Source organism: Lygodium microphyllum, chromosome 30, assembly GCF_053477565.2.
Source record: "Lygodium microphyllum isolate KBCC chromosome 30, Lygodium_microphyllum_v1.1.10, whole genome shotgun sequence".
Classification (NCBI taxonomy): domain Eukaryota; kingdom Viridiplantae; phylum Streptophyta; class Polypodiopsida; order Schizaeales; family Lygodiaceae; genus Lygodium; species Lygodium microphyllum.
In genome coordinates this window covers 3116157-3188245 of record NC_141164.1, presented here as the reverse complement: position 1 = coordinate 3188245, position 72089 = coordinate 3116157, and the positions used below count along the sequence as shown (strand labels likewise).

The 72089-nt window shown below is 40.9% G+C and overlaps 1 protein-coding gene across 1 annotated transcript; it reads left to right on the top strand.

Moving 5' to 3' along the window:
• Nucleotides 1-30667: 30667 nt before the first annotated feature.
• On the top strand, nucleotides 30668-58565 carry LOC148009494 (NADH dehydrogenase [ubiquinone] 1 beta subcomplex subunit 3-B-like). The gene is made up of 2 exons (XM_087672956.1): nucleotides 30668-30938; nucleotides 58242-58565. Exon 1 carries the CDS (start codon nucleotides 30747-30749, stop codon nucleotides 30930-30932), a length of 186 nt encoding a protein of 61 aa, XP_087529082.1. The 5' UTR covers nucleotides 30668-30746; the 3' UTR covers nucleotides 30933-30938; nucleotides 58242-58565.
• Nucleotides 58566-72089: the final 13524 nt, after the last annotated feature.

The following is a 72089-nucleotide window of genomic DNA, read 5'->3' as shown; positions in this document are numbered from 1 at the left end:
CTCCTTCTTATCCCTTCTCTTTCTACTTCTCTCTTCTCTCCTTCTACCTCTTCTGCTTCTTCTTTACTTCTTCTTCTCCTTCTCTCTCTCCTCTTTCTCTCCTTTTCTTCCTCTCTTCTCTCTCTCCTTCTCTTCTTCTCTCCCTCTCTTCTTCCTTCTTTTCCTCTTCTTTTCTCTCTATGTCCTCTTCCTCTTCTACTTCTTTCTTTCTTATTCTCCTTCTTCTCTTCTTCTTCTCCTTCTCTCTCACTACTTCTCTTCTTCTTCTTTTCTCTTCTTCTCTTCCTCTACTCCCTCTCTCTTCTTTCTCTCCTTCTCTTCTTCTCTCCCTCTCCTCTTCTTCTTCTACTTCTTCTCTTCTTCTTCTTCTCCTTCCCCCTTCTCTCTCTCCTTCCCTTCCTCTCCTTCTTCTTCTTCTCCCTTCTCTCTCTCCTTCTCTTCTTCTCTCCCTCTCCTCTTCCTCTTCTACCTCTTCTCCTTCTCTCTCACTACTTCTCTTCTTCTTCTTTTCTCTTCTTCTCTTACTCTACTCCCTCTCTCTTCTTCCTCTCCTTCTCCTCTTCTCTCCCTCTCCTCTCCTCTTCTCCTCCTCTTACTACCTCTCCTTCTCTGCTCATGGGAAAGGGAGGGGTCATACTGCTAGGCCGTTGAGTAGATTGACAAGGCAGGGGGTGGCACCTGCTCACGATGGCGAGGATGGTGCACTGCTGCAAGCGGTGGGGGAGAGCCCGCTGCCTCCTTGCAGACCACCAGGGGGGCCCCTTTTAAGGTGAGGAGGGGAGGGAGATTGTTATGGGGAGGGAGGACAGTGCCCGCCATCTGGGGGGCTGCATGCCCCCCATCACACAGCTCACTCCCTCTCTCTCTCTCTCCCCGCCATGCTCATGGCAGGGGGAGAGAGAGGGGGTTAAAAAAATTCTAAAAAAATAAAAAAAATCTAAAGGGGGGGGAGGCACGGGGGGAAAGCACGAGGGACATTACACTCTTAGAAGACTCAGTGATTTGATGCTCATATCATGAATCTGATGGTTGCATTGGCTCCAAAAGGGGAGGTAAAACTTCAAGACACTTGGTTAGAAAGCTCTTAGTTCACTCCTTCTTCTTTTCTCTGTTCGAAGTGCTGTCTACTGCCTGTAGACTACGATTGCGACGTGCGCGATTTCGCAAATCACTTTTCTTTATTTCTCTTTTTATAAAATCTTCAAAACTAACTAAAACATCACTTGTCTTTTCTTTTAAATGACTTTTAGTTCTATCTTTTTAGGATAATATCTAAAATATAATAGTTTTCCCCTCCCCCCCCAAGAATCTAATGTTTTTGGACCATTCAAACTATACACATTAATACTAGTGATTAATATGGCTCATAAGTCCCGTTCACATTGTACTTTTCGTGAAGGTGGCTACGGTCCTTATCGATCCGAGAAAAATGTCACATTTAGGACTCGATTTTTTAATATATTTTTTTAATTGAATGAAAATTATTAGCTATTAATGCTAGTCAGTTTTTACCTTAGTTAGTCTTTAGTTAGTAATCTTACTAACTTATTAATTGACTAACTAACTTTTGAACTAACCAACTAACTTTTATTGCGTGGAAATATTACATTCTCCCCCCCTTAGAGAAATCGAGATGTCCTCATCTCGAGAGAAACTAGGGAAGACAAGCACTAATGGGGCTTATGACCTGTGGGTTAAGACCCACCATGCTTCTGCTGCGCTACTCTTAATGTTTCAAGTAGTGCACCCATATTATTCGGATTAACCATAGGTACAAGAGTAGGATTTATTCTCAATTGTGTTACATGTTGATTAAGCTTCTAGGAATTTTGGTCCTCCTAATAAGGTTTAGTAGGCTCTAGATCTTTGTCTTCATCTAATTCGTCTATATATCCATAGACTGCACCTGTGTGGCTTCGTTTTCTTGGAGGCTCAATGTCTTTTGGACTTAGATCAGGGCAGTCTGCTTGGATGTGTCCTAGCTCATTACAATGGAAGCATTGACGGTAGGGACATCTCCTACAGATGTGCCCTATCTCTCCGCACGTATGGCATCTCTTATCCTGATCTCCATAGTCATCTTTGCTACAATTGCCTGATTTAAGTTCTTAGACGATTGAATTCGCTTGGAGTAATGTGTCTTGCAAGTCCCTTTGACGCATTGCTTCAAGACGGTGGTTCAGAGGAGTGTTTAGGCCATGCAAAACTTGGATACTTGCTGTGCAATATCCATAGGTGGCGCATATTTTAGTAGGATTACAAACTTTGAGTAGTAAGCTTCCAAGGTTAATTCCAACTACTTGAGCTTGAAGGATTCATTCATCTTCAAGGTCTGGTAGGTTGGCGGAAGGTATCGTCCGCGTACAACATCTTTCAACTAAGTCCACGTAACAGCGGCTTCAGAAATACCTTGATCTTTGCACCATTGCTTCCACCATAACCGAGCTTGGACAACTAACTTCAGTTTTTCAATCATTGCTTGATTCATGGAGGCAGTTCCCAAAGCAGCGAAATAGTCATCCATCGTCTCAATCCATATCTCTGCTTCTGCTGCGACGTCTAACCCTTCTACATCAAACTCGGGTGCCTTAATTTGCTAAGTCCACGTAACATCGGCTTCAAAAATACCTTGATCTTTGCACCATTGCTTCCACCATAACCGAGCTTGGACAACTAACTTGAATTTTCAATCATTGCTTGATTCATGGAGGCAGTTCCCGAAGCAGAGAAATAGTCATCCATCGTCTCAATCCATATCTCTGCTTCTGCTGCGACGTCTAACCCTTCTACATCAAACTCGGGTGCCTTAATTTGCTTGAGAAGAAATTTCTTCTCTTGCATATCAGCATTCGTGGGTGCAGAAGGTGCCTGACAATCAAGCCATACCACTTAGGTTATTTCTATTTAGGATATGTCTATGAACCGAACATTAGTCAATCATGTATCATCATGAAGTTTTGCTCTGGTACCAACTATAACGTGTTCGCTTGACCACCTGTGGGACACGTCTTAACAACCCATCGGGAGGGGAGTCTAGAAAGTACCACTTGGCACTCGCAAGGAATGTCACAGGGATTGCGATCTAGGCCTTTCCGAGTCTACCCCGAAGTAGAAGTATCCAGTCGTTCCCGCTTAGGACCAACCTGAAGTCAGGGTTTCTTTTCTATCACCCAAGTCTCTAGGAAGTAGCTAGCGTCGAGCTCCAGATGACCCACTTTGAGTAGGACACAACAGAGTCAAAGCAGATTTATGCTGCAGTTGGTTCATAGAGAATGGGAAACGAGAGGGATGCATCGCTCAACCTCTCTCCTCGTAAGGCATAGTCCCATTCGGGTCTCCTAAAATGGCATGAATCGGGTTCTAACTTAACAATACCTAAAGTCATCCGACAATAAATCCTTGTGAGAAGCCTCCCAGTTCTCTAGGGCCACCCAGCCATAAGACATACCCGTCGGGGGATTCCATCCACCCGCTTCCCTCGATAGCTTTAGTTGTCTAATTAGGTCCTACCACATTTATGTGCGACATTTAAAATCAGCTTCATTAATTAAGCCTTTTAGGGCACAGATTTCGTTCACGTAATGTACAACACATACACAAAAACAAAATAAGCAGTCCTTTTATCAAACAAGTTCCTTAACTTATCTTTAAGTTAATCTTTGTCTCCTACCCATACAGGAGAATTATGTATCCCTTCTATCCAACAGAAGTACCTAGTCCAAATCTCATGGCATCGAAATTTCCATCCTTTATCTAGAATAGGATCTTCCAACGTCCCAAACGTTTGGCTCACGAGGATCTCCAACTCCATTCTAGACCGGCAAGGGGTGTCCAAAGCTCCACTTAATCCACAAGTGGTCTAGGAGTGAGATACCATTTCCGTGGTTGGCCTTTTCACCACTCGACCACCATCGGCCTGTGAATTGAGCAGTGCCCTCTCGGGATAATCTGTGATGTGATCTTGGAGATAATCCACACGTGCAAAATATCCTTCCTTAATTAATCCAATTAAAATTCAAGAACAATCAAAGCAATCAACCCTAATATCATATTCTAGAAAAAACATTTCTTTATTCCCATGGCAACTTGTCATTATAGGCCCCTGCCATGCATTTGCCAGCAACACAAGCCTTGGAATATTTATCCAAATCACAATGCAACAATCCCTTGATTGAAAGAAAAGCATTTAGGGTGTTATTCAATCAACCAACAAAACTAATTGTATTTTTCCCAAACAATACAATAATAGATGCGACAATAATTCCATCGCATATTCACTCTCCCCCTTGGGCCCAAAGAGTAGAATTTACTTAATATTCCCTCCTTTAGCCTAAGGCATATGCTAAAGGTTCCAATACTATACATGACGTAAGTCCTATCATTCCAATGCAAATTAATCAATCTAGCAAGAGCATTTATGCCTCTTCTCTAAGTGACAATTATCTTTTATCATTTTCCTACTATGCAACATTTTTTCTTGGCTTTATCTTCCTTTCTCCTAAGGCAAGGAGTCGCATGTCATCGATGTAAAATTTACATAATCTCTCCCATGTATGTACCGTGTATATGCATTTGTGAACTTTAAACAATATTATCCTCGGCAAAGATTAATCAAAGACCCATCGATGCTCAATACTTTAGTGTCCCGTATGTTGCTTATGCTATGCATGGATTCATCACATAGCAACTAGGTGCAATTTAACTCCCTTTGATACAAGCACTTGACAGACTTCATCTTTGAATATTTGAGATGTGATTTATCCTTTTCAATGACCTATTCTAGCACCACAAGGTACAGAGCCTAATGCATCTCTTGTGAGCATTAAACCCACTTGGTGTCAATAATTTTCCTCTTTTCTAGTTAATCCACTTGTTCCCATGTGTCATTCTTCATTATGGTCTCATATATTATGTGCCTATCTAACACTCCCTTAATGGCACGATTTTGATAGTCAATCAAGACCTAGGTGACACTATCTAAACTCCCTTAGAATATTGCAAATTTTTCTACCTAGGATCACTTGATTCTACCTTCTAGGGGAAGATTCATCCCATTTCCATGAGGATCAACCTATTAACAAGGTTCTTAAATAATGCTAAGGCCACCTAATAGCTTATCTAGTGCTGATCACATGCAATTACTTATGCAATTTAACCTAAACTAACGTTGATCTATGTCACACTTGTTTCAAAGAGAATGAGAAACAAGGGGGAGCTAATGCATCCCTCTATCCATAAGGCAAAGTCTCCCCCTAGTTTCCTAAAATGAAAGAAGGTTAGGATCCATAATAATCTGACCTTAATTGCAAGCTTTCTTTCTTTAGCTTCTTTTTGTTGTTAATAGGTGTATTGCCTTTTTCTTTTTTGGAAGAAATTTCAATATACTACTAAATAGTCATACTTTTACAAGAAACGTGTTTTTTGTCTTCCCATGTGGTCTTCCAATGGGAAACAAGCTCAACCATTTGGTCTTTGGCAATTCCTAAGTTGATCATATTGTAGGCTCTAGCAAGTGTTTCAAATGACATGTCTAATTAAGCAAAGGGTTGGAAGGCCAGTTTTCTCAATAAGTAATGTGGCCATTTGATACACAGATCGATGATTGTTGTCTGGCTTCAAATGAGTTGGAGACTATAGTTTCATTGCTAGCTATAGGTGTCTTAGCATTCACAGCTTGTTTGCTCTAGGTTGTACAATCTTTGTGGAGATCTTAGGATGTGGAGTGAGGAACATGGGCTCGAAGTTTGTGCCCACATGCTTGGATGCTAGCTCTTCATTAGAGTTTAATACGTGGGTCACATCATGTTTGGGTATTGTCATAAGAGTGGGGGTCATTTGGTGTGTGTAAGACTAGCTTCTTTTGGTTAATGGTTGGGTTGGTCTGTACACTCAAATCCCTTGCTTGTCCTTTTAGAGACCTAGGTTATTTGATCAAACTATTGTATTTGTGTGACATTTTTGTCATGTGTTTCAAGGCATTAATCAAGAGGCTTGGAAGGCTTGAGAAACTCACAAAGGTATCCATATTTAATGATTGCTCTTATAGTATCCTTAAGCTATAAGTAGAGCCTTATGCACCCATTTTGTGGTTGTATGTTTTCTTAGATTGCCTTGCCTATGTCTCTTGAACTACTTACATGGCCTACGTGAATTTTTTATGGTTTTCTATTGCATTTTATCATGCCATTACTGGTGGTTAACATGAGTTTTGTTTGGGTGGTTGATATTCGAAATACTTGTGGGCACTAGTTTCTTCTCCTAGGCCATTACTAGTTAGTTAGTGTGACAAGGCTTCTTTCTATTTGCTAGATACAAATGGTAGGGTGGGTTTGTTGGCAATGGGCATTTTTCAACTAACTCTCCTTTACTAAATGCAAAGGCCACTCTAGCACACTAGGGAGGTTTAAGTGGATACATTCCTCTATGTAGTCAACTTGGCACTTGATCTAAAATTTGAGTGATTGACCTAGAAAAATCTCAAGTTTGATGTCTTCTTTATTAGGAAGAATGTAACAGCTTATTGGTATACTCTTCGTTTCTATGGACACCATTAACTTACATTTTCCCAACACTGTGTAGGATAGGCTTGTGTACGGATTGAGTTTAGCATGAGAGGGTACTATGAAGGCCAACCTACATGGTTCCAAAACTCCTAGAGCAAGGTCTTGAAATTTGAGCCTTCATCAATCAGGGCATCTAATAGGACTTCCTTAGTGATTGGGATCCTAAGACAAGTTGGTGGTATTACTAATTCATTTTCATCATTTAGGTGGCTGATTATGATTGCCCTCACTTTTATGTTCTGTGGCACTAAGTTCTTATGCCTTTGGTGTAAGGGATTCTATTGCATATATTGGTCACCATTGCCTTTGATGGGTCCTAGTAGTTGTTTATATTTTGGATTCCTTAGAGGATAGTACTTCTTGATGTGGTTATTGTTGAAGTGGCCAATCCCTTCCCCTTGTCATTATCCTAGCTCTCTATTATTGAAGTGGCCAATCCCTTCCCCTTGTCATTATCCCTAGCTCTCTATTGCAAGAACTTTGAGATCAAGGATGAGGTCCAAGGGTTGAAACCATATTTATTTATGTTCAAGGACCTTTATATACTCTAGCCATTATTACCAATCAAGCTAAGACTTTTGAGTTCATTGATGATGCTACTAGTTTGCCTACAATCTTAAGTTGCAAGGTGTAATGTCATAAGGGATAATGGGTGACTCTTGTAAGACTTATAACATGATCTTTAACCACTTTCCATGCAGCCTAGAAGCATTAGATACATCTCTATTTCTTCTAAACTTCTAAAAATTCCTAGTAGTGGCCCCCCACTCAATGACCTTGAAGGCACCTTTGGTAGCTACAAATTTTCATATTCTTTCCACAATTTTGGCATTTGGTAGCCTGAAGGCCCAAGCTTTGTGCCCTAAGTAGTATCGTCTAGAATCCTAAATGAGTCATTGATTAGACTAACACACAAGCCAAATTCTTTAACCTCTTTTAAAGCTTGAGTGGTTACTAACTGGACTCTATCTAGACCCCAAGCCTCACAATATTCCTTGTTTTTCTCAAAAAGGAATCTTAGCTATAATTATTTCCCTTGGTAGTTTAGCTCTTGCCTTTAAAGCCCCATCTTCCATATTCATCAAGTGAAGACATCCCAAAGACCAAATTTTCTTCAATCTTTACATTGCAATTAGAGCTGGATACTTGTCTTTCCCCTCTTTTTCTCATAAGAATTGGCTAAGTAGGGAGTCCCATGACTTTTGAAGTTCTTTGCTACAAGCCAGAAGAGGTAGATAAAAACTTTAAGTAGGATAGATAAGTAGTTTGTGAATCTCTAGCCTATGGAATAACCATGCCATTAAGCTCCAACAATTGAGCCTTCTCCTTGTTTTCTCGAGGATACAACTCAATCTCAATGACTCCTAAATGTCCATCCTAATAGGAAAGCCTAAATATTTGAATAGGCAACCCCATCTCACTACTTTATCTTCCCAACCAAGGTCCATAGGTCATCCTCTATCATGCTTATCAATGATGATTTGGCAATGTTGATCTTGCAGCATGTTCCAATTTCAATACATTTTGAGCCTTCTACAAATTCTCCTTCACCACTTTAAGGATCAATAGAATATCATCAACAAAGCCTTGGCTGGTTGAATGCTTGCCTTTGTAGCGTATTCCTTCCAACTCTCTCTTGCTGGGTTCTCAAGGGTGCAAAACAACACACATGCCCAGAGCGAGCAAAAAGGGGGCTAAGAGGGCAACCCTATTGCACACCTCTCCTAACTTGTTGTGGATCAAGAAGAGTGATGTTGACTTGAACAAAGGCTTTTGCATTTGCACCTAGCATGATAGGCAATTTTGCCTCTCTTTTTTTCAAAATCCCATTATTGCCAAAACCTTGCACAAATCACTCTAACTCACTAGATCAAATACCTTTTGAGCCCCACTTGCATGAAAATAATTCATTGCCCTAATGTACTAGCCCATTCAACTACAAAAACAACATTCAAAATATTATCCAAGTGGACCTTCCCTTCATAAAGCCATGTTGAAATTTACTAAGGTACTTTTGTAGTATTGGAGAAAGCCTAGTTGCCATTGCTTCAATAAAAATCTTATAAATTGTGCCCATCAGAGAAATGGTCCTCCAATGCTCGAGGGTTATGCATTACTTCTATGTAGGAAACATTAAGAACAACTCTTTCTTTGAAAATAGTTATTTTGGCAAGATGTAGATAAGGTTAAGAACATGTCTTTCATTGAAAAGAAAGCTAATATTATCCATCTCTCTATCCAATGCAACTTGCCATATTTTTTAGGCTCTTTGCAATACCTCCTCATTCATTTGCTTTAGCCCACATAACTTCTTAATGCTTCTTGCTACACAACATAACATCTTGAAGCCATATGCATTGATGAACTTTAAGCACAATTTTTTCCCAAAGCATCTACTAGATTCTTCCCCAATTCCTCCTTCAATGCTTTAATTAGACCCAAAATAAGGGATTTAATTCCACATGATTGGCATGGCACAAGCTGGCAATTAGAGGCTCATGGAGGCCTTCCACCCTACACAAATTGAAGGAGCTTAAAACAAACATTATTGGAGCATGATTGGACAACAAGCAATCAAAGTCCACCATCACATTGACCATTATCAGCAACCATATGAATGTTTGTGAAGGGTCGGCTATTAACAAGTAATTATTGTTTGTAGCCCATTCTTGTGCATATATACATATAGTTTATGAGTCTTATTTGTGCTGGTAGAGGCTAACCTTCCTTTAGTATGATATTAAAATTGTCTCCCAATAGACATTTATTTGCCACATCTAGATGGCCAAGAAGTTGCCATCAACTTTTCCTTTATCGAGGGTCATGATACACACATAGATTAATTACATCCATCACCGAGCCTTCCAATCTAAAGAGACTTGCAATTGGTTTTCCTTATTCATCCCCTTATTGACTCCCTTAAATCACTTTTGGCCATGGAGATTTAGGATTAAATTTTTTGCTAGTTTGTATGTTGTCATTGGTGTTAGGGAAATCTCGTGAATAATGGCCCCACATGCCACAAGTAAAGCATGCTCTAGCAAAATTACCCCAATGAGCTTAAGGCAAAGTTCACCAACATATGGAATATCCAAGACTAGCTTCTTGGGTTTCTCCTTGCTAGTATCCCATAATAGACACATGTAGTTCCCAAATGGAATTGATAGAGGGGGAATATGTGAGGGTTTCCCTACCCCCCTAGCAAAATCTAGTAGCAAATTCCATAGCTAGATGGTAAATCCAAAAATTTACCCATAATGTGAACTTTTGCCTAATGCAATCATTTTTTATTTCGATAGGCTATTAGGTAGTGACATATACAAGATCTAATCCCAAAAAATATACACCCTATTCCAATACTTTCTTTGCTATCTCCTATGTGCATAAACACCACTTTAAAGAACCCTTTCCCATCATAATTGAAAGGGTGAGCAAGAGTGAGAGGGAAGAGAGTAAGCGGAAGCAAGAGCAATAGCTGTGGAGGTTTGAACAAGAGAGAGCAAGACTAGTGTGTGTGGAAGCCTCCAACAATCACAATGTGTGATGCCTTCCTTTTATTCTATCATAGTAAAGAATAAGGAATAAATATGATAATGATGGGTGGCTATTGTCACACAAGGCACTACAAAGGTAAAGGTAGGCACTTAGGCACAAGCAATCTTTAACCCCCAACAACCTCCCACTTAAATGCGAATATACTTGGAGTGAGGAAAAAAGTACAAGATGTACATATGAGTACAAGTGGATGAGAGAAGACATCGTCTCATTCTACACCCATCAACTTTTTCTAAGGAAGGTATAACATTCCACTAGGAGACTTTTAGTGAGAAGACCAACAGGATTCTCATCTATAGAGATCTTGGCAAGCTCTATGTGCTTGTTCTCAATCACCTCGTTAATGAAGTGATAGCACACCTCAATGTGCTTGGTCTTTGTATGCAAGGCTAGATTACATTCCAATTGGATAGCACTCATAAAATCCAAATACAATGTAGGAGTCATAAAAGGGGTACTAGGGTCTACAACCAAATGGCCTAGCTATAGGGCCTCCTTGTAAGCCTCAGTAGTTGCAATGTACTCAACCTCAAGAGTCGACAATATACTGCATTTATGTACCCTACACATCCAAGAAACAGTGCCTCTAGCAAATGTGATCATAAATAGAGGTGGAATTTCTACTTTTTGCATGTTCTATATAATTTGAGTCGTTGTAATCTATGACTCATGTATCATGGCTGTTGTAGCAAAGGCACAAGTCTATAGTGCCCTTAAGGTATTGCATGATGATACCCTTCATGTTGTCCCAATGTTGCTAACTAGATGTCACCATGTACTAAGCCACAACTCCCATAGCAAATGATATGTCAAGTCCAGTGGCTATCATGGCATACATTAAGCTCTCCACTACAGATGCATACAGAATCTTGGTCATCTTAGCCTTCTCATTATCTGATTGGGGACAATTTGCTTAGTTTCCCTTCACATGAGAAGGTAAAGAGGTGCCAATGGGTTTACCCCCTTACATATGGAACCTCTTAAGTATCCTATGATGTACTCCTTTTATGATAAGTAGAAGAGTTCCTTAAAGTGATTACACATGATACGCATACCAAGTATGTGAGAAGCATACACCATGTCCTTCATCTCATTCATGATGATGGCTTCTGACCTATCATCGACTAGATATCCATATCCCCCTAGAGTCTGCCTAAGATGGGTCCTCTCCCATCTGCGTCCATGCTCCTAGGTATATCCAGGAGACCCCTGTGCATCCGGTGTACCAACCGGGATAATATCTCTCAGATTGGCACCCATAGGGTTTCCACCTGTTGACGGCTGAGCAAAAGCTGGAGTAACTATAGTAGACGTTCCCACAGGTGTGACAAATCCCTGAGGTGACACAACTCCACCTGAACGACGAGACGAAGACACCGCATCTGTGCCTCCACAACATCCACCTGAGCCTAAGCCACGCTCTCTGGAAGGGCCACGAGAGCGAGGAGTTGCACATGCATCCTATGTCGACCGCGGGCTCACTACATCCGTATCTCTGCAGCATCCCCTGATCCCGAAGCACTCAAAGCTGAAGCATCTGATCGCGCTGAAGTAGATCTAGCAGAGCGCCCTGAGACGAAGACCAAGACAGCTCCTGGTCTGCCATATCTCTGAATCTCACGATCTGGTTTGGAGACATGCGTGTGAAAATATCCTGTAACTCCTCATCGCTCATCCCTGGACTCATCTTAAAAAGGTCACCTACACAGATAAAAAATGATGTTAGAATAATCAATTTAAATCATACAAAGCACAGTAATATAAATCCTTTTAGAAAAATATCTCACTTAAAATGCATATCTTATGTACCCTTATAAGCGATTGGTCAACGAATTGAGTAAGTGGATGCTCCAAGTATGAAGTATCCTATGGTCCCATGTCAATCTCCTAACACAACTCCGCATACACTGGAAGGTCAATAGACATGTCACCACAAAAGGATGAGTCCACCTCGTTCTCAAAGAATTATTGGACTCTTGTATTTCCATCATTGTTAGCCAATGCTGGCTCCAAGCTTTCGGTGGCCTCCACCCCTTGCAATATCGACCCCTCTATTTGCATATTATCTTCATCTATGCTCGAAACATCGCTTTGATAATATACTCTCGCACTTCGGGGAGTTAAAGGTATAACATACCACCATCGAGGTTATCGGGGGTTTGGATAGAAGATTACCTGTTCAAAACACGTACAAGAGAGTTCAAACCATTGTGACATAAACCATGTCGTAATACAATTAGCAAACAAATGAGTCCATGCACATGTTCACAATGGGCTGGCAACACAAAGGTGTCGCGCAAATCTGTCCATTTTTTTTCGAAATCTATTTCGAGAAATCCAGATGGACCTCGTCGAACTGTTGCTCCAGCTCCTCCAAGTACCACTTTGAACCACTACACATCGAATAGTATCATGGAGAAGCTATGGTAATCTACCATAACAATACTTTGCAAGTTTCCAAAATACTCCATCTCATCCACAACCGTGTTTGGATCCGTTGCTCGTCGCCGGCTCTCTTGCTCAAACCTTGCCATGATACCACAGTCCATTGTGGAGCGCATTTTGTCAATACGCTCCACGTGAAAATACCGTCCGCACGACCACGCTGCACTATATATTTTGTACTATACATTGAAACACTCAAATCAGATGTTGTATATAAAATTTAGATACGATAAATCCTAAACCCCTCATCACCTTTGGACTACATCCCCTCGAGAATTTCCACTCCTCCATTGAGACCTCTTCCCTTCGCGAGACGCTACGATCAAAGCTCTATGCGCCATCGCGTTGATATGAACTACGGTATCTCCTCCATACCCTCGGGATATCGAATCGGTCGATGACGCGTACTACGTCAAAATTCAGCTCACGCTTCCTCTCGATCTTGCCTAGCGATCTGGTACTTGGCAAGCCATGTCTCCATAGAGGCATGGTGCAACATACAAAAGCGATTCACCTTCTCCTCCATTGAGGCATCCATTCTTTTCTCTACCCCATTTCCAACCACCACATCTTCAGTCAGTCTATCATTATTCTTCAGCGACCATAGCATTTCATTGTCTGGATCCACTGTTGGTAGCCATTGTGAAATATACAATAGCGCCTCAGACACCAACCAACCTTCAGCCATGCTACCTTCTGGCCGAGCTCGTTGTCGCACAAAGCCTTTCAGGGTTTTCATGAAGCACTCCAAGAAGAACATCCATTGCGTATGGATAGGTCCAGCAATCTCCACTTCACCTACAAGATGCACAAGAAGGTGGATTTGTATCGTGAGCATGCTAGTGGGCAGGTATTTCTCAAAGAGATAGACCGTCTCCACTGCTCCCTGCCTCGCGGATTCAATAGAGGACGTCTTAATCTCCTTCTGTGAGATCCATTGCACCAAAGTCGACAACCTGTAAATGGCCCCACGTATTTCTGGAGTAAGACATCATGCGATCGCGATCAGTAGTACAAACTACCACAAATGAGAAAGCATTATGAATCCAAATAGCAAAATGCGCACGCCAATTACAATCCATTCGTAGTACAAACCTGAAATATCTTATGCGAGTCATGGAATTTTAGCCCTGATAATTGGTCATCTTTAGAAAATGCAGACCTGAGAGAACGCATCATACCTGTCGGAGTGCTGATAGACTTGACTACTTGCTTCACAGTGCGCTCTTCTTTAGTGGACAAAACCCAAGGAGCGCGAAGAAGCTGCACGCGACCATCAGCACTCGACTGCAGCCAAAGCGCCTCCATCTTACCTACCTCCTTCAAATCCATTCGTACCCCTATAGTGTCCCTCTTTCCTATGATGTGGTCCCATAGCAGGCTGCCCACATTCTTGAAAATATGCATGGGATCCAACAAGTGGTTGACTTGTAAGCGGGTCCAATATGGCAGCTCGTAGAAAACTGAGAACCACCGCATTCTGTTTGGATGTGATTCCGTGTGGATCATTTTCAGCTCGCACTAGCTTGCAGCGTTCATACGTGTTCTCCTCGAAACAGTATGCAATCGTTGATACATGCATGGATGTTATTATAGTCCATACCAAGCTTTCGTAAAACATGTCGTGCATCATCACGAAACTCAGGCATAGTATTTGCAGGTGGTAATATATGATATTTCAATAACTTGAAAAAAATCATAAACACCTTGAAAAAGCACAAATGTTTTTAATAATAGTGCCGAAAAAAAAATCAGCGAAGCGTATGTACAAGATACCTGAACAACTTGGTCATTGATGGTATAGATTGGCCTTGCAAGTGGTGGATTGGCTCCTGCACTCCATCCATCGCACGCCCACGAACTCTTCTAATTGGCCACAAAGGGTGCACTCCTCCTTGGGACAAGACATCACCTCCCTGGATAGAAAATTTGCCAGCCATACCCAATCTTATTGTATATGGTATTCAATTAGCTTGAGAGTATAATGCATGATTGATATTAACTTTTCTTACCGTTTGCTGAAAATCTGCAATCGCCTGATCAATGATCTCAGATTGAAACTCGCCAAATCGTCATACGTATTCTATAGAAAATCGGCGTTTTTGTCTAATTGCCAGCTTGCATTGAGAGCAAGGACATGGGACACGCTGATTAAGATACGCCTCACGATCTTGAACAACAGGACCTTCATCGTTTTCCATTTTGTCTATGTTACAACAAACAATTGTTTTTGTTATCATTCTTTTTTTTTCTTAGATTGTTATCCTCTCCTTCCATCTCTCTCTTTTTCTACGACCACGACTACGCCCACGACCACGACCATGACCATGACCATGACCACGACCACGACCACGGCTACGACTACGACCACGACCACGACTATGACGACAACTATGACTACAACAATATCATAGTACCCTAGTATCTAGTATCTAGTACCTAGCATATAGTATCATAGAACACTAGTATTTAGTACCTAGTACTCCATACCTAGCACATAATATCATAGCATCTTAGTATCTAGCACCTAGTACTCTAGTATCATAGTGCCAAGTACCCAGTACTATGATACTATGTAGCAAGTGCTAGGGTACCTTAAGCATTATGCAGTAGATGTGAGGTTCTATGGTACTAGTTCCTAGAGACTAGGGTAATATCACACCATATGCTAGGTACTAGGCACTAGGTACTAAAGACAAGGCTACTATGAGAGTGTGTGCTAGATACATGGCACTAGGTACTAGCTACTAGGGTACTTTGCTACTAGGTAATAGGTGCTAGGGTACTAAGTGCTTTGTGCTAAGTAATAGGTAATTGCGACTAGATAATAGGGTACTATGATACTATGTGCTAGGTACTTACGACTAGATACTAGGGTATTATGATACTAGTGTAAACACTTGGTAATCGATACTAGGGTACTAGGATACTATGTGCTAGGACCAGATACTTGGTAATCAATACTAGGGTACTAGCATACTATGTGCTGTACCAAATACTTCAGTACTAAAAGGTACTCAATAGTGGGTAGTAGATTTAGGGTTCTATGATACTATCTATTAGGTACTAGGTACTAAATAATAGGGTACTATGATAGTATGTAATAGGTACAAGGTAATACATACTAGGATACTATGATACTATATAATAGATAGTAAATAATTGGCTAGCATGATATTATGCAATAGATAGTAAATACTTCGCTAGCATGATAATATTGAATAGATAGCAAATATTAGGATACCATGATATTATGTAATAGGTAGAAGGTACTAAATCTATCTATGTAGCTATGTTTCTATGTCTCTATCTATCTCTTTATCTATCTATCCATCTATCTATTAATCTATCTATCTACCTATCTATCTATCTATCTATCTATCTATTTTTCTATCTATCTATCTACCTTCATAATACTTGGGTACAATAGCAAATATGGGTAGTAAATAAGAAGAGAAGTTGTAACACTGACTATTATACCCACATATTGTTACATTTGTCTATTTGGCTTCTCTTCTGTCTGTTTTTATTTGTACCCTTTATACGTAGATGCATACACAAATATAGAGAGGGGGAGGGTGAAATATGATGGTACCCTTGTGCCAACACAAGTGGAAGCTTGTATAATGTAGTTTCTAGGATAATGTATTTGTACCCTTTGTACCTAGATGCATACACAAATATAGAGAGCAGGAGGGTAAAATACAATGATACACTTGTGCTGACACAAGTGGAAGCTTGATTCTAGGATACTATGAGGCTATGGGGATGATGCTAAGAGGGTACTATGATGGTATGTGCTAGGTATATGGACTCATTCTTAGTGAGGTGAATTGCCAATCCTATTCTTAGTGAGGTGGACTCATTCTTAGTACGCACTATCATAGTACCCTAAGCTTATTGTAAGGTCCTATTTACTTTTCTCTCTTTCTCTCCCTCTCTCATTTCCTCTCCCTCCCTCACCCTGACCCTCTCTTTCTCTCTTTCCCTATTAAGTTTAATGATTTTTCTCTTTTTCTCTCTCCTCTCTCTCATATTTCTTTTTCTCTCTCCTCTCCATCTCTCATTTCCCTTTCTCTCTTTCTCCCTCTCTCATTTCCTCTCCCTCTCCCTCTCCCTCCCTCACCCTGACCCTCTCTTTCCCTATTAGGTTTAATGATTTTTCTCTTTCTCTCTCTCCTCTCTCTCTCTCATTTTTTTCTCTCTCCTCTCCCTCTCTCATTTACCTTTCTCTCTTTCTCTCCCTCTCTCATTTTCTCTCCCTCCCTCACCCTGACCCTCTCTTTCTCTCTTTCTCTATTAGATTTAATGATTTTTTCTCTTTTTCTCTCTCCTCTCCCTCTCTCATTTCCCTTTCTTTCTTTCTCTCCCTCTCTCATTTCCTCTCCCTCCCTCACTCTGACCCTCTCTTTCTCTCTTTTCCCATTAGGTTTAATGATCTTTCTCTCTTTTTCTCTCTCCTCTCTCTCATTTCATTTTCTCTCTCCTTTCCCTCTCTCGTTTCCTTTTCTCTCTTCCTCTCCCTCTCTCATTTCCTCTCCCTCCCTCGCCCTCACCCTCACCCATACCCTCTCTTTCTCTCTTTTTCTATTATGTTTAACATCTTATCTCTTTTTCTCTTTCCTCTCATTCTCTCTTTTTTTCTCTCTCCTCTCCCTCTCTCATTTTCTTTTGCTCTCTTCCTCTCATTCTCTCATTTCTTCTCCCTCCCTCTCCCTCTCTCATTTCCCTATTATGTTTTCGTCTCCCCCCCTCTCCCTCTCCCTCTCCCTCTCTCATTTCCCTACTATGTTTAATGTCTCCCTCTCCCTCTCTCATTTCCTCTCCCTCTCCCTCTCCCTCCCTCTCTCTTTCTCTCTCCCTCCCTCTTCCTTTCCCATTTCCTCCCCCTCTCCCTCTCCCTCTCTTTAATTTTCCTCTCTTTCTATCTCTCCCTCTCCCTCTCCCTCTCCCTCTCTCTCATTTCCTCTCCCTCTCTCATTATACACAAATTATACAATAAATAAATAAAAAAGAGAGAGAATACACTCTTCCTCCCTCTTGTTCTCTCATTTCATCCCCCTCCCTCTCCCTCTCCCTCTCTCATTTCCTCCCTCTCCCTCTCTCTCTCTCTCTCCCTCTCCCTCTCTCCCCCTCTCTCTCCCTCTCCCATTTCCTCCCTCTCCTTCTCCCTCTCTTTCTCTCTCATTTCCTCTCCCTCTCTCAATATATATACACAAATTATATTTAAAAAAGTAAGAGAGAGAGAGAATGCACTCTCCCTCCCTCTCTTTCTCTTTCTCTCCCCCTCTCTTTCTCTTTCTCTTTCTCTCCCTCCCTCTCCCTCTCTTTCTCTCTCATTCCCTCTCCCTCTCTCAATATACACAAATTAAACCCTAAACAAGTAAAAGAGAGAGAGAATAGACTCACCGTAAAGATTTGGCGAGGGTTTGGCGGCTCCTCTTCACGACGGCGCACTACAAGATATAGACCTTATACCGACGTTTAAAGCGACGAAAATACAAACAACAAAATTTGCCCCTGTCGTCGTAAAAAGCGTCGTTATTAACGACACCATAGAAACATCGGTATTGGCGTCGCTATCAGTGTCGCAGGTATTGGCGACGCCAATACCGACGCTGATAGCAACTGTTTGCGACGTGCATAGCGATGCCAATAGCGACGCGAGTAGTAAAATTTGTGACACTAATAGCGACGGTAACAGGGATTAAAAAAATTTTGTGTCTGCTTTATGAGAGCTATACAAAATAGTTTTTGCACTACTGTGTACAATGCGCTTGCAAACAAAAAGAATGTATAATGAAATCATAAAACTGATACATGAAATAAATACATGATCGCATAAAAAGCAACTGGTACAGTCATGGCAGGATATCACTAATACATAGAACATGTCTACATAGATCAGGCGACTCAAAAATAAAGGTGTGTGAGCTCCAGGGATCCAAGGGCGAGCTACGCATCCTCGTCCCCCGAAAGCTTGTCCCACCGCAAAGGAGCATCGAACGAACTCTGCAGAAAAAGAAACAACACATTACTCCACCATACAATAATGCATTCAAATATCTCATTGTAACTACGGACAAGAAAGATGAGTGACTTACAGGGCCCCTGCGTCTATACAATCGGTCGATCAATGCATTGAGACCGTGCTTCTCTGCATATCGAGTCTCAAGGCCAGATGGATCACGATTTGTAATGGAGTGCTGCAAAGAAAACAAAATGCTAACTGTTAGAAACATGATTGTCAGTACAAAGAATATTTCAAAAAAACAAACAAGCAAAACAAAAAAAAAACTTACAAAGTCCTCCAAATATGTCCTGTGGCCGCCACTCCCAAGATGATGGACCACTCCGGCCTTCGAGTCGTGCCCTCGTCGCCTCACGCTGCTGACTCCAACATCTTGGAGAATCTATAGCCTCCTCCCTCAGTCGGCACCAGTCGTCTGCATCTAACCACTCGGGCTTTGCAGCCCCACTCTTGATTGCCTTGCGTGCGTCGGATCGTCTATGTGACATGTATGCACGCATGCAATTCATCATCCAGCCCGTAGAGAATCTATCTACTGTGGCTGGCACCGGAAACTCCTCGTGCAAGGATGCTACTATGTAGTCCTTGCTCCCCTCCGGTATGTTCTTCCAATGATCCAAGACGTTGTGCCAAAAAACTTGTTGGCAAACTCTCTCATGCGAGCCATCACCCTCCTCCCCTCATCATTCATGATGATGGCTCCTGACCTACTATCGACCAGATATCCATAACTCCTAGGAGTCTGCCTAAGATGGATCCTCTCCCATCTGCGTCCACGCTCTTGGGCATATCCAAGAGACCCCTCTGCATCCGGTGTACCGATGGCGGTAATCTCTCTCGGAGTGGCACCCAAAGGGGTGCCACCTGCTGACAGCTGCGCAAAAGCCGGAGTAACTGGAGTAGACGTCCCCACAGGTGTGACAAATCCTGGAGGTGATGCAGCTCCAGCTGAATGACGAGACGGAGACACCACATTCGTGTCTCCACAGCAGCATCCCCTTGATCCCGATGCACTCCCTCCCTTGGCCCAAGTCGTGAGCGTCGAGATTGTCTGCTCGAAGCCGAAGCATCTGATCACGCTAAAGCAGATCTAGCAAAGCGCCCCGACGAAGAACGAGATAGCTCCTGGTCTGCCATCTCTCTGAATCTGGCGATCTGGTCTGGAGACATGCGTGTGAAGATATCCTGTAACTCCTCATCGCTCATCCCTCGACTCATCCTGAAAATGTCACTTGCACAGACAAAAAATGATGTTAGAATAATCAATTTAAATCATACAAAGCATAGTAATATAAATCATTTTTAAAAAATCTCACTTAAAATGCATATCTTATGTACCCTTATAAGCGATTGGTCAACGAATTGAGTAAGTGGATGCTTCCAAGTATGAAGTATCCTATAGTCCCATGTTAATCTCCTGACACAACTCTGCATACACTGGAAGGTCGATAGACATGTCACCATAAAAGAATGAGTCTGCCTCGTTCTCAAAGAATTCTTGGACTCCTGTATTTCCATCATTGTTAGCCGAAGCTGGCTCCAAGATTTCAACGGCCTCCACCCCTTGCAATATCGACCCCTCTATTTGCATATTATCTTCATCTATACTCGGAACATCGCTTTGATCATATACTCTCGCACTTCGGGGAGTTGAAGGTATAACATACCACCATCGAGGTTGTCGGGGGTTTTGATAGAAGATTACATGTTCACAAACACGTACAAGAGAGTTCAAACCATTGTGACATAGACCATGTCGTAATACAATTAGCAAGCAAATGACTCCATGCACCTGTTCACAATGGGCTGGCAACACAAAGGTGTCGCGCAAATCCGTCCATTTTTTTTCGAAATCTATTTCAAGAAATCCAGATGGACCTCGTCGAACTGTTGCTCCAGCTCCTCCAAGTACCACTTTGAACCACTGTACATCGAATAGTATCATGGAGAAGCTACGGTAATCCACCGTAATAATACTTTGCAAGTTCCCAAAATACTCCATCTCATCCATAACCGTGTTTGGATCCGTTGCTCGTCACCAGCTCTCTTACTCGAACCTTGCCATGACACCACAGTCCATTGTGGAGCGCATTTTGTCAATACACTCCACGCGAAAATGCCGTCCGCACAACCACGCCGCACTATATATTTTGTACTGTATATTGAAACACTCAAATTAGATGTTGCATATAAAATTTAGATACGATAGATTCTAAACCCCTCATCACCTTTGGACTACATCCCCTCAAGAATTCCCACTCCTCCATTGAGACCTCTGTCCCTTCGCGAGATGCTGCGGTCAAGGCTCCATGCAACCATCGCGTTGACATAAACCGCGGCATCTCCTCCATGCCTTCGGGATATCGAATCGGTCGATGACGCGTATTATGTTGGAATTCAGCTCGCGCTTCCTCTCGATCTTGCCTTGCAATCTAGTACTTGGCGAGCCACGTCTCCATGGAGGCATGATGCAACGTACAAAAGTGATTCATCTTCTCTTCCATTGAGGCATCCATTCTTTTTTCTACCCCATTTCCAACCACCACATCTCCAGTCAGTCTATCATCGTCCTTCAGCGAGACCATAGCATTTCATTGTCTGGTTCCACTATTGGTAGCCATTGTGAAATATGCACTAGCGCCTCAGACACCAACCAACCTTCGACCATGCTAGCTTCTGGCCGAGCTCGTTGTCGCACAAAGCCTTTCAGGGTTTTCATGAAACGCTCCAAGAAGAACATCCATCGCATATGGACAGGTCCAGCAATCTCCACTTCGTCTACAAGATGCACAAGAAGGTGGATTTGTATCGTGAGTATGCTAGTGGGCAGGTATTTCTCAAAGAGATAGATCGTCTCCACTACTCCCGGTCTTGCGGATTCAATAGAGGACATCTTAATCTCCTTCTGTGAAATCCATTGCACCAAAGTCGACAACTTGTAAATGGCCTCGTGAATTTCTGGAGTAAGTCATCCTGCAATCGCGATCGGTAGTACAAACTACCACAAATGAGAAAGCATTATGAATAATGGCCACATTCCAAATAGCAAAATGCCCACGCTAATTACAATCCATTCGTAGTACAAACCTGACATATCTTATGCCAATCATGGGATTTTAGCCCCGATAATTGGTTGTCTTTAGAAAATGCGGACCTGAGAGAACGCATCATACTCGTCGGAGTGCGGATAGGCTTGATTACTTGCTTCACAATGTGCTCTTCTTTAGTGGACAAAACCCAAGGAACGCGAAGAAGCTGCACGCGACCATCAGCACTCGACTGTGGCCAAAGCGCCTCCATCTTACCTACCTCCTTCAAATCCATTCGTGCCCCTATAGTGTCCCTCTTTCCTGTGATGTGGTCCCATAGCAAGCTGCCCACATTCTTGAAAATATGCATGGGATCCAACAAGTGGTTGACCTGTAAGTGGGTCCAATATGGCAACTCGTAGAAAACTGAGAACCGCCTGATTCCATTTGGATGTGATTCCGCGTGGACCATTTTCAGCTCGTACCAGCTTGCGGTGTTCATACGTGTTGGAGGTCATCCAAGGAAACCTTCCCTGAGTTCATGATCCTCTGGCAAGAAAGCAACGTGTCCTTGATATACCATCTTCTTCATGGTTCGTGACCTTCGGGAGTCTAACTGTGGCCTGCACAATGGACATGCATGATAAGTTGAGGTAACCAGACCTGTTCCAACACTAGTACCTAGTGAATACTTGATTGAATGAGATAAAATATAGATATTACCAGCGAGAACGGAGGCCTGCTCACCTGAGCACTCTCCCAATCCCGGAAAGTCATGCATCGTCCACATGAGAATGGCTCAAATGTTGGCTGACCGCCGACCATCGCGCCTGCTCATATCTTGCATAGTGACCCCCTCCTCCCACAAAATCTTAAGCTCATCGACTAATGGACGAAGATACACGTCCATATTTTTTACTTTGTAGCGGCCTGGGACAAGCAAGCTAAGGATGAGATGTCCTTTTTTCGTAGAAAGCCATGGAGGGATGTTGTAGTTGACAAGGACTATAGGCCACACACTGTAAGAAGTTGAGCGCAGACCAAATGGGTTCACGCCATCCATTGCGAGATCGAGCCAAAGATTCCTTGGCTCTCACGCAAAGCCTGGGAAGGTAGAGTCAATGTGGCTCCATGCGCGCAAATCCGTTGATATTCGTTGAACTCCATCCGTGGAGCTATTCTGTGCATGCCACGTTGTCAAGCTCGCCATGTCGGACGTATGAAACATGTGGTTTATGCGGGGGATGAGCGAAAAGTGTCTGAGAACTTTTTGAGGGATAGTTTGCCCTTGCAAGTCCTGTCGATACCTGTGAGCACCACACTTTGGACATGTCTCCATAGTCTCGTATTCTCCTCGAAACAGACAGCAATCGTTGATACATGCATGGATGTTATTGTAGTCCATGCCAAGCTTTCGTAAAACATGTCGTGCATCATCACAAGACTCAGGCAAGGTATTTGCAGGTGGTAATATATGATATTTTAATAACCTGAAAAAAATCATAAAACACCTTGAAAAAACACAAATGTTTGTAATAATAGTGTCAAAAAAGAAAATCAATGAAGCGTATGTACAAGGTACCTGAACAACTCGGTCACACTCGTATCGAGGCATGGTATTTGCAAGTGGTAATATATGATATTTCAATAACCTGAAAAAAATCATAAAACACCTTGAAAAAGCACAAATGTTTGTAATAATAGTGTCAAAAAAGCAAATCAATGAAGCGTATGTACAAGGTACCTAAACAACTCGGTCACACTCGTATCACTCCATCCGTATTTTGCTTGTACACTTAAGAGTACAAGCAGTGTCTTCAACCGAGATACTTGGCACCCATCATATAATGGTATGGATGCTTCTTCTCTAAGTGGATCAGAAGTCTCGACATCCATGGAAATCAATGCATCGATCATTGCCTCCATCTCAGGCTCCAAGATTGTAGGTAGGTCTAGAAGGTTGCATGTCTCCTCTGGCATTGACGGTATAGATTGGCCTTGCAAGTGGTGGATTGGCTCCTGCACTCCATCCATCGCACGCCCACGAACTCCTCTAATTGGTCGCAAAGGGTGCACTCCCCCTTGGGACGAGACATCACCTCCCTGGATAGAAAATTTGCCAGCAAGACCCAATCTTATTGTATATGGTATTCAATTAGCTTGCGAGTACAATGCATGATTGATATTAACTTCAAATTACCATTTGCTGAAAATCCGCAATCGCCTAATCAATGATCTCAGATTGAAACTCGCCAAATCGTCGTACGTGTTCTATAGACAATCGGCGTTTTCGTCTAATTGCCCACTTGCATTGAGAGCAAGGACATGGGACACGCTGATTAAGATATACGCCTCACGATCTTGAACAACATGACCTTCTTCGTTTTCCATCTTGTCTACGTTACAACAAACAATTTAATGACTTGTAATACAATTTGGGAAAACGAGGCTCAAATGGATAGCTTTATGGAGATGTATGTCAAGTTGCAAGTTGACCATAAGCTCTTGCTTGAGAGGTTTTAGCCTCTACAAGAGGTTGAGAAGCAAATTTTGAAAAACATTGAGGTTGATATTGATGCATCCATGGTGTTGAAATCTAAACTTCAAGATATAAGAAATGCTTTACTGATTGATGTAAAAAATGCATGGGACATAGTAGTTGAGAGATTTATTGATGTTATATCTCGGCCATATACCATGCTCAAGGATTTGTTTGTCCCGGTAGATAATTATTCATTATTGTAGAAAAAAAAGGCATTGGTTCATAAGGTTCATGAGTTGAAGACTAAATGTTTGGACTTGACTAAAAGATTGGATAATGCCTTAGATGCTAAAAGGAAAAGTAATGAATATGTTACTTCATCATTGCAACAAAAAGATTTGTGACAAGGATGCTATGATTAATGAAGTTCTTCACGAGGTGAATATAGAATTGAAGGGGATGGAACACGATTCTTCTTTGGGATTTAGTGGTGATCAATCAATTATTGAGGTGTCTTCTTGTATGGCCATTATGCCTTATATACCTAGCTATGGTCTCTAGGTTATGTACTTTGAGTATCTTAGAGGGGCTCTACTAGGATTACTTATACAATTGCACTAGAGGGCTTTAAGTATAAGTAATCCTAGTCAATAAAATACAACTTTGTCAACAAATCCTAGTTGTATAAGTAATCCTAGGTGCCATTGAGGAAATTTCACTTTCCACTTTGTTTCATCATAGTTCTTTCTTAGTCTCATTTTGTTGACACCTAGGATTACTTATACAACTGCACTAGAGGGCTTTGAGTATCTTAGAGGGGCTCTACTCAATGTTACATATATATCATAATATGCATTAATCATGCATGTGTGTGTGTGTGTGTGTGTGTGTGTGCGTGTGCATGTGCATGTGTGAAATAATATCATGAAGTAGCGATATGTGTCAGCGTATACCCTAGTTATGGGATATCAAGATGTCAAGTAAATTCTATATGCTTATGTACACTTACCCATATATTCATATATTCTTTCTAGCACAACATCAACATTGATGGTATAGAAAATTTATGAGTATCATTGAGGATGTCTTAGTCTAATAATAAACTAATCTCAACAAAAAGCATCTTAGTAATGTGGTTTTTTTGTCCTAGGTCCATGTATAAAAATTAATGCCATCTATGAAATTTATCAACTTTTATTGTAATGATTGGAAGACATCAAATGCAACAATGTAATGCAAGGTTACCATGTCAAAGACAATATCAAATAGTAAAAATGTTTGTGCCTGTGTGGGGGGGTGTGTGTACCATAGTTATAAAATTTGTTCCAATCAATTATACTCATAGTCATAATCTTTGAAGAAAATATCTTATGCTCAATTTAAGGGATTCTTCTTCTATGACAATACTTTTGGGTTCATTTTGATGAAGTACCATAATGACCATTAGCTAGGGGATCATTTTCTTTTAGTCCTTCCGTTGACTAGTTGGCATGATTACTAATTTGCTATGCCTATAAAGTTAATACAAAAACAAGGAATTATGCATATCACAATTAGATCCCCTACTTGGACATTATGAAGGATATGACCAATTTTAAGCCATCTTAAAGAGTCACCAATATACGTGGCCCATGGTAAAGCACATTGCATACCATTATCGATAAGTCCATTATCGTGCATCTTAAATCTCCTAATTAGACTTTATAAAGTGTATGACCAATTTTTAGCCCTCTTAAGGAGTCGATGTAATGGTACCCATAAAAAAAGCAAAGTGCATACCATTACCATAATCATGGATATGTTATCGTTCCAATATATACACACACAGGTGGACTACATCTTGAGTAGACAACAGCTATCCATTTGAGTAGACATACATCTCCATAAAGCTATCCATTTGAGTATACATCTGTTACTCTTTCTCTCTCTCTCTCTTTCTCTCTCATTTCCTCTCCCTCTCACAATATATCCTAACACTCTCCAAAAGCAAAAGGGAGAGGGAAAGAGAGAATGCACTCTCCCTCCCTCTTCCTCTCCCTCTCTTTCTCTTTCTCTCCCTCTCTCATTTCCTCCCTCTCCCTCTCTTTCTCTTTCTCTCCCTCCCTCTCCCTCTCCCTCTCTTTCTCTCTCATTTCCTCTCCTAAACAAGCAAAATAGAAAGTGATTTAAACCTTAAACAAGCAAAAGAAGGAGAGAGGGAGACTCACCGATGAGATATGGCGACTGTGGGGCGGCTCCTCTTCGCGATGAAGGCTCCTCCTTACCTTCGCGAACAACGGCGTCAGCGGCGGCAAGTCTTCTTCCTCTCCCTCTCTCATGACGGCCGCTCTCTCTCTCGCTCTCGCTCTCAAAACACAAAACGCAAGAACGCGAAATAAACCCGCGCTCGGTTTTGGCCTATGTTTTTTCCCTGTGGAGCATCGCTATTTGCATCGCTTTTAGTGACGGCGGGTAGCGATGCAAATAGCGACGCCGGTACCCGCATCGCTACCCGCCGTCACTATAGGCTTAAATCCTTGTAGTGGCAGCTCCTCCTCTCCTTCGCGAACGGCGATGGCGACGGCAAGCCTTCTTCCTCTCCCTCTCTCAGCCTCTATGCAAAACGGTCGCTCTCTCTCTCGTTCTCCCTCTCAAAATGTCTCACGAATGCGCGAAATGAAACACACTCGGGTTTCGGCCCTTTTTTTTTCCCTGTGGGGTGTCGCTATTTGCGTCGCAAATGCGACGCGCATTTGCGACGCAAATAGCGACGCCACTATTCCTGCGTCGCTATACATGTGTTTCCTTGTAGTGTAATGTAGATTAAGCAAGACAAGCCCTTAAAAATGTGCTAAAAATTATGGGTTGTTGTCTAGGGTCTTCTCCTATTGCTACTATCCCTCCTAGGTCACTTGGCACTGACCAAAGATGCTCCAAAAGAATAATAACAAATTGGGGAAGGTGGGGAGCAAATCTTTACCTCATATGATTGAAGATATGGATGCCATAAAAGATAGGGTTGAAGCTATTTTTCTGAGGCTAAAGTGGAATGATTGAAGCTCCTCAAATGCTTGCTTCGATACCAATTGAAAGGGTGAACAGGAGCGAGAGAGAAAAGCACACACAAAAGCAAGAGCAAGATCTATGGAGGTTTGAATAAGAGAGATCAAGATTGGTGTGTGGAAACTTCCAATAGTCACAATGTGTGTCATGCCTTTCTTTTATTATTCTACAATGTACAGGTGTGCGGACACTAAGGACAAGGTAAATACAGGTGGCTAGGCACAGGCATCCTTTAAACCTCGACAATAAAAAATTTGATCCATAGCTCCCTCAAATTTGAGAGTGGTGTTAAACCATGCAGTGAGCTTCATCACAAGGCCAATAATGTTTAGTATTAAACTCAACTATGCTTCTGCGTATCTTTTTGGTGTCCAATATGACTTTACATGAAGAACCATTAGACATTTTTTCCATATTTCTATTGAGAGAAGCTGCCAATAGTTCCACACTAGCTAGGAATTAGCCTCAAATCACAACATTCAATCTTTGCTCAAACTAATAGAGTGATCTTTTGTAGTATGTTCTACCTCCTACTAGTTAGGAGATTGGAATATCTCCCTTTGTAGATTCACTCCTCTTGCACTTGTGTGTGCTTGTATTCGAACTAATAGTGTTAATCAAAGCACCATTATCCTCGATGCTCTCATTCATGGTGACATTCTTCTCCTTCGAGCTATGCTTTCTAGTAGTGCTTTGGCCACCTCCCAAGAGAGTTGCATGATGTGGTTGGGGCCTAATGATGACTAGGTGCTTTGCGTGGGCATTAGGGGGGAATTGGATTCGCATGGGTGGATAGGTGGGTGGGCGGGTAGTAGTTCGTGTAGGAGGTTAGGAGCACATTTTGCGAGGGGGGGGGGATGGGTACGTGACATGTGGGGCCCCTCCCAAAAACCTTTATATATATATATATATATATATATATATATATATATATATATATATATATATATATATATATATATATATATATATATATATATATATATATATATATATATATAGTACCCTTGTTACAAGTGAAGCTATGTGATGTTTTGTAATTATATTTTTTGTTATTTTTTTGGGTTGAAGAAGGAAAACATAAGCGTACACCCAAAATTGAAGAAATGCTTTTTAAGAAAAGCTTAAACGTTTGAAAACTTTTAGGCTTTTCAAGTTTGTAAACTACAAAAGCTTTAAAAAGCTTAAAAGAAAGCTTTGAATGTTGGAAAGCCTTAAGCCTACATAAAAGGGGGAGAGTTAAGTAGTATGGGCCATTCCTTCATTATGAAATTCGTCTCTTATTTGAGGAGAGACGAAGGTCACACACAAGTGTGTGGAGATGCGTACGTTAGTTCCTTGGTCATTACATTTGCAAACTAAAAGATTAGATTCAAATCTTCGTCATTTGTTCTTTTCAAGATTAGTAAATAGTAGTGAAACGAAAATGAAAGAAAATAATCTTTTGAATGTATGGCAAAAATGAAAACAAAAACGAAAACGTAAAACTTCAACAACCTAGATATTTTGAATGGATGGGAAAATGACACATTCTCCCATAATTATATAATCATGAAAAGATTTGTGCCAACTCTTTGACATGCTATATAGTATGTTTTCTTATTTCATATCCTTCATCTTTTTAGTTTCTTAAGGTTAGATTCAAATATTCGCCATTCATTCTTTTTAAGATTAGTAAATAGTAGTGAAACAAAAATGAAAGAAAGCGATATTTTGAACGTATGGTGAGAACGAAAGCATAACGGACTTTCAAACGTACTAAAAAAAACGAAAACGTAAAACTTCAACAAACTGGATATTTTGAATGGATGAGAGAATGGTACATTCTCCCATAATTATTTAATTACGAAGAGATTTGTGCCAACTCTTTGGCATGCTATATAGCATGTTTTCTCATTTCATTTAGTTTTTTAAAAAGTTTTTGAAATACTATTATTATTTATTGATTTTATTCATTTATTTTATTAGAATTACTATTAAGAAGAAAAAAATCACCATCCTTACATATCGAAAAATAAACTATATTTAAAAAAATTTACGAAGTATAGCATGTTTTTTCGTGAACAAGTGTAGTGTAATTTATGATAAAAACTTATTATTCTCATCAGCATCAATGGACAATATTAAGAAACAAAGTTACTAGGCATCCTTCAGGACTTCTAGAAAAAGGAAAACTATGGCTTCTAGAAAAACATTAGTAAAACCGTTTGTTGCCTTGGTACGACATAGAAAAATTTGAATAATCTTGGGTGATAGAATGCGAAAGCATCATTGGAAGAGTAACAATGTGCGCATCTTGTGGTATAATCACAATGCAATATCATGCTATCAACTTGCAAAATAATGATCCATCTACAGAAGAAGTACAAGTTACAACAACTTTGTCAAGCACTATTCTCATCCTTGCATGCCAACAACACGGAGTCAACACGATGATGACTAAATGTTGACCATGTCTTACGAAGAAAGAGAGAAACAAATATGTGCTGTTACTCTTACAAGACTATACACAACAGATTCTCAATGCAAAGCTATTATAACTTCATTTATTGACATCATTGATACATCCATCTCAGTCTTTGTAAAATGACAATACCGATTGCGAATGGAATCTTGGATTGTTGATCTATTCTCGATAACCCTCTAGTCTCTCAAAATGATGGATCGCTTTTGTAGCCATCTATTAGAATTGACTTGACTACATCCGTATTGTGGATGTGTTTGCTTTCATAATCCATTGATCCAGAAGTACATGGCTATAGCAGAACATCCACATCAAAGGACAAGGCTTTGCATCCTCAATAGGCAATCCATTGAAAGGATTATAGTGCTCCATCTTGAAAGCTCTCCATTCAACCTAATGCTCCAAGTAGATCACGAGAATGAAAGATATTATAGTTTGCTCGAAAATATAGTCGAGCCAAGCTAGGCATTCCAAAGAGTTGATTAGCATGAGTTCATATGCATCATATTGTAAAATATTAACCGTCTTGTTAAAAAAACAACGACGTTCAGGATGGACGGCTTGCCTACAAGAACCTCACCTGCCTAGATATCACCTTGGAAAATACAATGTTTCTGTTCTTATTTCCACTTGGCCATGGTACCTAGGACCAAAAGAAATGTGAACGTTCAAAATCATGATCAGTGACTCGAATTACATATGCATACATATTCTCTTTTTGACATCCTCATGTATTTAAACAACGCAAAAACTTTATCTACAAACATACTTTGCTTCGAAACACGACGCATGTCTAGACACCATTAGTAAAACTGCTACATAACAAATATACAAGAACTAGATATAGAACTTCAAACTCCTTTACTGAGCTGCACATGTCAACCAAGTTAACTCCAAACGTGTCGATTAAAGATTGATCAATTCCGTGAACTCATGGTAACACCTCGTTCCCATCACTCCTCGTCGCTAATGCTCTCTTTCTTTCCCACTTGACTTTTGCAACCCGCCCAACGTGAAACCAGTTGGGCGGACAGTCCCAAATTGTCAAAGACCGAAGGGAAGGCTTTACTGTCTATTTTCTCCTGTTCCATCATCTGTTGGTATCTGTGCGCGCGCGCAGGCAGCAGCAGCAGCCATGGGTACTACAAGCGATTTCTTCCGCAAAAGGGATGCGTGGCGCAAGCATCCTGTGGTGGGGAACAACTTCCGTAGGGCCCTGCCAGGCTTTGGCACCGCCGTCGTTGCATTTGGCATCTACCTCTTTGTCGAAGGCATGTACGAGAAGCTTTACAAGCCCGAATCGGATGCTCACCATCACTGATCCCAGGTTTTCTCCGTTTTTTCTCCCGATTACTGACTAAGAAATCACTCGCTTTCTTTGTTTTGCAAGAGATGCAAGCAGACGGCATTGTCCACGGTAGGTTTTGTGTTTGCTATAGCAAATGCAGCACACTTTTCGTGCCCTTGTAGTTTTTTCCTTTTGTCCACCACATTTCAATTGAGCAGCCTTGAGACAGGGTATCTGAGTGCAGAAGATAGCTGAAATTAAGGCATTAGAAGTACGCTTTGTTGCAGGGTTTGTAACATTGGTGGCTTGGGTTATGTTGTGATGGTGCATTTATATATATTATGGTTTTGGAGGCAAAGTTTGTTGTTATTGCAGAGTTGCCATAGTGCAAATTGTCTCGGTACTAGCATGACAGAAACTGAGAGTTTTCTAGACCCAAGTCAGACCGTGATGATGGTGGTTTCCCCGACTTCAAAACTCAACTACAAAGGAATCTTTAGTTCGACCTTGAAACTCAAGGAGTGTGCTATCTATCTCGATCCAACTCAGCAATGTAGGAATGCATTGCAGCCACATATGGTTAGCAAATACCAAACATCTTAACGGCATGCTCCTTTGTGATTGACATTTCGATCCAAGTGTTTATATACGTTAGCCAGCAAATCCCATATGCCTTTCTATAATGGGAAAGTCACAAAATAGTGTTGGAGGGACTAGCTTTCAAATATTGGTACGGCTCTTGTTTATGACTTAGAGTTGTGCAAAGGTATTTGATGCCCTATGGCCAGAGTTAACTTCAATAACATTTGGGTCCTGGTGTTTCAATGAGCTAACTACTAATTCCATTGTTTTTTTGATAACAAGAAAGTCACAAAAGAGTGATGAAGTGTTGAAGGATCATCTTTTGGACGGGCAAGTAGACAGCCTGTCAAGCAGGTGGAGGGTAGGTGGATTGTTGGGTAGCTAGTTAGGTAGTGTGGATAGTTAGAGGCTGCTAGTCGGGCGGGTCAGTCAACCTAGGCAGGTTGGGCAATACGCAACACTTTTATGGTGGTAAGTTGGCCATTTTCAGAGGGCCGACTTGACCATCTCTGCCGGCTATGTGAGGTAAGTTGAGTGCATAGTGTTAGTAGTCATGGTCATGTACAGTCATCTCTTGTCTGTGAGCCTTAATTTGAGTCAAGCAGGCACATTAGGAGCTTTGACATTGTGATTGCTTGTCATTTTATATTTTTTAGACTCTGCTAGTGGAGGTGGTACTAGTGCATTTCATATTTGGCACAATCACCCTTTTGGTCAGTTGGGTGGGTTGACTTGGGTGCTCATATTTTGGGCCGGGCGGGTTTGTATGCTAGTTGTGGCCTCAGTTTTCTGGTTTATAGGCAGCTTGCCCTCTCACTCCATCCATCCATTAGGTCATCATCTCAACTAATGTCCATCAGCATCATCTTCATCTCTTGCTTCCATGTGGTGCCCACATTGATGATTAGAGCTGTGTGACATATATGGGTCGATAGAGATCAACCATTGTATCAGTCAATCTTAGTGTAATCATTCCTTCATTCTTTGTGTTCCTTTTGTCTCTCTCTTTTTGGTCTCACTTTGTGTTTGCTTTCCTTTCTACTCACACTCTCCCATGTACCATTCACCTTGGTGGAGTCGGTGTCACTAAAGAGAAGCTGCTGTCCAAGTTTGTACCAGCTGGGTGTCATCTATAGGTGCTGTCTACCTTGCATTTTAGCTCACCTGAGCAGGGGATCCTGTTTTCTCCCTCTTTCTGTGTGCATTTGGTGCTGGACAACTCTCCACAGCTTGCGTTTTTAGGCAGGCTACCCCTATCTTTTTCGCATTTCTGACTAGGGTGGTTGCTACAACAGTGGGGAGATCTTATTTCCTTGTTGCTCAGCACTTTTTCTTGTGCTGATATCATCAACCTAAGTCCTTGAAGCTGCATTTTGAGCAGGACTGCATGCCTTTAGGCTTCATGATTAGTCTACAGCCTATCATAGGCTGCATTTTCTGGTTTCAGACCCCATGCAACCTGTTTGCAGATCAGCTTTGATCCCTTGCATATTTTGGGCCCTACAATTTTGGATACTCCCCATTTTCCATTGTTACAAATCAAAGCTTGTTGTTCAACAAACACACGGGCCTTGATAGGCGGAGTGTGAAGATATGCTAGGGTTTGCTAGGAGAAAACAAAATGTACGAACATGACTTAACACAATAACTTAGACAAAGATGCAAAAAAGGCAAACAAAGAAGAAAGATAACTCCGAAGTGAATGAATGAGTGTTGTAAATGAAGAAAAAAGTATATAAGATGCATAAAGGCAAAGGTGTCTGAAAGTTGATGACTCTTGTGGGAGTAGATCGAGGGAATAATCAAAGAGTGATGTCGATCAAAGATAGATCCCAAGGGATATAATCACTGGTTGGAGTTGAGATGATGATGAAAACGGAAGGGCAATAGGATGTAAACCAAAACTCAATAGTTTGGAGGGTTAGAACTGGTAAATGCAGCAATGTCCTACTTTAAAGAGTGTTCAACTAGTCACATGCCATAGTATGTAGCTGGGCGGCAGTTGGTAGATGATAGTCGGATGTTGGGCATCATGTGCAACATCCAATGAAGGCTGGAAATTGCTATTTGGGGTGCTAGATAGCAAGATGGTCTACTGCAACAATAAATGTAGCAACTAGGAGCAGCAATAGTGAAGGCATCAGCTGAAGGAGAGGTTGCCTAATTGTAGTGTAGCAACTAAAGTAGATAACAATAAAAAATAGGGCACCTTGGATTTATGATGGTGTGGTCGTAGTGAGCTGATGGTTGAACCTGTAAAAGAAGGGATGGACATAGTGGTTGGGTAGTCTCCTATATATAGATGTGGTTGGTGGATTATCATAAAATTAGGGTTTTGGCTTATGGGACACAGAAACATTGGTAATTTTTGAGTTTTGGGACTGTTTTAATGAGCTAATGAAGATCTTATGTAAATGCATCCTTTTAAGCTTAACATTTCCTCTCAAGCCGAAAACTGGAAAAGAAAGGGATTGCAAGCATATCTCACCTCATGTTTTAACCTCGAGATATCTTGCTCTAGAGTGACTAGGGCATTATTCAAAGGGTGTATGCCACTTGCCCAAATACCTATCAAGACTATAGAGACAATGGTTATTTTACCTTGGGATTCCAAAGGGCCATCGTAGAGAGGCCAAGAGTTGGACAAAGGGTGCTCATTGGCTGAAGGTATACCGGGTGTCACCAAGTGGTGATACTTTTTGTAGTTGCTTTCCTTATTTACTTATATAAATATTTTATTTTTCTTTTCTTTAGTTGCTGTTGCTTTTTACCCCTAGTGTTCTCTTGGATTAAGTTGGGATCTTTGCATGGCCAAAAGAGGCAGCCATTGGGACAAACTAGACTAGTGGTCTATCTAAGCCTTGGGACCGGATTGAATGGGCACTAAAGAATAGAATGCCAATGGTTTGGGATTGTGTGCTTAGCCACTGGAGATGGTGCATGACAATGAGCTTGGCCAAGTCAGAAGATGTACATGTGAGAATGCTCATGGAATAAAAGTCACCGTAATTGAGTCACATTACATTTTTTGATGTGGTTGCAATGATAAAAGTTGCTCAAAACAACTTAAGGAATGCAGGGGTCACCATCCCTAAAATTTAGGGAGTTACTATTTTTGGACCCTAGAATCTGTTCTCATCATTATCTTCATTTTTGCACGAGGATTATTTCTCTGGCCTGTGTCGAGGTCAAATTTTGCACCGATCATGGAGAATTTGGACCGGAAGGTTTAAACGGGAAAATTGTTACATGTATGCCATGTGTCACAATTTGGGCACAAATTTCCAAAAGAGAGAGAGCATTTGAAAAAAAAACGTAATTGGCAGGAGGGGCAAATCTGAGAGAGAAGTTTTCAAGGGTTGAGGGAAGATTGCTGCAAGTACATCAACTATGGAGAGTATTTCTTCGTCTCTGACTCATGTATGGAGGTAGAGCTTGCTCCCTCTGGTCAACTTTCTCTCTATTCTCAGAGGAAATGCTTTCCATGATGGGTTGATTCCATCGAATGTACTGTTTTGTGTTTTCTTTGCACTTCTGTTGAGGCAAGAGTCTCACTGTCCATGTTCAGGAGCAGCTGATTGCTTCTCCATTGCTTTGGAATGATGCTAGGGTCAAAGGGTTTGTAGTCCAACTGGTTTGGAACAGACCTGGAATGGAATAAGGCTGAGAACAGGCCAAGAGACAACTAAAAACAGTAAACACAGAGTTCTGCAGACTGCAATTTTGCACTTGAATTATTGAGTTATGGTCACTGAAAGTGTTTTCCTACTTGGGACGTTGTTATGGATATGCTGGACAGTAAAAACAGTAAATACAGAGTTTTGCATATTGCAATTCTGCACTTGAATTATTGAGTTATGGTCACAGAAAGTGTTTTCCTACTTGGAATGTTGTTCTGGATATGTTGTATTGTCCTTATGTTGATGAGATTTACTCAGAAAAGATGAAAGTCAACTGTTCACAGGTTTTGTATTTTGGAACATTTCATTTTTTGTAACTTTCCATCTTTTAATTGATAAAGAAATACCGAGAGGGGTGCCGGTCTTTGGTGCCAATTTGGTGTTGAGTGAGGTCTCTATTTGTGTGTATGTGAAAAGACCAGGTATGAATTGAAGGGACTACCGCTTTATGTGAGTCATAGACCGGTTTCATGGTTCCATCCTCGGGATTTGAATTTTTCTTTGTAAGAATTTAAGCTCGGACAGTTTTGGGTGAAAAGGCCATACACACATAGGTTTTACAGAGATTACAGGTGAGAAAGACTACGAGATTTTTCTTGGATACAGTATTTGCTGGATACAGAACTAGAGAGATGGCAGACATGGATAAAGGCAAAGGAAAACCCCCTCATGAAGAAGAGAGTTATTTTGTTCATAGACACCGAAGAGAGAGTATTGGTGCATAGGTGTTAGCACCCTCTAGAACCAAGATTGAACCATAGGATGAGGAGCAAGAACATGAGGACTTGCTTATGGCACAACTCCTTAGTATGGTTGGCTCTTTCGAACAACTTGTAAAGAATACTCGGATGCAAAAATTTTTGAAGTCACATAATGAGGGTTCTTAGGCTGAGTCACTACATCATACCATGGAGCGCTCAAAAAGACAAACTTCTATTGTGCGTGAGCATGTGGAAAATACGCCAAACATGGAGACAGATCTAGTGCAACAAGAAGCACAAGCACAAGACTAAGTAGTGAATGGTCAAGGTAGTAATGCACAAGTGGCATAGCAGACTATTCCTCCTCAGTTTGCTACTTATCATGGTTACTTTGGTGGTGGGTCAGTTTTTCAAGTAATGGCTGGATTACCCACTCATTATCAGGGATACTTGCCTAGAGGGCTACCAAGAATGATGCCTATTGAGGTAGTGAACCCACTTTATGCTATATTGGTCTACAGCCCAGTTATCAGACTTTCCAGAATCAAATGTGCAATTAAAAGATGCACATGTGTTGCACATGTGAGGTGCAAGCTACTATCTCACAGTTGAAGGCTGAAGGACCTTGTGAAAAAGATGGGTGTCAAAGGCAAAAGTTGTAACAAGTTACACTTGTTAGATTCTAGGTGAATTTTGGTGTCAGTTTGCCCCTAGGACCATTAATTGGCCATTAAGTGTCAGTGGTGACACTAGGGACTAGGCATTAATTAATGGATTAATGCTTGTCCAAGGGTCAATTAATGCATGGGACCGCTTTGGGTTGCAAATGGCCTAGCCAAGTAATTTTTTGGATGGGCAAGGTCAATTTTCTAGGCATGGATGAAGATTAATTCTGAAAATTAATTAATTGGTTGGAAATTGCTGAAAATGGATTAAGAAAGCTGCCACTTGGCAAAACTTTCCCATGCAAGTGGGGGAAAGGCTAAATAGGGCTGAAGGGAGAGGGAAATCTCGTTTTTTTCATTTTGGAGCTGTTGGACTGTTGCTGCCAGCTTTTGGGGCCAATTCCCAGCCATTGGAGACCATTTTGCTTGGAAAGCTGGCAATTGCTGCACTTTCTCTTGAAGATCACAGTCTCTGATGCTCCTATTATTGTTGGTGCATCTGTTTGGGGCTGGTATAGCAGGGCAACTGCTGATTTTGATCAGTTCTTCGCGACAAATCTCAGAATTTTCTCTCTGCAACATTCTCTCATCTCCTTTAGCCTATGTTCAGCCATTCTTAGCAATTCTTAGCCGTTCGGAGGAGATATCAGCCATTTTTGGTGGGCTGATCTGTAATTTCTGCAGTAAACCCTAATTTACAGCAGAAATTAGGGTTTAGCAGCCACCTTGGAATCTGTGCCAGAGATTGAAGGCTCAAGGGACTGAAATCAGCAGCTGATAATTGAAGATTATCAAGGGATTTCAGGAGCCAGCCCAACCCGATTGATTTGGGGCAGCCAAGGGTCAAATTGGAGAAGAAGTCTTGGGTGAATCAAGGGGCATGACAGCAAGAGCAATTGGTTAGCAGGAGGAGATTGAAGAATCTCAAGTTGTACTCCTTCCAATTGAATGAAGCTAAAGAAATACGGCAAGGGGCACCAGTTTTGGGGCCAACAAGGAGTCTATTGTCCAAGAATGTTATGGTAAAGTGTGTAATTCATTTTATGTGCATTTATTTATTGCTGTAATTAACTCTTAAATCAGGTTATCACCCCCCTATCCAAGAAGGAAGACTGGTTTCAAAGACAGGTGAAATTAATGTTGATAATGCGCCTAAGGGACTCCCCTTTTTACAGCCACGTGTCTATGACAACCTGACACCAAAAAGTGCAAAGCCTAAAGACTATAAAGAGGGTGGTCAGCCATTAAAGTTTGAAACCTTCAGTGGTATGCAAGATAAGCTGAAAGCTTTGACATTTATACAGCAGTTTGATTTAGCTTCGATTGGAGGGAATTTTACTGAGACTTCTAAGGTGCAGAAGGCTGCAACTTTTTTGAAAGGTAATGCTTTGCAGTGGTGGAACATATTGTTGATGCAAGGACTTGCACCTGCTACTTGGGTCCATTTTAAACAGTTGTTTGTAGCCTCATGGTTAACTAACACATTTGAAGTAGATGTCATGACTGCATGGCATAAATTGGACGCAACAAATTGTGCTGATTTAGAAGAGTACAATAAGAAATTTTGGGAAGCCCTTTTACCCGTGAGTTTTTACAAGACAGTGCCCCTGTCAGAACAAATTGAAAAGCATTGTTGCAGTTTGCCCGAAGCCATCAGGGATTATTGTACCAAGTCTAGGGTTACAAATATGGTACAGCTAGTTGAAAATTCTGGTGTGGCAAATGCATTGTTGAAAGGAAAAGCTGACAGATTTAAAGGCACCGAAAAAAGGATTCTCAGTTTAAGCAGGATCCTGGCAAGAAGAAGAAACAATTTTCAGAGAAGACCAGCTTTACAAAGAAGTCTTCTTGGAAGAAAACTTTTCTGTAGCAGCCTCAGACTTCTTTTAAACAGGGCAAAGGATAGAAGGGGCCACTTTTTGGTAAATCATTTGAAGAAAGAAAGGCTTTAATGATGGCTGGGAAATGTTTTATATGTGAACAGAAAGGCCATATTGCTTCTAAGTACCCACAACAATCTTCCAAAGATGTGGAGGATAAAGATGCACCAAGTAAAAAGAAGCCCAACATTGGTTAATATGGTGGGAGATCAATCAGCTGATGATATTACAGAATTGTGCAGAGCTTAGGGAAAGATCAGAGATTCCATAGTGCTTATTTTCTTTGATCCTGGAGCTTGTGTAAACTTTATCTCACCGGCATTGACAGCTAAGTTGGGTATATGTCCCAAGGAAATGGGACCAGTTGGACAGGCTGATTTGGCATGCCCAAGATATACTGAACTTGTCACCCCCATTCTTGGCAAACTTCGTATGCACATTCAGAGCTATGTGGACACAGAGGAGTTCCATATTATGCCTTTAGAGGATTGTGATGTTCTGTGGGGAATTACATGGTGCCATAGGAAGCATGCTATCTTGGATACTTACAATAGAACGATTACTCTTATACATACGAGCAAGACTCATGTGTTAGATATCAAGCTTAAAGGAGAGTCTATCCCAGTTGTTTCTGCTTCTGCAATTACTTCTGTAATGAAAAATCATATTTCTGCGTATTTGGTTTTTGCAAAGCAAGTTAATGAAGTTGACAGTAATGTGTTTGTACTAGATGAAAGTAGAAGGACTTTCTTGGATAAATTCAGTGAATGTTTCTTAGATTCGTTACCAGTAGAGTTACCCCCTGAGAGGCGTGAAGATCATATCATAGATCTTATTCCAGGGACTAGTTCACCCAATAAGCCACCGTACAGGGTTATTTTAGCGCAGCAGAAAGAGTTCATGACACAGGTTAATGAGCTTTTAGAGAAGGGACTAATTCATCCCAGTAGTTCTCCGTTTTGTTCACCTGTGTTGCTAGTTTAGAAAAAGGATGGCTCTTGGGGAATATGTATTGACTACAGAGCCTTGAATAAGAACACGATCAAGAATAGGTTTCCGATTCTGAGTATAGATGACATTCTTGATCGATTACAAGGAGCATGAATGTTTAGTAGGATAGATTTGAAAAGTGGGTACCATAAAATCAAAATTAGGCCAGAGGATATCCATAAGACTGCTTTTAGAACGACATTTGGTCTATATGAATTTTTAGTCATGCCGTTTGGATTGACCAATGCTCCTGCCACGTTTAACAGGATGATGGATAGAATTTTCCACCCTTATTTCGTCGGCACATTCTTTGATGATATGATTATTTTTTCAAAGAATGAAGAGGAGCATAGAAAACACTTAGTTACAGTCTTTAATGAGCTAAAGCTTAACAGATTGCTCATTAATAGCAAGAAGAGTGAATACTTTTTGGAAGAGATTCACTTCTTTGAGCACATAGTTTCTAAAGATGGTGTGAAGATGGATCCCGCAAAGATAGAAGCAATTGTCTCTTGGCCAGACTTGAAAACTGTTCATGATGTCCGCAGTTTCCTTGGCCTATGCTCTTACTACAGAAGATTTGTAAGACACTTTGCAGAGATTGCTTCTCCTTTACATGCGCTTGAAAAGAAGGATGTCAAATGGCAATGGACTGACAAAGAGAAATCAACATTTAGATATATGAAGAGAAAAATGACTATAAATCCAGTACTTATTTTGCTAGATCTGTCTAAGCCATTCGTAGTGCAGTGTGATGCATGTGGATACAACATTGGTGTTGTATTAATGTAGAATGGCCGAGTTGTGGCATATGAGAGTAGAGTACTCTCTGTCGTTGAAAGGACTTACCAAATTTATGAGAAAGAGTTATTAGCTGTGATCCATGCACTTTCTAGTAGGAAGCACTATTTACTTGGTGCTAATTTTGTAGTGCAAATAGATCATCAAACACTTAGATATGTTCTCACACATGCTAAATTGTTAGAGAAACACATGTGTTGCGGCAAATTTCCTATCTATGTTTCATTTTCAGATAGTGTATGTGGAAGGTAAGAAGAATGTAGTTGCAGATGCTTTATCTCGCAAACCACGTGTCAGCTATTTCAATTTCTTATTACCATGAATTGGATGATATAAAAGAGTAGTATATTGATGACGAAGATTTCTTTGAAATCTATGTATAGTCAACATCATGATCATTATGTGTTCAAAGAAGGCTTTATCATGATGGATGGAAGACTACGTTACAAAACAGATAAGGCCAAAAGTTTTATTAGAAAGTCATGCTCCAGCGTATGCAGGACATTGTGTTATAGATGCTACAGTCAAAGCGGTAGATACTTTCTTCTATTGGCCAGCCTTGAGATCTAATGTTGATGCATATGTAAGATCTTGTCTTGTATGCCAAAATGTCAAATTTAATAGATAGAAGGCACCAGGGTTATTGCAACCAGTGCCTATTCCAAAAAGGCCATGGGAAAGTATTGCCATGGATTTCATTTTTGATCTTCTAAGAACTTCTTCAGGAAATGATGGAATCTAGACTATCATTTGCAGATTCAGTAAACATGCACATTTCATTCCTGCAAGAAAAAAGGTTAAGTCAGAAGACATGGTAAAGATACTTATGCATAATATCTTCAAGTATCATGGAATGCCACGGTTAATTGTCAGTGATAGTTGTACAATTGAATACTGCATGTCATTGAATAATGCACAATGTATAGTTTTACACTTAGCATTAACATGTGTATCATTGAATGAAATCTCAGTGCTTTGAAGTTGTATTTATTACACTTTAGTAACTAGTTGAATGATTATACACGTTGTGACACTAATAGTTCAGGGATACGTTTTATCGCTCTGTGTTGCATCCAGAAGCATGTATATTAGAAAGGCTCCTAGTAACCATAGTTGGATATAGGATGTGATCGTCCGTCTGTGTGAGACTTGAACTTGCAATGGCACAAATGGTAGTGGGAAAACTTCTACCATTGCCCCGTATCATCTCTTAGCAAGTGATACATGCGATGACATTAATAACATGGAGAATCTTGTTATCGTCTTGTGTCATCCGTTAGCATGTGTGGTATGCAATTGCGGTCGCTTGCTTCTTTCAAGAGGGGGGTATGTCACCGGGTGGTGATACTTTTTGTAGTTGCTTTCCTTATTTACTTATATAAATATTTTATTTTTCTTTTCTTTAGTTGTTGCTTTTTACCCCTAGAGTTCTCTTGGATTAAGTTGGGATCTTTGCATGGCCAGATTGGGCAGCCATTGGGACAAATTGGACTTATGATTTGTCTGAGCCTTGGGACTGGATTGAATGGGCACTGAAGAATAGAATGCCAGTGGTTTGGGATTGTGTGCTTAGCGACTGGAGATGGTGCAGGGCAAGGAGCCTCGCCAAGACAAAAGATACATATGTGAGAATGTTCATGGAATAAAAGTCACCGTAATTGAGTCACATTACACTTTTTGATGTGGTTGCAATGATAAAAGTTGCTCAGAACAACTTGAGGAATGTAGGGGTCAGCATCCTTAAAATTTAGGGAGTTACTATTTTTGAACCCCAAAATTTGTTCGCATCATTATTTTCGTTTTTGCACGAGGATTAATTCTTTGGCCTGTGCGGAGGTCAAATTTTGCACCAATCATGGAGAATTTTAGACTGGAAGGTTTAAACAAGAAAATTGTTACATGTATGCCATGTGTCACAATTTGGGCACAAATTCCCAAAAGAGAGAGAGAGAGAGAGAGAGAGAGAGAGAGAGAGAGAGCATAAAAAAAAAACGTAATAGGCAGGAGGGGCAGATCTGAGAGTGAAGTTTTCAAGGGCTGAGGGCAGATTGCTGTAAGTACATCAGCTATGGAGAGTACTTCTTCGTCTTTGACTTATGTACGGAGGTAGAGCTTGCTTCCTTTGGTCAACTCTCTCTCTATTCTTAGAGGAAATGCTTTGCATGATGGGCTGATTTCATCGAATGTACAGTTTTGTATTTTCTTTGCTTTTCTACTGAGGCAAGAGCCTCACTATCCAGGCTCAAGAGCAACTGATTGCTTCTCCATTGCAGGAACTAAAGAAAGTGATGACCATGCCACATGGGAACATGGTTTTCAGCTCTGATTTAGTGCTGTTTATGGGACTGTTTTACTGCTGGAATGATGCCAGGGTCAAAGGGCTTGTAGTCCAACTGGTTTGGAATAGATCTGGAATGGAATAAGACTGAGAACAGGTCAAGAAACAGGTAAAAACAGTGAACACAGACATCTGCAGACCGCAATTCTGTACTTGAATTACTGAGTTATGGTCACAAAAAGTGTTTTCCTACTTGGGATGTTGTTCTGGATATGCTGGACAATAAAAATAGTAAATACAGAGTTCTGCAGATTGCAATTCTGCACTTGAATTATTGAGTTATGGTTACAGAAATTGTTTTCCTACTTGGGATGTTGTTTTGGATATGTTGTACTGTCCTTATGCAGTTGAGATTTTCTAAAAAAAGATGAAAGTCAACTATTCATAGTTTTTGTATTTTGGAACATTTCATTTTTTGTAACTTTTCATCTTTTAATTGATAAAGAAATGCCGAGAGGGACACCGGTCTTCGGGGCCAATCTAGTGTTGAGTGAGGGAGTGAGGTCTCTATTTGTGTATATGTGAAAAGACCATGCATGAATTGAAGGGACTATCACTTTATGTGAGTCATAGGCCAGTTTCACCGGGACCTGCAAAGATTATGTTAAACCACTTTAAATGTACAGAATGAAGTAAAAGAGCCCCTGGGGGGAAGAAAAGGGATGGTTAGATTGAGCATCACAAAATAGAAGACTATCCCAACCACTTGTCTAGGGTGTTCGTGACAAAGGAAATGGTAAGAGGTATGGAAATGTAGTGGTAATAGAACTGCTAGTGGAGACAGCCTAAGATTATTGTTTAGGGTTTAGGGTGGTTTAGGCCCAAGGGTGCTCTATACAATGAAATGCATAGTGGAATGCTACATAATGGGAATGTGAATACAACAAGGTGCCACTTGGATAGTGTCTCCCATGCGAAAAATTATTCACTTGTTTGAGCATGCTTCTACAAAGATGATGATTATACAATGCAAAGGGTGAGTACTTAAGGAAGGCCGATGTTGAAGACAAATACTGAAACCTATAGGTACCAAGTGAAGGGTAGGAGCCCCCTCTCAAACATGGATGTTGATATTAAAGTAGGATGAGGAACTTGATATGGGTCTTTGTGTGGTTTCAAGAACCATGATGAAGGATGAAAATGAAGCATCCCAGTTGGAGGGGCTAGAGAGAAGTAGATGCCATGGTAGCATCAAGAGATGTCTCAAGAACTACCTGGAGAGGATAAGTCTCCATGCTGGTAGAAGAGGAAGTTTGTAAGGAAGATGAAACTACGAAGGAATGGTGAGCTTCCCAAGTCTCTAGCATAGAAAGGATAGGTGTAGACCTTCATGCTAATCCAAGATTGAAATACAAGACCCTGCAAAAGAGATTAGAATCAGCTTACTAGAGTTTTATACCTAGATGCTTCAATGCAAAACAAAACAAAAGTAAAGAGAAGCTAAAATGACAACAATAACAAAGTAATGAAACATGTCAATGCAATGAAAGTTAAATGAAAGAGAATCCTAAAGTAATGTAGCCCAAGGATAGGAATATAGTAGCTTATGGACCTGACTCATTAGAATAATGATCTAACTTCTAAGAGTGCTAATGAAAAGCTAGACTCCCTAAAGTACCATAAGGGTGCTAGCCTGCGTGTGGCTACTATTGTGCATGTCTATCAATAGGTCTCTACCAAGGAAATTCATGGTGAGGTGGGGAAGACGTCCTAGGTAGGGATATATTATGAGATCTTAGAATGCTGGCTAGAAGTATATGTGGTGAAAAATCTAATGTAGTGTGGCTAGTAGACCACTCATCCAATCCTTTAGGAGACCTATAAGGCTGGGGAGGGGGGGTTTGTCCATGTGTCATACATCCAATGGTGTGCCATTGAGATGCTGGTGTATCAGGAGCAACAAGAGCAGATGGTGTAAGGCAGAGATGTAGCCCCTCTCGATTGTCTAGGGGTAGTACCACCCACGGATGTAGTCCCGATTTGTGGTTTCTTAGCTAGAAGACCTTGGGCTTAGTACAACACATCTTGTCTATATGGCTCGAGCATAAGAAGTGTATGTACTCTGCGTTCGAAAGTACCTCAAAGCTTGATGGTCTGTTTGCATTGTAAAATTAGTCCCCCAATAAATAGTGTTTCCATGTAGATAGTGCATAAATTATAGCCAAGAGCTCTTTCTCATAGACTTGCAAATTCTTTTCTGCACCATTGGAAATTCGGCTATGATAAGCCACAACTCGGCCGTCTTGCATAAAAACAGCCTCTATGCTGTTACCACATACATTATACTAAACTACGAATGACTTCCTTAGATTGGGCAATACAAGCATAGGATCTGAAGTCTTCTTTTTCTTTAACTTCTCAAATGTTGAAATTTCGACTGCTATCCATCTAAATGGCACATCCTTCTTTTGCAAACCATGCAATGGAGATGCAATTTCAGCGAACCCATGCACATGCTTCATGTAGTAAGAACATAAACCCCAAAAACTACGGATCTCATGCATTTTTCTCAAAGGTTGCCATGATTGTATTGCCTCAATCTTTGCAGGGTCAATGCAAATACCATTAGTAGATACAATATGTTCCAAAAAGTAGAATTCATGCAAAAAGAATTAACTTTTCTTGTCATTGATAACCAGCCCATGCTCACGCAGTTCATCAAACACAATGTCCAAGTGTCTTCTATGCTTTGCCTCATTCTTTGAATAGACAATCATGTCATCAAAGAAAGTGCCCATAAATCCTCTATGTGGCTTGAAGATGCTATCCATCATCCGATTAAAAGTGGTAGGAGCATTTGTAAGCCAAAAAGCATAACAAAAAACTCGTACAATCCAAAAGATGACTTGAAAGCTATCTTAGACATATCTTCCAATCTAATGCGCATCTGATAATGGCCACATTTCAAATCTATACGGTTGAATATGGTTGCCTTCTACTTTCTATTCGTAACATCATCGATCTGAGAAATTAAAAAGCGATTCTTTATTGTGATCTTGTTAAGAGCACAATAATCAATACACATACGCCATGAACCATCCTTTTTCTGCACCAAAAGCACTGGAGAATAAAAAGGAGATGAGCTGGGCTGAATCAACTCTTTTTCTAACAGCTCATTCTCCTGACTCAATCTCCTTCTATTGGGCTACATTGACTCTGTAGGGTGGCTTATTAGGTAGGCTTCTTTAGGGATAAGATCTATGTCATGATCTTGTGACCTTTAGGTGGTAGTTGCCTTGGAAGTGACAGAGAGAAGCAATCAACATATATTTTCAGAAATGACATGTGATCCTTCTCTAACTTAGACATGTTTCTAACATTCTCACTATCATCTTTCTCCTTAGTAAAAAAACAAAGAGAGATAGAGTCACCTTTCAACTTTACATCAAGTGCGAGTGTCTTTTTTTTCTGTTGAATAGTGATATTTTTTGCACGAGAATCAAGCATTGCATGTATACGGTGACACTCTGGCATATCAAGCAATGCATTACAATCCTCAAGTGGAGCAGTGAAGAACTCTTTACTATTCACATATCCCTTGTAGATGCAACCAATGAGCGGTGTGACGGGCTTTGCATGGCCTTTGCATGCCATTTGAACTTTCCCCATGGGTCCCATCTCATCCTCTTTGATGCCTAGATGGGCTGCAATGTCTATAGAGATGAAGTTGGCTCGTGCACCATCATAAAAAAAAACCAATGCATGCTGATCTTTGATTTTGCCCCATGTTCTGAACAACTTAGTAGCATCATCATTGGGCTGATCACTAATAACATCGGGCACCAATTCCACTTATATTTTAGGCTTCTCTCCTTTAGAATCTCCTTGATTTTTTGATTTTCCAACTTGTTGCCTATTGGGACAGTCCCTTGCAATGTGACTCCTATTCACAAATAAAACATTTATTTGCAGCCATCCATTTCCTATGTTGTGCCAATGTTTTCGAGCTCAAATTCTTATTATATTGCTCCAAATTCTTGCATTTCTTAGCATCTAGCTTATTTCAAGCTGTCATAGTGTCCACCTCAAAGGTACTTGTCAACCAATTCGATGCAAGCATTGGCTTGAATTGTACCCACGTTGACGGTGCTTTACCTTGCATTAAAAGAGTGGACTGCCACTGCAATGCATTCCCTTTCAAGAAAGTGGCTGCCTTTTGAATCTTCAAGGACTCAATGTAGTTTCCCCTTGAAAAGGTTGCATCAAACTGTTGAATGAAAGTCCAAACTTTCAGCCTATCTTGTGCTCCATTGAAGGACTCAAAACTCATTGTTTTTCCATCCTCATCATAGTCTTTTGTTGCTCCTTTGGGTGTCAAGTTGTCATACATTGGTTGCTGCAAAAAGGGTGCATTTGCTGATTTTACATCAAAACCAACACCAAATAGAGCATTTATACGATCAATACTCATTCCTTGAGCCCCATAAGCATTCGGGGGCGTAAATGCTTTACCAAAAACACTACTTTGTGTCCTAGACATCAAACCAATGTTGCTATACATAGGGTTTTGCACATTTCCAGCCATATCCGAATACATTGGGCCTTGCATACCATGCATTGGTTGCAGCATACCATAGGGATTTGTGCCATACATTCCCATTTGTGGTCCCTGTCCAACCATAGTATGAAAATCGTGCTTCCACCAAAGTATCCTAGCTGCCCCATCATAGCATGCATACCTGACTGTCCAAAATCCATTGGATTGGCACTTCTATGATGGCCTTGCATTTGCATTCCTTGCCTTTTAGGTATCAACTGTTTCACTTCTTTAGCATCTTTGGGAGCTTCAAATAAAGGCTTTGACATTATCTTTGGTGCACCTTGCTGTCTTGAAGGTGTAGAAGATGTCTTCTTCTTCTTGCCTTTGCTGTCCTTTTTTGAAGCATTCAAAAATTGGGTAAATTGAGAATCCTTTGTCAATTCAGCAAAGAGATTTGCTGCTCTCCTCATTCAATTCTTGAATTGGTCATCAAATTCCTCTTCGCTTTGCTGGTCATCGGCCTCATTATCCCTTGAAGGCTGTGCATCTTGCCCAACAACAATATTTTCAGCTTGCTGTCCATGGTCAGAGCCTTGTCCAAGGTCAGACGTTGCATTTCCTTCATTTCCATGTGAATATTCATACTGAGAGGCATCATCACTACTTGAGTCCATCTCACTGTGTGACGACATATTCCTGTAATTTCTCAGCTGAGAGCAAAAATCAGCACTAGCGCAAAGCTTTGGCTTGCAATCGGGTGCCTTGGGCCCACCAAATCAAGGGATTGAGTGGTATCCTGGCTATGGAACCATGAAACTAGCCTTCCTTCTTGGAAAGGGCAGTAATTCGCTGATCAAGCACTTAGTTACAGCAATCAACATGAAACCGGTTTATGACTCACATAAAGTGGTAGTTACTTCAATTAATACACGGTCTTTTCACGTACACACACAAATAGAGACCTCATTCCCTCGCTCAACACCAGATTGGCCCTGAAGATTAGCGCTCCTCTCGGTATTTCTTTATCAATTAAAAGATGGAAAGTTACAAAAATGAAATGTTTCATAATATCTATCATGCAAAGCATTTTCTCTAAGAATAGAGAGAGAGTTGACTAGAGGGAGCAAGCTCTATCTGTGTTCATGAGTCAGAGACGAGGAAGTACTCTCCATAGTTGATGTACTTGCAACAATCTGCCCTTAGCCTTTGAAAACTTCACTCTCAGATCTGCCCCTCTTGTCTATTACGTTTTTTAAAAAATGCTCTTTCTCTCTCTCTCTCTCTCTCTCTCTTTTGGGAATTTATGTCCAAATTGTGACACATGGCACACATGTAACGATTTTTCTGTTTAAACCTTCCGGTCTAAAATTCTTCATGATCGGTGCAAAATTTGACCTCGGCGTAGACCAGAGAATCAATCCTCATGCAAAAACGAAAATAATGACGCATATAAGTAAATAAGGAAAGCAACTGCAAAAAGTATCACCACCTGGTGACACAACAAATGAACATAACTTAAATTGCACAAATTATCTTAATAATCTTGGACATTGGACACGTTGTTGGCCCCAAAACTAGCGTCCCTTTCGGTATTTCTTTAACTTGATTACTAATGGAATGAATACAAGCTAAGATTCACAATCTCCTTTGTTGTTCCAAAAGCCCCTTTGTTATAGCAACAATCAACTATCAACAATCAATTCGGGCCTGTTGCCCCTTGATTTTTCACCTAGGACTTGCATAAATGGAACCACCAACTGATCAAATGCTACCCCAAATTACAATGAATGGGTTGACATCTGAATTCCTTGACAATTACACTAATTTCAAGTGCTGAATTCAATGTACGATACCTTCATCAATCGGCATGGGTTTTGAGGTGGCTATCAAATCTTAATTTTTGCAAAAGTTTAGGGTTTATAGCAGAGATCTCTTTGCTGTCCACCAAATTTGGTTGAGATCTACTTAAAATGGCTGAGAAAAGCTGAGATCTCTTGAGAATGGGTTGGAGAAGGTGAGAGAAAGCCAAGATGAGACAAAAATGTGATTTTCTTCGCGAGAAAATCCTAAATTTTACTTGCTGTCTGCTCCAGCTTGCCTTTAATGCAGTCACCTACTACTGCCAGATACCTCCAAAATGGTGTCACATGATCAACAATGCGGTTGTCAGTTCCTGGAAGGTGACTCCTTGCTGTCCCTTGCTTGCTAAAGCCCCCAATGGCTATCTTTGCAGCAAATTGCTGTTCTTTGATCAGAAAATGGACCAACAACTCGCTCACACACACACACACACACACACACTCTCTCTCTCTCTCTTTCTCTCTCTTCCCCTAAAAAAAAAGCTACAAACTAACTCAATGACTAAGGCCCATCCCCTAAAAACGTTTTCTCAATTTGCATGGGCATTTTTGCCAAGCGGTAGCCTTCTAAGCCCATTTTTCAACATTATAAGCTATTTAATTAATTTTCAAAATTAAATACTTTTGAATTAATATCAGCCCTATTGACCCTGCCTAAAATTAAATGTGCCCATCCATAATTAAATTGGCTAGTCCATTTTGCAACCTGGAGTGGTTCCCAACATGTGTTGACCCCTAGATTGACATTAATTAATTAATTAATGTTAGTTCCTAGTGTCACTACCAATACTTATTGGCCAAATAATTGCCCCAAGATCAAAATTGACACCAATTGATCAATAAAACCTAGCTGGTATAACTTATCACAACTTTTACCTTTGATACCCATTGCATTCTCAAGGTCCTCAACCTGTTACTATGGAATATTTGCCATGTGCATCACATGTGCTTAAACAACCTTGCACATTTGATTAATAACTTAATCAAATATTATCAACAAGGTTAAAGCATCCCAAAATTTCACGTCCCCATGATATAACATCTTTAAATATCATGGCATATCACAGTCTATTGTGAATGACATGGATTCTCGCATGATGAGTCTCTTTTGGAGAGGCATTTTTGAGAATATGGGTACCATCCGAAAGTTCTCATATTCTTTTTATCCGTAGATAGATAAGCAATTTGAAGAAACTAATACTATTGTTTTAAGTATAGTTACTAGGAATAGGAGAAATGCCCAAAGTTAGGAAACGGTACACACACACACACACACATACACACACACATATACACAGAATCAATACTTAAGGCTTAGAATCTAGAGAGATATCATATCAACCATAATTCATGAAATTAGAGACATAATAATCAAGTTTCAATAATAATAAAGATTCAAAACATTGTAATCAGCAATGGATTGTCGCATTCATGATTCAACATTGTAATCAACAATGTTGCATAAGTCCAACAAGTGTGCATTGCAAAGACACAAGATATGCACTAAACTTTAAAGTCTAAAGATTCAAGTTACAAGAGCTCCAATTTTCAAGTCTATACTTTAAAGTTTCAAAAGGCTAGTCGTTAAGTGCTCTAATTCATGGAAGATAGCTCCATTGTGCTTGAATGCTTATCTTGTTGATCACCATTCTGGCCATCACCATCACATCACCATCACCATCACCATCATTGTTATCTTTTTCCCAACATATAAAAGAATCAGCCATTGCAACTGATGTACGAGCTAGCAAGTTGGAGCTCACATAAACTAGGTCATTCATCTTCATTGTACCAAGACGATTTCTCTTCTTTGAGTGAATGTGATTGAATGAGCTTCATAATTGCTCTAAACAAGAAGAGCTAATTGTTTGGCTAAGAATACGAATAGCCAAACTTTGCAACTCTGGAGCTTTTGCCCCATAGTCCTCCCACCATAAAGCAGCCCGAATATTTGTCCTGTCCTCTAGTGCATGCTTTGTACCAAACATCCCTAATGTTTGCCGATACACAGAGAGCTGATTTTTAGTTTTGCGTTGCATTTCACGGCTAGGATAAAGCCTTGCAAGAAATGTGCTTCAAGCCTTGACCACCTCAAGGTCTCTTTCTTGCATCTTTCCTTGAAACTCAAGATCAAGCACATATGCTGCAACATGCATAGGAGAGTTATACTCATTCCATCTACTGATGCATAACTCCTTGATCTGCTCATACTTGTTTGCATTTGGTTCCAAACTCTCTAACCTCTCAATCATGGGATCAATACCTTCATAGATCTTTCCAATGCATGGATCCATGCCATTTGCAAGCCTCAACATGTGCACAATAGGATTAACCATTTGGTTGGTGCGATTCACCTCATCCCAAAAATCTCTATCAAAGATATATACATTACATAACACAGCAGTAGCAGTGTCAGCCCTAGTTCAATTTTCATAATCATCACTAGCAAATAGCTCCCTAAGTGCACCTTTGCAATAGTGCAATCGACCAAGCATAAGAAAGTTATATGCGAATCGTGTATCCGAGTGTTTGAGAAGTTCTTTGTCACTTCTCTTGCGAAACTCAGCATGCAAGTATTGATGATTATATATAAATGTGATAATCTTGTTGCCTTTCACAATAAGAGATGCAATCCATGGCATTGCTCAATATCCTTCAACAAGTTATTCAAGCAATGCGCCATGCATGGACTAAAGGTGATACGTGGATACATTGCCATTAAAATGTTTCTTGCTACCTTGTTTGTAGGCTCACCATTTGCCACAAACTGCACTATATTTTTTGCCCCACTAGCTTGCACTACCTCGCACCACTCGGATGCCAATACATCTTCACTCTTTCCAATCTTTGAAGCATCATGACTACCAATGAAGTATATATCCCCACAAGAATATGCGACAACACCATGTATGGACCTATGGCATGTGTCACCCCATCCATCTGCTATTAATGTCACTCCATTTCTTGCCCATTGATTGCAAATATTTGCTGTTGCAATCTCTATGGTTGCTTTCTCCTTCTGAAGCAATGTAGTCTTGATAGTTTCTGATGAGGATGCTTATATGTGGGTCCATACTCTGCAATCTTTGTCACCATATTTAAAAAATAAGGTGACCTGGCTGATTTGAATGCAATATGGACATGGTAAAAAAAAATGTGCCACTATTGCATTTGTTTCCACTTTCTTCTTTGGTTTCCATGAAGTGTGCAATGAACTCTGTCTAACACACTACGACCTGCTACCACTGATGGCCCACGAGAAGGCTGTGTAGCCACTAATCCTAGTGGTCTTCTGCATGAAGCATCATGCCCTGCTGGCCTTGGAGTCCATGTTGGTGGATCCACTGCTATATTTGGCGTTCTCTTGGCGTATGGATTCCCCATAGAGGTGGCTATGCAGTCAAGTAACCCCTGCCTTTTCTCAATTGATACATTGGTGCAAAAACTCACCTCTTTCCCTCCTCATGTAGAAGATGGGCTCTCACTTTATCAGCCCCACTAGTGCAAGCATAAGAGCAAGTTTGCATTTCCAAGGGCGAGCCCCTCCACCTCTCAATGGCACCCCTGCATCTACCTCATCCCACCATGACCAAGTAGTGCTTTGACTTTGTCCAGTTGTTGACGAAGTACCTGTTGAGGATGATGAAGATCTCATAGATGTCAATGCTGCCATCTATATAAAAGTGACAAATAATCAGTAAAGTTCAATGAAATTGCAGAAATTTGCAGCCAAAATTTCAACATCCATGTGTTAAATGTTTGCTAAAAATGCCCGAACTTTGGTGCTACTTCAGCTTGCATTCCTTTTATTGAAAATGCCACAATTTTGGGGCATTTCAGCCTGCATTCCCTTGCTGAAAATGCCCCAAAATTTGGTGCATTTTCAGCTCCCAAATTTAGGGCGATGACTGATTCAAAATGCCACAAATTTGGGGCATTCCAACGTGCATTCCCTTGCTGAAAATGCCCCAAAATTTGTTACATTTTCGGCTCCCAAATTTGGGGCAATGTTTGATTCAAAATGCCCCAAATTTGAGGGCTTTTTTAGATCTCGAGATGATGGATTCCAATGCCCCAAATTTGGAGTTGCAGCTAAATTTAAGCTCTAATCCTTGAGAAAAACCCATATTTTGGGACAACTGCTAACAATTGATCCAAAATGCCCCAAATTTGGGGGAGATAATGATCCCACTGAACAAAAATTAGTACTGAGTAGACAAATACTTTGGTTGGTGCTTTACATGAGATTCCTCACCTGATTGGGGGCAGATGTCGGGCCACGCAAGAGAGGCAGGCTAGACAAATAGGAGAGGCAGACGGAAGTGGCCAGGCGAGGCAGGCAGGCAGGAGCAGGCAGGCGAGGCAAACACGAGAGGTGGGAGTAGGCAGGCGAGGCAGGCACAAGAGGCTGGAGCAGGTGGGGCAGTCGGGGAAGGTAGGCGAGGCAAGCAGGAGTCAGGCGAGTGAATGGGCAACGTCGGGCTAGCGAGTTGCGACCCTAAATGAATGTCGGTCCAACTAATTAAAAAAATGTCCGTTGTTGGAACGCCTGTTCAAAATAGAGAACGGCCCGGAAGAGGAGGAAATGGGACATTGGAACTGGCTGGAATGTTCCGCCAGCGTTTCCTAGGCTCAGACCTTCCGAAATGCGTTAATTTGTTCTTATGTGCCGGAATGGGCATTCCCTGTCTCTATGGTTTTAAGCATTTTGAAATGCTATGTGTCAAAGCATACAACGAAATGGGAACAATTTTTGGCTCTTGTGAAATATGCTTATAAGAATACAATGTATAGTTCTATTGGAAAGGCATTGTTTGAGATTATGGAAGGGGGAAAGAAAGTCCCATCCATTTTGTATACAAAAGATAAGATCTTTGAGGTCGATAAGTATGCCAAGAGTTTGGATGAAGCTTATGCTAAAGTAAAGATAGCTCTCCAGAATACTTAAGCAAAACAAAGAAAGTAGTTGATTGTCACTGTAGAGCTTTGTCATTTGCAAAGAGTGATTAGGTATGGTTTACTTTGAAAAGACCAAGTGAAAGAAAATAAAGAGTAAAGAGTGCCTTTTTCGTAAACTCAACATGAGGTATTCTGAGTCTTTCCAGGTGTCACAAAGGATCAATGAGATGACTTACAAGTTGAAGCTACCCGATCATTGAAAGAATCACAATTCTTTTCATGTGAGTCCTCTTAGGCCTTTCCATGGTGATGTGTGTGACGATATCCATGATGAGATGCATCATGCAACCAGAGGTTGAGGAACTTGATGAAATCTTGGTTTTTGAGCAGATATTGATACTTAAGGAATGGAAAGTCAAGGGTAAAGTCTCCCATCGCTATTTGCTGAAGTTTTAGAACTATGCATCTCTTAATGTAAAATGGAGGAGGAGGATGATTTCATAGAATCACCTCATTTATTACAACTTTACCTTGATGGTTTTTAGTTGGAGTTGACTGTAGTCCAGGCTTAGTCAGACTCAATAGAGCGTAGATTTGGAGCATTGCATGATGATCAAGAGGGGGTGGTACCTCTACTTCCTTAGTATAGATGTGCTCATGTATCTAGAGGCCGTTTGAAGATTGTTTAGATTCCATATAGGTACTTCCATGATCAGTCTACTTGACACTTATGTTTTTACAGTTATATTTGGTTATTCACTAGTGCAGCAAGTACCATTTTCAGTTTGTGGATTTGTATAGTTGTGATTGATTGTATACTAGTGCAATAGCTACGATCTTTTTAAAAAATGTACATTGTCAGAACATGATTTAATAGCAACATGCTTGGTTATATTGAAAGTTGAAACATGTATGGATAACTGTACATTGGTAGTACGTGGAGTAACAACAACATGCTTGGTTACTTGGAAACATGTATGAACAATTGTATATTGACAATACATGTAGTAATGATAGTATGCTTGGTTGCTTGAAAACATATATTGGTTATTTAGTATGCCGTGTTGGATCTAATTGTGTGTAACCAAGGTCACTCATGAAATTTCAAAACAAGGATATGTCACCAGAATGAGAAATAAACTTCTTCACAAAGATTTTTAATTAAAATGAACTTTAATTCTAGTACTCCTAGCTCTTGGCATGGTGACCATTACATTGGCAATGAAGGATTTGACACTAGGGCAAGTGATGGACAAGTGTGTTGGCCGTGTGGTGTATGGCCAGGGTTAAAGAAACAAGGTGCAATGTGAAACTTTCATTAAATTGAAAGTTTGCACCTTAGAATTGATATTGAAAGTTTCACCTTGTAAGTAGCTCACTTAGGATACTTAAGTTATAAAGCAAGCCCTAAGCTAAAGTTTCGCCCAGTGAGGAGCTAACTTATGATTAATAACTTAGTCATTAATTATCACTTAATAAAAAACTTGATATGATTAAGGAGCAGCTGGTTACTCATTTGAAGAGCTTATCTTAGCTAATTGGGTTGCTTTTCTCTTATTTTGGAGCAACTCAGGTTTGAAGACAACCATTCTTCTCTTTCTTGTTGTAGAAAATTGTAGATATAACATAGATGGAGTGTGGAAAGTAGCCAAATTTTCTACTCTTGGCATGGGGATTGAATCAGTCTTCCTCCTCAGATAGGGTGGTAAATCCTTGATAACAACTTAATTACAACAGCAAACAATAAATGCAAATCTGAAAATACAAATTAACCTATTGATCTTGGACAATGCATACCCGATTGGCTCCAAAATTGGCGTTCCTTTCGGTATTTCTTTAGCTTTATTGAAAAAAAAGTTGACTTACAATGGGATTCTCCCAATTGCTTTCAGTATTTCAACTTTCCTTGCTGTCCAAAGTGACCAGCAAGTCTTCAATCTATTTTGTCCCTTGATTCGGACACTCAATTAATCTTCACCCACTTCATAGACGATGGAAATGCCCCAAATTCAATTGCTGGCTAGTCCTCCATCTGAATTTAGCTGAAATTCACCTTCAACCTTGTTGAATCCAAGTCTTGGAGCTTTTAATTTTTGGTACGCTTCCCAAGGTTGCTATTAAATCCTAATTTCTGCTGTAAGTTAGGGTTTATAGTAGAGAAAGTTGCAATTTCTCAGCCTCCAAGGGTTCAAATGCTGAGATATTCGGAGTAAGGCTGTGAAGTAGCTAGGAGATGAGAGGGAAAGTTGTAGAGAGAGAAAATTGAGAGTTTTCTCATGAAGAATGATTGAAAATTAGTCAAGTGCAGTTGCTGCCCTGCCACAACAGCATGTAGATGCTAAGAACTGAAGAAAATCAGTCATTTACTGCTGCTGCCTTACCTCAATAGCTTGTAGATGCTGTCTCCTGTTGTTGATTGGTCTTCTTTTGCCCGTGGTTGCCTCAGAAGGTCCTCCAATGGCTGCAAATCAGATCGATAGCCTCTCCTCTCTCTCCCTTGCAGGTTGAATTTATAGAAATGCCTCTCTCCAGCCTCTAAATACGTTTTTCAGTCTAACATGGGCATTTTCCACAAGTGGTAGCCTTTCCAAATGGTTTTTCTAATATTTTTCATAATTAAATATTAATTTTCAGCCTTAAAATATTGAAAATTAATCTAATAATTATTTTGGTGCCTTGAAAAATAATTTGATAGGCCAATAATTAAATTGGCTAGGCAACTTCTATTCTTGAGTGTCTCTGTGTCATCTTTAACCATCAGATTGGCGTTAGGTACTATTAAACGTCACTTCTCTAGTGTCACCAACTGATACTTATGGCCAAATGAATGACCTAGGCCAACAACTGGCATCAGATACCACCAAGTACCTATGCAGCATAACTTATAGCAACTTTTGCCTTTGACATCCTGTGATTTCTTTGGGTCTCGGGCTCGTAAATTTACTTTAATCCTAGTTGCACCTCACATGTGCATCATTTACTTAATCATGTGATTAAAAATTAATCCGCATGTTAAGTGAGGTTTCAAAAATACATGTCCTCATGACAGGGATTCCATTGATAAGTTTTGTAACTCCATATATAGCAAGGTATATTGCTGTTTTTGAGCTAAATATCACAAAAATAGGTTATGATAGCACTATGGACTGAGATGTTTTTTTCTTCTTTGAGATCTCAAGCCTAGTTTACTTTTTGGGCAATTTTGTTGTGAAGAAAATGAATTCTCAAGAGTTTTATCATGAGAAGCCCTTTTTATTTGTGAGAGGAATAGTGTGGGATTGCATGGGGACCATGCAAGAGAGTTATCTTAGCAAATGCTCTGCGAAATTGGGTCCAAATGCTTGTTGTCATTTTTAGGGTTTGGCAAGCTGAAGTGTTTATTTGCTGTTTTGAACACTCTATAGCTGGTTGGAGACTAGGAGTGGAGGTGTCAAGGCCATTGTGCTCTCGTGGATCAGTTATGTGACGAGAAATCCTTGAAATACAGCCATTTGTAAACAAGCATATTTCAATAATCTAAAGAAATACCGAAAGGGGCACCAAGCTTTGGGGCCAAGAAGTCTCAATGTGTGGTGCAAGAGCACTCTAGCTTCAATTGTGTGGGGAGTTTTCTTACTGAATTTATTGTTAAGCTGAATTAAGTGTTTGCTAAAATGTGGTTTATTGCCCTTTGGGCTTCCAAAGGCTGGTTCCAAGAGGACACTGATACCAAAGCAAACTCAGCATGTTGCAAGTTGAGAAACATGGAAGAAAATAGAGTGCTGATTTTTCTGGATGCCTAGAAGGTGTATGTTCTCCTTACTGCTATAATTAGTTGTGGGGGACTGAAAACTCGAATTCTTGGGTGGAAATATATACATCAGCAACAGTGCTACTTACTGTAGTAGTCTTTCTTGTAAATGTGGTGCTGTATCTTGGATTGCTAGGCTGGCTAGTGGATGAATGCCAAATGCCAAGGGGAACTCTCGTGAGAGAAGTAAATTAAGAAGGAAGTTACGTAGCAAAAAGGATGTAGAAAGTCAACACTCACATTCAGGTAGTTGAGAATGGCAAGCAGTTTTTTCTTTTCAGGACATTATCTGTCTAATTTGGAACCTCGGTCATTTGAAAGTAGGGTAGAAGAGTCACACTTTGAGTGACTATGGGTGCTGCTTATTATATTACTAGAAGACCAGAAGCATCACCATCAAGATGGAGTGGTATGTGTGACCACTTTCAATTGATAGGTGTGTATCCACTTGCGTATATGCTAAAACATGCCTACCAATGCATTAATGTATTAGAACTCTTTGTGTGTAGCCAGGTCATGCTGAAAGTTATCTTTTGTATGTGTTTTTTCTCTTATAGTCAAGAATTTTTGTCATTTCAGATTTGATATCTGTGGGCAATAAAAGCTGTGTGATTGTGCCAGTGTAACCAAATTTGTAATGTTGGTTGTCAATGCTTATTGTGGTTACTGTTCAACAGGTGAATAGAATGTATTCTTAAATGATTCATGGAACAAATGGCAGCTTCTTGCAGCAGTGGATATTGTGCAGTACTACTGATGCCCTTCAGCAGACTTATCAGGTTAAAAAACTGATGTGTTCATGATGCACTTCCGGAGACCTGCCAGATTAATTGTTGTGTGGAGTGTCATAAGCAGCACAAGACTGAAGAATGTGGACTTAATATTCAAAACATCAAAAGTTCGTATTTGGTTAAGAGAATAAGTTGCACCTGGTTTCAATGTTCACCTGGTCTTTGCTGTGGCTCACCTAGCATCAAATATGAATTTATATGTTTTATTCAGTGCTTTTGCATCTTTTGCTTAAATTTGTACTTTTGAGCTAAATTAATCAAATGAATATGTTCCTTCAAGTGATGTTGCATCTCTTGCTTGCCTTTCTGACACATCCAGAGCTGTTATTGTCTTTGCTAGTCAATCTAGATCTCTTCTGCATCTCTCCAGGGAGTTCTCAAGGTGTCAGCCTGGTGCTATGTCTTCCTATGTCAGCTTTTGATTGCTTTCCAGGCCTGTGGTAATGGATGGAGCTTCAAGCTGTGAACTTGTGTATGATCACTGCTGAAATTATGGGGAGGCAGTCATGATTATGGGCAATGATGATTCCTCTGTAAAATTTAGGAGAAGGCTTTGTGCATAAATGGACTCCTGCACGTAAATAATGTGGCTATGCACTTTTTGGATAACTTGGGGTTGACCTGGTTAGAAGAAAAGTGCTTGCAGAATGTGATGTGTACATGCTGTCAGTCATTTTCTCCATTCGGTTGCGGTAAACAAGATTCTTAAAAGGTTAAACACGATGGCTTGGTTTGTTTCCAAATAAACTGGGGATTCATATTGCTTTGTGATCATACAACCGTGTCAAGAGTGTTATGAATTAGTCATGAAAGATTTCGACATTTTGAAAACTTTTTCTGGCTGATAGAGGAAGTTTATGTTTTTGTATTTGTCAATATTTGTTTCATGAGACCTTGAGAAAGGCAGTTTCTTTTTCTGGTTCAGGTCTAGAGCAAGTTCATGTTTTTGTATCTGTCAATATTTGTTTCATGAGACTTTGACAAAGCAGTGTCTTTTTGTGATAGTTGCGTCATAAACAGATCGTGGTTGAAGTGCTTTAACAATTTGTTTCAATGCTTATTTTGATGCCAAGTGTCATGCTTTTGGGCTTTGAAAGCATATTCTTTTGTGTCCAAAAAAAATCAAAATATGGTTGATTTATAATAGGATTGTATGCAGATGGTCATTGAGGAGAATGTTGTCAGTAGATGCAGCAAAAAGCTGTCTCCCATGTTTTCTCTTTCTTTTAGCATATGTTACAGCAACAACAGAGCCTGGTTTTGGATATATCTAGTGGAACAATAGTGATGGCTGAGGACCAGCTTACTATCTAGAAGCAACTAGAGGAAACTTAAACTTAAGGATGAGATGGAATGTATCCAAAAGCCAATGATTAATTCTGGGATAGCACTAGAACACTGATGTAATCTAAATGCAAAACTTAAGCAATGATTTCCTTGCAGGTGGTATAGCTGCGTTAGCATCAAATTTGCATAGCAATTAGGGGGATAGACTCTCCAACCAAGGAGCAAAGCTGAAATTCCCTTTGTAGCAAAGCAAATGGACAAGTATTGATGAAGTGATGGCCTTTACTCCGTAGAGCAGGTAGGTTTGTGGAGCCAATGAACTCACGTCTTTGGAGAATTGGGCTGGCTATGGCTTGTGTTTTTGAGAAGAATTTGCTACAACAACAATCTTAAGAGGGGCACAAATGGGGGCCAAAGAAGGCCTACACCAAGCCTCAGCAAGCCTTGATAGGTTGGAAGCAAGATCTAGATGAAGGAAGCTCCAAGAGGTGTGATCTATGGCTGTCCGCAACCTATGAAAACCTTGTTAAGCTGAAAACTGAGTAAGAATGATCTCATACCTCGTGTGGAAGGTCGGGATGAGCTTTTGAAGTCCTGCTCTGATACCAGTTGAAAGGAGAGAAGGATCGAAGCTTGCACTCCAGAGCTATGGCAGGAGAGCAAGAGCAAGAAAGAGAGACAAGAAATGGGAACTCCAACAGTCACAATGTGTGATCGGGCCTTTCTTTATTTGAGGAGGGGAGGAAATGACTTGTTAATGCCAAGCAAGAAGAATAAATGATTTGCTATTATGTGTCTATAATTAGAGGTTGGTTGTAGAAAAACCCATAAATGATCAACTTCATAAAAGGTTCTCTAGAGCCTTCATTATTGGAATTTGAGATGAGATGAATGGTCTTTAGCTGCAATAGGTAGCAACTCTAGTCAACATAAATAAAGTCTTGAACGAGGTAATTTGAGTTAATGATTTGTATAAGGAAAGTAGGAATAAGCAAAATCTAGCACATTAGCATAGGCTAAATGGATGAAAGGAGTGAGAGTCTAGCTTTTTACAAGAGATTGACACATTCAAAACAAAAAAGTGAATAACTGATGGGGCTAGTGGAGAGCTTGAAATCTAGAAACGCCTATTGTTGGGCATGTAGTGCATGTATTGTGGTGGCAATTGCTTTCCACTAGAATGGATTGAGCCAAAAAACTTGAGTTTATAATAATTGCACTAAATATGGACTTGATGTTGGTTGAGCTTTAAGGCATATACCATTACCTTGTTGGCCCTATCCAATGAACAAAGATGCCCTTTATGGTAGAGGAGTCCTCTTAGCTCTTCAACTTTACTTCAACCAAGACTTATTGAACCTAGGATAGAAATCAAGCCAATCGGATTCCTTAGGTCACGTAGCCCTTGTATAACATGCCTTGTGAGTAATATCTTGGTCTATCATGTGGGAGAGCAATTGGACAAAGATGTATACACAAACCCTCATGTATCTTGTGATGAGAGTAATATAGTCCTTAGGGATTGTAAGCTTATTCTTGTTCTATTGTTAGGAAGAGGCTTGGAATATCTTGTGAGATTGCTTGGAGTTGTGGCCAATTAGACTATATTTCATTCATATGCTTGGAGAAGTAAGAAGTGGAGAATAATAATAAGGCAAATTAGAGATGTTGCACAACATCACACATGTCATAACAACCTAGGCCAAAGGCTTCAACAAGCAAAGCTCTTATGTCTTCAATGCCAACAAAATTATTTAGAGTGGGAGATGATCATGAAGGAGCCTAGTTCAATTTCCTTGAATGTGATTATAAGAGCCTAAAGCAAAAAGGTAGGAGTTAGTCTACTAGGATCCTTGATGATAAATGGCTCAATAGGAAAAAGGAAAGCAAAGAAGAAATCAAGAGAAAAGTGCAGTCAACAAGGTACCCTTGACGAGAGTAAAATAATTCAATTCATGGAATCATAGTGCCATACTGGTTGTTTTGTAGCAATTGAAAATTTAGCAAAGGTTTGTGAATATTAGGATCCAAAGCATCAACTAGACAAAGTCGTAATGAATTAAAGAAGCTTAAATTTAACTAGAATCTTCAAGTGAGGAGAAGGTAGGTATTGTTAATGGGCTCTTGAGCATGAAATCTGTTGCAAGTTTTGATAGAGCTCAGTCTCTTGAGGATCCAAGGGCGATTCCTTTAGAATACGAAAAGTAATTGGCACAATCTAGAGCTCATCACTACAATTGTAGTCAACATAGACATGGTTATTTTGAAGAGCATGGACACAAGCATGATGATTAAGATAGCCTTCACTTGCATCATGGTGCCTTTGGGATGTTGCTTAAAGGGGAACTAGCCCTTTGGAGGATGCTCAAAGCTTGGATGGAAGGTAACCTAGCTCAAGCTAGGAATTTAGAAAGGAAAGGCTACTTAGCTTGTTGACACCAAGTGTAACACTCAATAGAACTCTCACAACCTTATGTCTTAGCATCTTTTAGGAAGGGTTCAAATCTCACGCAAGACTCTCCCTTTTAGCTTAAATACACATATAGAGGTTATAGTCACCATAATCATTAATTGAGTTTTTGAAACATAAGGAGAATATACACTTCTACCTAATTGTACTTGATGGATCAAAGATGAAACCTACATGAACTCGTAAGGATTGAACAATATAAATTGCAAGAGTATGGTTCTAAATGGCCCTACTATTGACTAAAGGCATAGACTACAACATGATTCTAGGAATAGCTTGGATGTGCAATGCTAGACTTGTATAAGATTGGGGCAATGGTCTCATGTTCTTGGAATTAGGATAAGAGTTATTGAGATGGAACTTTGAAAACCTCTCGTAGATCTTGATGCTATATCCAAACTGCTAGTAAGATATGTGGACTATGCACCAAAGTACATCCAATCCAAAAGGAGAGCAATATTTTGTGCACATATTGGCATTTTCAAGCTACCATATATAAACAAGGGTGAATTTACAATGGCTAATGAAATACTTTGTATAAAGATCTCCACAACAAAGAGGTCTATACATCACATTGGCATATACATAAACTTGGGCTCTAAACGTTAGTTTTAGATTGTGCTCTTGCTAACACCAAACACAACTCAATAATTGACTAGAGTATGAGTAATCTAATTGACCAAACTTGGTCCAGCCTTCAGAGACCCGTGCGGGACTCCCTTTGGACCCCGTTTAGGCCCCGGAGCAACTCTAGACCCTTTCCCCAACTCTGCCATCTTGACCCCTCAACATGTCACGGGGCACCCCAACACGTCACAGAACGCGACACCGAGCATAACACGACATGAGATTTGCACAAGGGCCCATCTTGAGGGCATCACGTCATATTCATAGCTAGAAAGCATTTACAAGGTAGCAGGGGGCTCAGCAAGGGACCATGTCACGATGGATGGGTGGAGCTATCAATGCGCTGTGACACGATGGCAACACTGTGGGTGAGGGAGCTACAAGACTATGAAGAAGAACCATATATCTAGCTAGCTTTAGGCTCATGTTAGTTGCTAGAAGAGATTTCATATAGTCACTTTGATTGATGAAGGTCCCATCACAACACCTTGACTTACAGTGCTCATGGACACAACTCGATCAACCTCAATTGGTGCCAACAATTGTTAAAATCAACTCATATGGTGGTAAACCATACTAGTTATTGGATAAGTACAAAGTAATAATGACTATTAGAACAAAAAGTATATTTGTTATGTCCTTTGTACTACCTAACCATGAGAACATTGGGAAATAAGTTTTGCCTGTTAGGCACTTGAAATTACAAATAGGAAGTGTGCCTATTGCATTCTATATACTACCTAACCATGAGAGCAAGCCACCAATATAAATTTTAACCTAATTTAGCCAATAGCAAGGGTTGGAGCCCCGAGAGGAACACCAAGGAAAAGGGAATTCTCTTCCAAGAAAATCTATCTTGTAACATCAACAAGCTTGTTTTTCATATTTCATATGATCACAATGAAGAAAAGAACACCAGGCACAACAAATCTTCATGCAGCATCATGTAGATCTCCCACGATTTTAATAGAATCAACCATATTCTTCAATATCTTCACAAAATCCATCAATAGAACAAAGAAAGCAAAGAAGTACACCATCTTTGAATGGAAATACATCACATAGTATTCATCTTCAATATCTTCATAGTCTTCTCTCTCAATCTCTCATATACAATCACTCTGTTTGAGTAGAATTGGCTATCTCTGACTCTCTCTCTCTCACTCCATCAATAATACATCATATCCTCACTACAATCTCTCAAAATTACTCTCAATAATCACTCTTAGGTCGTGGATACCCCTCCCAAGAGGTATGTCTGATATGAAGGGTCACCAGAGCCACTACAGTGTCTCTTCACAGCTCACTACTGTCACTTCACTCTAGTCTTCTCTTGAGTCTTCAGCAGCTACTTCTTCCACTTCTTTCAGCTCTTTTGCACTTGTATTCACCTCTTTCCAAGGCTAGAAAACTTTTCCAAAGTCACACATACATTCCACAGAACACTTACAGAAGCATACAGAACAGTCTACAGAACAGTACCAGAACAGCTACAGTACAGAACAGAACAGAAACAGAACAGAAGCAGAAGCTCTACAGAAGACCTACAGAAGGTTATCAAAACCTCATAACTCACTCTCAAACCATTTCAAACTCTCACAAACCATTCAATAAGCTTTCTCAATATCTCATTCTTCATCAATCAATACTCCTTCCCTCCTTATAGAAGACAATCAGAACAAAACAGACCAAAACAGAACAAAACAGAAGGTATACAGAACCATTCAGAACCTATCAGAACATCACAGAACCACCAACAAACATCACGAACTTCCAAAACACAATCAATATCATCTAAAACACTCTCAAACCACTTCCAAATCAATCAATCATCCCATAAAATCAACCATTCAGCTCTCCAAAACAACAAAAATCAGCCAAAAAACAAGTCATTTCAACACTCAACATATCCCCACACTTAATAAGGAAGCGTCCTCGCGACCCAGGAAAAAGGGAATACAAGTTCAGGGAAAAGCTCAACTTTGATCTTCAATATGTTTTCACAAAGAATCCATCCACCACGACCCCAACTTGTAACCTGTTTCTGATATAAAAATACAAAGAAAGGAAAACCCTTTATACATTAACACCTCTGATCAAACTAAAAATCACAACAAATTTGTAAAGGATATAAGAGTTTGCTTCGTCTTCATCAGCATCAGCTTCAACTCTCCAACCACGACCCCAACTCTACAAATCTCCAAAACATAGCTCGTAGACGAAATCCAATAGGAAACCACCACGTTCGTTTGACATAAAGGAACTCACAACACAAACACTAACATACAAGACAATAAAAAAAACGCAATTAAAAATTAATAGCGAAAAATCCGTGCATCGGAATGAGGTGCAGAAAAAAGGAAAACTGTGCAGAAAGATGTGCCCGACAATCCTATCACATCAAAACATAATTCCGACTGAGATAAGACGTGTTCACATGGGAAAAACCCAAAAAAACAAACCCGAAAATGGGATCGGAAATTAATATCGGACAACCCATATACCGGAATGATATGCAGTAAGAAGGAAAAATGTCCGTAGGAAGGGGTGGCACAGGGTTATCATGTTAAACCGCAGTTCCGGTGGAAGTAGGAAGGGTTCACATGCGAAAAACACCAAAAATACTCTCGAAAACTCATTTAAAATTTAATAAGTAAAAATCCGGAAGTCGAAAAAGGGTGGAGGAAAAAGGAAAAAGGTAGAGGAAGGTACAGGGGACACGGCTGTCAAATCAAATTGGAATTCCGATACAAATAGGGCAAGTTCACATGGAAAAATGTCGAAAATACGCATGAAAAAGTCGTAAAAACCCGGAAAATTAATAATGGACAAACCGTGTATCGGAATGATGCGGAATAAAAAGGAAAAATGTCAGGGGAAAAGCGGTTGTCAGGGCTATGACGTCAGATCACGGTTCCGAAGCAAGAAAAGCGCGTTCACATGGAAAACCGGCTAAATTACGTAAAATGCTTCAAAAATTAATAATTCAAAAACCGTGCACCGGAACAGGGGTAGGTAAAAAGGAAAAATGATCAGTTCAATGGGGGAAACAGGGCTATAAAGTTGGATTTGGACTTCAGTGAACGTAGGATGCATTCACATGGCAGGACCTCAAAATCAGGGAATGAAGGAAAACTGCAAGGAAATAGCCCCAAGGGTGGGTGAAACATAACCGGGTGGGTGGGAAGGGATCCCATTAGGGTAAAAGCAAGGCAAGGCATACATGCATGAGCAGGGTAAGGCATATGTAATGTAGATGCGCAGGGACGCGTCCCCACACTTAAGACCTCAATGGATAGGGTTAACCGAGCAACAGGGACCTATGACCACACCACAGACCATCCACTAACTTCCCTACACTTAAAACATGACCATCACTAAGAAACAGAAGTTGTAGGGTTAGAAAAACTTGGCCCGTTTCGTCAAGAATCAAGGTTGAGTATCGATGGCACGTCCAGTGTTGTTGTCGGCGCTGGAGGGACCAAGGCATCTTCTCGGCACACGTTCGTCATGGCAGGGACCACGCGGTAGCACCCAGGGAGGTAGCTGATGGAAGGAATCGCATGAAATTCGTCAATGATGATGAGGGATACTACACTCAACTCACAGTCACTCAATTGGAATGAAAGATCAGTCACTCGCCCCATGACTAATATCACTTGAGGAAGAATGATTAAAACCCATAACTCATACCCGGTTGAGGAATCAACAAGGGGGAAAATGGTGCAGGAGTATGCCAGGGTGCACAGTTGATGGTGCATTAGTGCGTCCAACCCGTCTGGCATACAGTACAGTGTATAGAACAGGGTGATGTGTCTGGTGATGACGGTAAAGACCCATCCCGTGGGTGCATAGGGAAACGGGAACATACCTGACTCCAAGTGTCGTAACGTCCCTCAATCTCACCTCTCGGTAATTGATTGAAGAAACTCCAGTCATACTCAACCCACCCTCTGTCTCACGCTCTGTGGATAGATACAGGAGGGCAGCCTTTTTCTGAAACCCATTGATGTAATCCTCACAGTCGCTTGTGCAAAGGTTGTATGCCTTGTGCGCATTTGATGGTGCAACTGTGCATCCCGCCCTGTGCCGGCATACAGTGCAAGAAGGAAGGCAAGGGAGCCTTATGGTGCAGTGCACAGAAACAAATTGTGCTTTGTGCTTTGAGAGGCCCATCCCGTGCGTGCAACTCTTCATTCATACTTCTCACCTCTCATTTGATTGGAAGGGAAAAGACCGGTCTCTCGGCCCACCCTCTGTCTCACTCTCTGTGGATAGATACAGAGGGCAACCGTACTCACTTCCCCATCCGGTTAGGATGAAAGCTCACATCACTCAAGGAGTTATCGATGAAGATCGCTTCGTCAATTGTTGAAGAGGCGTATCCAGGGAGGTAGCCATCAAATCGAACATTGTGTTGGATAGGAATATGTCGTCTGCTAGAGGACAGATAGTCACTTTGCAAAGAGACCCAGGACACAGCGTACCAAGGGAGGCAGCGTCAGAATTGGATCCTAGGGATATCAATTAGTGAATCCACTTTCTGGATTGCTGGGTGTTACCACCTTTTCCACAGCCAGCTTCTCGCCCAAGGGTGTTTATCACCTTTTCTCGGAACGAGGCCTGCTATGACAAGGAATTGCTTCCTTTTCTCTCATAACAGATTTGTTTGTTTGTTTTTTTTCTTTCTTCGTTGGTTTTTTTTTAAAATTTATTCTTCCCTATTCCTGAGGGTGTTTCCACCTTTTCTCGAAGAAGAGGTCGGCATGACAGGGACCTAAGTCATTTTCTCCCATGACCGATATGTTTTGTTTTTTTTTTCTCTTTCTTTTTTTCTGCAAAATGAGCAAGGGAATGGTAGAGAGACCATTTGTCAGAACCCACCTCGCCACTGTCGCTGGTGGAAAATAGAGGATAAGAGATCAAGACTAGAAGGGGGGTTTGAGGAGATAGAGGGTTGCGTCCACTTCATCAGGAGTGATTGAAGAACGGCTATCAGAAGTAGCATCATAAGAAGTACAGTGCCGCGCCAACGAGGGAAAAGATCAAGTGTCCGTAATTGTCAAGATCCCCAAGGAGGGAAATACTTCTTCAGGCGATATCCATTGATCAGAAAGGGATCATCAGAGGCATCCAGGGTCTGTACTTAAACAGAGCCATTAGGGTTGACTGCAAGTACCTTATAGGGGCCCATCCACCGCTGTTGGAGCTTGCCAGGGAACTTGCTAAATCGTGAATCATATTTTAGGACCAAATCACCTTCTTTGAACTCCTTGTGCTTGATGAAGCTGTCATAGTAAGCCTTACGTCGAGCTTGCGTGGCTTCCATGCACTGTAGAGCCATCCGACGAATTTCGTCCAAACATTCCAAATGCAGGAGACGGCGTTGCAGTGAATCATCATCCCCCAAACGCTCTTTGATCGCCACTCTCAAAGAGGGTAGTTCCAGTTCAACAGGAAAAACAGCTTCTGTTCCATACACCAACTGGAAAGGTGTCTGTCCCGTTGCTGCTTTATGGGAGGTTCTGTACGCCCAGAGGGCCTCTGTAAGTCGATCATTCCAATCATGACGATGTGCGGCAATTATTCTTGTCAGAATCGAGCAGAGGATGCGATTGGTGACTTCGACTTGGCCGTTGGCTCTAGGGTAATAAGGAGTGGACTTACGATGGCGGATCTTATACAACTCTGTCAACTCTTCCATGACTTTGTTAAGGAAATGCGTACCTCTATCACTTACCAGCTCTAAGGGACTACCAAAACGGGTGATGATATTCTCGTACATGAACAGGGCCACGCTGTTACCATCGTCCCGCTTTAGGGCTTTAGCTTCACACCACTTTGTGACATAATCCGTACATACGAGGATGTATCTGTTCTGTTTCCTTCTAGTGGGAGGGTCGATCGGACCTACGAAGTCAATGCCCCACTTCTCAAACGGCTTCAACGGAAGGATAGGTTGCAATGGCATGGCACTTGTCTTCGTGGGTTTCCCCATTCTTTGACAAGCATCACATCTTTTACAGTAATCATAGGAATCTTTGTGAATGGTAGGCCACCAATATCCCGCTAGCAGAGCCTTCCTAGCTGTAGCTTCTCCTGCAAAGTGACCTCCACATGGCTCGTCGTGGCAAGCCTTCAGAACAATCCCAATCTCATCTCCTACAACACATCTTCTGAGCATTTCATCTTTGCCTTTCTTGTACAGTGCACCGCCTAGCAGGGTGTATGGGGCTGATTCTAGCATGAGCTTCTTCCTTTCCCGACTAGAGATACCAGGAGGGTACTGTTGGGTTGCCAGCAGATTGGCAATGTCTGCATACCAGGGAGTTACAGTTTCTACCAAGAATAGGGAAGCATCAGGGAGGTCTGGATCATCTTACTCCTCGTCTGCAGTTTGTGGGATACGCGACAGATGATCAGCCAGAACATGGGAACGACCAGGCTTAGTAATCACCTCAAAGTCGAACTCCTGGAATAAAAGGAGCCATCTCATCATTCGTCCCTTCACATCTGCTTTGTTCATCAAGAAGGACAGGGCCTCATGATCCACATAAAATTTAAAGTGGGTGGATAGGAGGTAATGGCGAAACTTCTCCAGGGCAAACACCATTGCCAAGCACTCCAGCTCTGTCACTGTATAGTTCCGTTCCCTATCAGTGACTTTTCGGCTTGCATAATAGATCGGTTGATCCAACTTCGAGGAGCCCTTCTGGCAGAGGACAGCACCTAAGCCTTCAATTGATGCATCAGTGTGTACATGAAACTCTTTCGTCCAATCAAGAGGTTGCAGAATGGGTGCCTCTATCAGACACTGCTTCAGAGTGTGGAAGGCTTTGTCACATTCTTCTGTCCAAGTAAACTCTGCATCTTTCCTCAGGAGCTTGTGCAAGGAAGTTGCCTTTGTTGCAAAATGGGCTATGAACCTTCTGTAGTAACCCACATGGCCTAGGAATCCCCTCAACTGTTTGAGGTTGGTGGGTGCTGTCAGAGCTGCAATCTTTTCAATCTTTGCAGGGTCTGTTGATATCCCTTGTGCTGAGACAATGTGGCCCAACAGAACTCCAGAAGAAACCCCAAAGATGCATTTGTCGGGGTTGAGGGAAATCCCATACTCCTGGCATCGGTCAAAGCATTGTTCCAAATGTCCCCAGTGTTCACTGATCAAACTATAGACACAGAAGTCATCCAAATATACTTCGATAAAGTCGTGTAGATGATGTTGAAATGCAGCTATCATGACTCGTTGGAAAGTAGCAGGGGCATTGCAGAGCCCAAATGGCATCACTCGGTAAGCGTAGGTCCCCCATTCTGTGGTGAAGGTTGTTTTGGATTGGTCTTCTTCTGCGATTTGGACTTGGTTGTATCCGCTGAATCCATCCAAAAGAGAATAAAGCTCATGTCCTGCCACTGTGTCCAACAGTTGGTTTGTGAAAGGGATAGGAAAATGATCCTTCTTCGTCTTGGAATTAAGTTTTCTGAAATCCACACATATTCGCAATTTGTCATTCTTCTTGGGTACAACCACGATGGGTGAAACCCATTCACTATTTGCCACTGGATAGATGAACTCGGCTTCCAGAAGCTTCAGCAGCTCCGCTTTCACCAATGTGGAATAATTCGGGTTCATTCGCCTCTGTCGTTGCCGTACTGGCTTGGTATCAGGTTCCAAGTCAATATGATGTTGACATATTGTGGGATCAATCCCCTTTAGGTCTTTGTAAGATCATGCAAACACGTCCAAATTTTCTTTCAACAAGTTGTACAAGGTTGACAACTCCTCTTCTGGGAGGCTGCTACCCACCTTCAAGTGGCGTTCAGTGCCTTCGACATCCACAAAGGTTAATTGCCTTTCGCCTTCTACTTCACGAATGAAGGTCCCACGGACTGCTTCTGGGTACAGATCCGACTCCTTCAAGGGAGTGATGTCCTCTTCTGATGTCCCACTAGAACCCACTTCTTCTTTTGGTGGAGACTTAGGTTGCTCCTTAAGATGTTGGAATGGGATAAGAGTCATTTCGGGTTTGGTTTCAAAATTAATTACCTCTTGGCTTGAAGACTCATCTTTTGATGATGACACATCCAAGAACGTCACATAACAGGGACCCTCTGATGCCTGTTGGGTTGGTGGGACTGGTGCTTGTTGGCACGGTGCATCATCATCATCTTTCTTTGGCAAGGATGGGTTAGGACGGCAGGAGCCACACTCAAAAGACGGCTTGCTCTTCTTAATCCATTTCTTATAAAGGTTTTGCATATGAGAAGATCCATTTGCCAGACCAAATGGTACCATCGCCATTCTGTCCCATAGCATGAGCTCATCGGCTTCTGATGCTTCTGGAACTTCTTCAAATATATTCTCTTTAGGTGGGATAGACCCTTCCGTTTCACTTTCATAATCTTCTTCGTCCATATCAAACCCAACCTCTTCTGTCTCTGTTTCTGCTTCTGCTTCTGTAGGAGCTCTGTAACAGAAGAACAGATTCTCTGTTTCCTCTCCTGCCTCTGTCTCTGCTTCTGCTTCTGCTGTGACCATGTAACAGGGAGAGCAATACATCCATGCTTCTATCTCACTGTCAGAAGTGATTTTCGAAGTCATTTCTGGTTCAGGCAGGAAGTATTCACCCATTGATAATGGCTTTGCATCTTTTGGAAGTCGGCTTACAGTATCCACTGTTAAGGAATGTGTCCTCAGCACCACTTTATTGGGTCCTCTGCCCAAGGTCAAAGTTCCTTTAAACCAATCCGTCCTTGCTCTGGCTTCAAAAAGCCATGGTCTACCCAGTAACAGAGGATAGGATGTACCATAAGAGTTTGACTTCACCACCAAATAGGTCAGCCAATAATCTTTTCCAGCCACTGTAGTCTTCACATATGGAAGAATGCCCAAAGGCTTGATTCTACTCTGATCCGCCAGTCTGATGAGCCATTGGGTTGGTTGCACACCTTGTAGGCCTAGATCCTTCATCGTCACATCCGTCATAATGTTCACTGATGAACCACCATCAATCAGTGCATTTGCAATGAAGCAGCATTCTATCCATACGCCAGTCTCTGGAGTACCTGGATCTAGGAAAGCATTAGCCACATCCACTTCTTTTACAGGCTCTGGAGCCTTGTTGGACTTTGTTGCTGTTGAGGGAGCAATCCTTAAACCACGTCTTTTTGTCAGTATACTTTTGAATCTTTTCCGGCAACTGGGAGACAACAACAATAATTGTCGGAATGTGAGGTTTGGTCTAAAGGTATCTAGATCTCTAACCAGATCGTATTCCTTAATAGGATCCACTGGCTTCTCTAAACGATTAGGGAATGGGGCAACACCCATTTTCATTTTCCCTCTTTCTTCC

Bases quoted from the DNA above. Each gene is read 5' to 3' on its own strand.
- LOC148009494 (XM_087672956.1), top strand. From the start codon at position 30,747: ATGGGTACTACAAGCGATTTCTTCCGCAAAAGGGATGCGTGGCGCAAG.